Source organism: Eublepharis macularius, chromosome 4 (assembly GCF_028583425.1).
Source record: "Eublepharis macularius isolate TG4126 chromosome 4, MPM_Emac_v1.0, whole genome shotgun sequence".
NCBI lineage: Eukaryota > Metazoa > Chordata > Lepidosauria > Squamata > Eublepharidae > Eublepharis > Eublepharis macularius.
The window spans coordinates 124,345,257-124,417,345 of NC_072793.1; the positions used below are offsets into that span (position 1 = coordinate 124,345,257).

General features: G+C 39.9%; 1 protein-coding gene across 1 annotated transcript; it reads left to right on the top strand.

Moving 5' to 3' along the window:
* Positions 1-1,553: 1,553 nt before the first annotated feature.
* TXNRD3 (thioredoxin reductase 3) lies at positions 1,554-42,626 on the top strand. The gene is made up of 16 exons (XM_054976876.1): positions 1,554-1,777; positions 21,296-21,356; positions 26,155-26,264; positions 27,028-27,147; positions 28,422-28,494; positions 31,315-31,434; positions 31,867-32,009; positions 35,639-35,754; positions 35,839-36,064; positions 36,424-36,516; positions 36,850-36,926; positions 37,751-37,907; positions 38,388-38,495; positions 39,894-39,989; positions 40,902-41,036; positions 41,476-42,626. The coding sequence occupies exons 1-16, from the start codon at positions 1,655-1,657 to the stop codon at positions 41,536-41,538; spliced, it is 1,821 nt and encodes a 606-aa protein (XP_054832851.1). The 5' UTR covers positions 1,554-1,654; the 3' UTR covers positions 41,539-42,626.
* The last annotated feature ends 29,463 nt before the right edge of the window (positions 42,627-72,089 follow it).

Consider the following 72,089-nt stretch of genomic DNA (forward strand, 5'->3'; position numbering starts at 1 on the left):
AAAGATTATTTGGGGTTGCAGGGGGCTTATATTTTCACCACTTCCTTATTCAAAGCCATGTCTAATACAGGGTGCTTGGAGACTGGCCACATTCGAGGCCTTAGGTCCAGAACCAGAAACTGGATCAGCACCAGCACATGTCCTCTTGTAGGGGACAGTCTCTGGAGTTCAGGGGTGTGTGATTTGGGATTATCCAAAGATTATTTGAGGTTTCAGAAACTGGATCAGCACCAGCACATGTCCTCTTGTAAGGGACAGTCTCTGGAGTTCAGGGGTGTGTGATTTGGGGTGATCCAAAGATTGTTTTGGGTTTCAGAGGGCTTATATTTTCACCACTTCCTTATTCAAAGCCATGTCTAGTACTGGGTGCTTGGAAACAGGCCACATTCGAGGCCTTAGGTCCAGAACCAGAGACTGGATCAGCACCAGCACGTCCTCTTGAAGGGGCCAGTCTCTGGAGTTCAGGGGTGTGTGATTTGGAGTGATCCAAAGATTGTTTTGGGTTTCAGAGGCCTTATAGTTCCCCACTTCCTTATTCACAGCAATGCCTAATACAAGTTTTTTCTAGGCAGGCCACATTCGAGGCCTTAGGTCCAGAACCAGAGACTGGATCAGCACCAGCACATATCCTCTTGTAGGGGACAATCTCTGGAGTTCAGATCTGTGTGATTTGGGGTGATCCAAAGTTCTTTTCTACTTCAGCTGCCGCCCCTTTCTTCTTATTGAATTGTTCTGGGGGCATCCTATTTTGAAGCTGTTTACTCAAGATCTGGGTTTTGTAGGATGACCCAATATAGGTCCACTTAGAGTGCTGAATCTTCTGAATATGGAGGTGTATAATATGTTCCCCTGCAAGCTTCATTTTGGAGTTACAGCTTTTCAGTTTTCCCACAATATTTTTCTTTGGCTTTGCGAATAAGGAATAAGGAACTGTGAATAAGGAACTGGGAACTGGGAACTAACTTCAGCTTCGTCTCTATTCAAATCAAATCTTCCAAGTTTTCCCTGGATTAAAAAAAAAGTTGATAAATTGTTAAAAGGTATTAAATTCAAAATGTCTTCACATTTTTTTTACAATTACATACCTTAAGTTACACGTAATGATAAGAGTTGGATATGCATACTAAGTATATATGTACATTTTACCTAGATGTGCATAGCAAGTATATATCAATTTTTTAAAAAACCTGTTTAGAATAAGGCGAAATTGTTCCAGACAACAATATTGGCATCAGCTAGATGGAGCAGGGGGATTTGAGTCCAGGGGCCCGTTAGAGGCCAACAAGATTTCCAGGGAAAGAGCTTTTGTGACTTTCCAGGAATTCGTTGGCGTTTGATGAGGGGCTGTCGCCTCTTCCTTTAAACCCCCAGCCACCTTCATTCGTTCCCTATCATCTGGCCCACCCCTACGAGCCTAACCCTATTGGTCCGCCCGAAGCGCAGAGCACGTGAATGTCCCTTTGGCCGTTAGGCGGGCCCTGTCCCCGCCTCCTGCAACTCCTTTTCCGAGCGGAGTAGGAGGAGGGCGGTGTTAAGCAGAGCTGTCTCTCTTGCGCATGCGCCCGTTTACCGCCTTCTTCGCCTCCCTGCAGTGGCCGTAGCTGCCGTAGTAGCGGCTTTCTTTGCCCCGGCTTCGTTTGGGCAAAGGCCGGACATGCCGCCCCCAGGCCAAGTCCGGATGCCCGATTGGGACTCGCTGAAGCTCCGCGTGCAGGCTCTGATCGGATCCCACCGGGTCATGATCTTCAGCAAAAGCCTGTGCCCCTACTGCAGCAAGGTGAGTGGCAGCGCGCCTGTGCGGGGGGAGGGGGTGGGCAGAGGCAAGACAGCCGTCTCCGCCTCCCCCCGGTTGCCTTGGTAACGACCCGTGGGGAAGGCGAAGGAAGTGGGCGCGAGGGAGGTCCGGCGGTGCGCCTCGCTTCTTTGCTCGAGGTGTGTGTGTGTGTGTGAGAGAGAGAGAGAGAGAAGCGGGGTCCCCTGTCTTTCGGAGCGCCTTCCTTCCTTCGGGCCTTTCCCAGGGGCGAGATGAAGCCTCCCACCCGGGTGGCAGCCTCTCCTGCCATTCCCTCCTGTGCCCCTCCTGGCTTCTATAGCTGGGGAGGGGGCTGGCTTCAGAAATCATTGTGGCTTCAGCGGATTTTTATGGGACATCAGCCTTTGATAAGCTTGGACTCCTAGGATGGTAAGGGGCTTATGTTACTTTTGTACTCTAATAAGGCTTATCTGGTTCTGGTGGAGTAGACATGATTCCGCCTGAGCCTGAGGAGAAAGTCCAAATTTGTATGAATCCGCTTCATACTGAATCCCCCTCTCTCCCACCCTCTTCTGTTATAGTACACATCACAAATTGGGTCCAGAATTTCTTATGTGTCTAATTGGACTGTAAATGTTGATTCACTTTTTCTACAAAGCTCATGTAGGGTTTGCAGGTAGCCTCCATTCAGGCACTACTTAGATCTGGTCGTGGTGGAGAATGCCCACGAGTCATAGCTGACTTATAGCAACCCCTAGAGAGGTTTTCAGGGTGATTTGTTATTGCCTGTCTCTGCAACCCTGGACTCCATTGGAGGTCTCCCATCCCATCCACTAACCAAGGCCAACCCTGCTTATCTTCTGGGCTATCCAGGTCAGGGGTACATCTGCTTTATTTCAGTTTTCTGTTTAATATGGTGTTAAACCATGCACAAGTTTAGATACCATGCAGTGATATCTAAACATGTAGCTGTAGAAGTAAATCCTGTTAGAATCAGTGGGACCTGAGTGTGTGTTTTGCCCAAGTACTTTTCAGACTGATTTGGGAAGTGTGGTTTATGGACTTACATTAAGATTCAGAAAAAGAAATTGAAAGAGTAGGTGGTAACGACCGGAAAAACAAAAGGTACCTAGATCCATAGTCTGAAGAATAGCAATTCTTTTGACCGTATATTTCATGAAAGGTCTGGTGCTTCTATGAACTAAGAACTGAAAGTCTTATATGATGGCTGTTTGGCATGGGTGTAGTTACCAAGTAATCTATTTAACAGACTAATGTATTGTTCATGGGTTGTGCATTTAGTCCTTGAAAAGACTTTAAAAATGTCTAGAATAAAGAGAGAATTGTGAAGTAACTGGGTGGAAGAGAGCAAAATAATTGGAATTAGGTATCTCAAATTTCTAAAACGTATTGTATCACCCACATCAGAGTTTCTGGGATAGACTTCCTTGATAGTAGAGTCATTAAGGCCTGGCAACTCCTTGAGTTCCAAAAACTAGAACTTTATCATATTCTTGTGGTTGCAGTTAATACACATGTGCTTAATTTAGTCAAATAAGCATATGAGTAAAGCACTTTACTAAGCAACTTACATAACTTGAAGTATCTTGTGGTATAAACCACAGTCAGATTTCTTCTTTGATATTTCCTACATGTTTCATGATTTACTGGTAAAAGTTCTTGTGGGTTAAGGAACATTGTTAGTTGGTCTGGCAATAAAAATGTCTTTTGTGTATTGCCACCACTTCTCAAGACTAGTACTAACATTGTGACATGAAGGAGAAGCAGATTTATTCACTGAGGATGGCTGTGAGTCTCTGAGTTTATGCTCCCTCCTTGCTCTTAGTTTTCCCACATGCCCACAGTAAGGGGGAGCAGAGAGAGATGGTACCAAATACATGGAAGTAATGCTGTCAATGAATCACTTGATACTACTGAATATGGGAAGAAGTTAGAACAAATTGTAATGATTTCTGTTAGAAGAGAAACAGATTATGTAGTAGACGGTCAAGAAATAAAATGAAGGGGGACAGTCCACCTACCATAAGTTCTTGTTCTTCAGAAGACTGTGTAATCTCCCCTTTCTTCCAGTCTCATGTTCTTTGACTCCTTTCCTAGGTTGTGTGTGAGACTTTTCATTATTTTACTTTCCTCTTCTTCTTGTTAACATTCCTGTTCCTCCTGTCATTGTCTCTTCTTCCCTCAATTCTTTTGTGACTTACTCTGTCCAGGCTCCTTTTTAGTTTAGACACTGTCCAGGCACTAACTCAAATTATTCTTATTTTTCTGAAGCTAAGCCTGACCATATCTGCAGCTAACCTCTGATTCAACTTCATTCATGTATGTTACTTTGAGCTTCCCAAAGGACCTGGATATTAATATAATGAACATTTGAACAAAACAGATTTGCCTTTTTTTACCTTTATGATTTGCTTTTTCATTTGTGATTTGCTTTTTCATTGTTAACCAGTGATTTTTCTTAACTGCACTGATGGTTCAGGATTACACTTTGAGAAGCTTCTGAATTAAAATTCTTTTGCTCCCAAATACAACAGCATTTTTTTATTCCTACTCAAAATGTTAATGCATGAGGATGCATTCACGGTTGACACTACAATGATGTAAAATATGTGCAAGAGTAATGAAGCCTGTCTCCTGCTAAGGGTGAAGAGACCTAAAAGCTGGGGAAATAGAGGGAACTTTTTTGAATTTTCAGTTTTTCCATCAGCAAAAAACCCAGAAAACTGTTGAAACTTTTTCTTAGAAAAAGTGAAATGCTTTTTTGGAGCAGTTTTTTATAAAATTGTTTTAGCTGCTCCTTATTCCCTTACAAAGATTTCTGGCACGCCAGTAACTATACAAAAAACTGGCATGTTGAGCGACTGCAATTTGTGCATCATGCTGACAGGCACGTCTTTAGGATTTTCATACCTGCTCCAGATGCCACCATCTTATTCAGTGTGTGAAAGAAACTGGTCTCTAGAAATATGCAAATCAAGAAACAAATTAACATAGGAAGTAATAGAAAACGTATTTCAGTAAGTGCAGATTTTCAGCTCTTTGAAATCCATGGAGATAAAAATAAAAAGTTTAAGAGATGGAAGTTGTTTGAAGTAGGGGTTGCTGATTGGAGTATACACACTAACTAAGCAACCACTGATTTACCCCAGATGGCCAAGATTTTATATTTCTGGATAATGCTGGCTATATGGTGAGGAGTTGCCTTAAATCTGGATAATAAAAGAATTTCTTTTATTAAAAAATAATAAAAGAATTCCATTTATGATTGCAGTGTTGATTATTTCAGACTGCAAACTCTTCCTTTTCTTGGTCCAACAGGATCAACCTAAAATATGCTTGGGTTCTTTAAGATGCAACCTGCTGCTTCATCTCCAGTTTGGAGTATGTTAGCCTAATATTTGGATTCTTCTAAGTTTTGTAAATATACCAAATATAGTATTATACATTAGCTAAATCATACATAAATACATTGTGTTCTTAAAATAACCTTAAGTTTGCTTAGAAGATACATATTACTTGTCTCAATTTGCATAAGACTGTTTTTCTGACAAACCCCAAAGGCTTTTTTCTTGGTTTCAGAATGACCAAAAACACTCATCTTTGCTTGTTGCCTAGTATCATTTTCACCTTTTTCTTTACTTGCTAATAATGTACAGTATAGTTGTCAGTATGACCATTATTGCTGGTGCTGGAAAAAAGCCTTAACTTTTCTGTAACTGCTATTCAGTAAGACTGATGATGAAACTATAAACCAGTCTTTAATTCTGTCTCAGCTTTCTTACCACCTGTGTACCTTCTCAGCCTAAAGATCCCTGCTTGCCCCCTGCCCACAAAATATATTTTATCTGATTTGATGTGTTCGTCTTTAGAGGGAGTGCCCCCCCCCAGTTGTACCATGGGGTATATAATTCCCACCCCTGTCCTACTCATCTTGATTACAGGACCACAGATCTGCATTTGTTCTCACAGTCGTATGGTGTCTCATTAAGGGCTGGAGAGTGTGTTAGAAGCAGAAAATAAAGATCTTGTCTAATCATCTTAGTAAGGAAGAGATTATGCGGATATAATTGTAGTCCACGGGTACCTTGGCTACTGTTAAAAGTAGAAAATGGCAAGCTATTTTGGTTAAGTAAAACAGCAGGCACAAAAATGAGTGTTCTAAATTAGGGGTTGTTACACCTAGGGTGGGAAAGCAGAGGAATGTGTTAACTACTAGAATGATAATATTCTTGAATAATCACCTGGAAGTGTGGGAGCAAAGAACCTCATTGGTTTCAAAACCAACTAATTTACGGGTTCTCTTATATTGTGTGTTATCTCAATTGTGTCTCTTGAGTCAGGGAGTGTTCTTTGTGTCCCTTCCTCCTTTTACATTCCTGGTGGTTTCTTCTGAGCATGAAGAATGTAACAACTAGAGACAAAACATGCATTTATTTGGGACTTAATGAAACTTTGGCAAAGATGGGGCATGTTCTGCTGCTAAACAATAATTATCCTTAAGATTGTTGGAAATATTTTTTTCTATTTGCAGGGGCTTGTCTTCATATGTAGTGTTGCTCTTGCTTAGCTGTCTTGAATTATTTAGTGCCCTTAAGTCTTCTGACACAGCTCAAAGTATACCTTGAGCAAAAGTTTGAATTAATTGGTTAGGAGATGATGTATGGTTGGCTGCCTTGTTTTCATTTTTGTGTTATCGATACTCCTGAGTCTTTGAAACTTCAAGTATATTAGTGTAGGAATAGGCAACATCAGGCTTCACAATGCTGCATTGTACTTTTGAACTAGTACACTAATCAAGTAACAAGTCTTCAAGTAACTATGATTAAATAGTCATGATGAGTAAAGCCAAGAGTGCCACTATGTAGATGGCAGCTTATCTTTTCCTATTATTGTGTATTCTTTTAGCAAGGGTAGGTGTCAAGGCTGCTTTCTCCCTAGCCTTGCAACATTGTGTGTGTTGGGGACAGGGAGCAGTGTAGCTAAATTTTTCATATGGGCCATCTATTAATTAACTTTATACAATTTCCACGCTGCTTCTTCATACAGTATGCTCAAGGCAGCTTACAGAGTAAACCATGAGAACATAAATGCTGTACTTTTTTTTTAACCATTTTTTTTTATTTTTTTAAAAAAACCAACCAAACAAACAAAAACAATGTACAGAAGTAAAATAAAACAACAACAAAGTCTTAGTGAACTATATACAGTTATATGCATAGATGTGAAATTTGTGAAATGCTTTAGTTTTTATACAAGAATAAGGAAATTAGATAATAAACGTCATGCCAATATAGTTAAAACAAAGAAAACTAGCATTTTTTTTTCAATTATTTGATAGTCGTTGCTTCAAATCTGAGTAACAAAAAGTAAACGCTTAGGTGGAGAGTGATTTGTATTGGAAATGAATTCAATGAACGGTAACCATTTTGAAATAAAATCAGTTTCTTTCAAATAGTGTTCACTCTGGTATAATTCGTCATGTATTTTTTCTTGTATATAGTGGTCCCATATTTTTTCTAACCATTTTTCTGCTGTGGGAACCGTCTTTGATTTCCAATGTAAAGCTAGCAAGTTCTTAGCTACAACCAAAAGGTTGCTAATTAGATCTTTTCTTATTTGTGGAATTTCAAAAGTATCCCATACATTCAAGAATATGATCTTTGGATCAAGGGGGAAATGCTGTACTTTCTAACGCTAAAGCTACTGGAAACCTATCAAGAGCATAAAAACAACCTAAAACATACAGCAACTCAAAACAAGTCTCTTATAACATCAGGCTAGAAGCAGACTATGAAAACCAGTTTAAAAGACCAGCTCCTTAATGTGTTTTTTCTTAAGTGTTAGCCAAGCACCTAAAATATAGTAGCCACCAACAATCCTCAAGGGGATGGTCACTGCACAGATGAGGAGCCACTACTGAAAAATCCCTGTGTTTTATTGCATGGCTTCTGAGTACTGGACAGTTTGGGAGGAGGTGGAACATCAAGTGCCCTGGCTCCAAGCAGTTTAGGGCCTTAAAGGTAAGAACCAGCACTCTGAATTGTGCCTGGAAACAATTGGGCAGCCAGCACTCAAGGGTGGTGGGATCCCTGAATCCCACCCATCACAGTAGCCTGGTTACCACAATTGAGACAGGCTGATTCCTCCGTCCTTGAGCAGCTTTGTTCCACAATCGTTTCTGGATTGAGCTTCAGTTTATTGGCCCTTGTATGTACCATTATCTTCAGGGCCCTATTTAGGACTTCCCCAGACTCAGTCAGTTATTAAGGAGAAATAGAGCTGGGTATCACTCACATATTGGTGGCACCTCACTCCAAATCCCTGATCCCTCTCAGTGGTTTTATGTAGATGTCAAATAGCAAGGGGAAAAAACCCTTTGGGATGTGATAGCATAAATGGCAGTGGTATAAGCTGCAGTCCCCTAGCACTACGTTCTGGAATTGGCTGGCCAAGTAAAGAGTAGTACAAGTGAACCGAAGTGCCAGCCTTTTCAGAAGCATACCATGATCAATAGCATTGAAAGCTGCTGAGAGGTCCAGGAGAATCAACAAGGACAGACTCCCCTGTAACTTTCATGGCAAAGACCAAGGGTGTTTCTGTCCCAAACCAAGGCCAGGATCCAGACTGAAATAGGTCAGAATAATTTATCCTCTCCAAAGTCACCTGAAGCTGTATAATTACCACCCATTCAAGAACTTTGCCCTTCAAAAAGGAAGTTGGCCACTGGATGATATTTATTTAGATCCTTGAGGTCCAGGGATACCTTCTGCAGGAGGGGTCTCAACCACCTTTTTCAAAGCAGTTGGAACTGCACTGTCCTGCGAAGTCATTTATTACTGCCTGATTTGTTCAACCAAACCAACAGCCATAAAAGAGAAAGGGACAAGCCTGCATATGGTGAGCCACATACTTCTAAGCAGCTTGTCCCCTTCATCAGTCCTCACCAACTAAAAGTTCCCTATGCAGCTAGGACTGGACTGCTCTCCAGTAATGCCTCCTGAGATTGAACTGTACCAACCATGTCATCTAAGTTGTGGTGTATGTGAGCAATTTTATCTGCAAAAGAGTTACAACGGGACTACATTTTCTTAGGTTAACTGTGTTTGTGCTTGCTATTAAGTCACAGCTGACTTATGGCACCCCTATAGGGTTATCAGTGCAAGAGACATTCAGAGGTGGCTTGCCATTGCCTACCTCTGTGTAGCAACCCTGGCCTTTCTTGGTGGGCTCCATCCAAATCAGGGCCAACCCTGCTAAGCTTCCAATTGATATCAGGCTATCTGGACTATCGAAGTCAGGTGTAACAGTTGGACTCTCCTAATAAACTTTTGTATAGTTGTTCTAAGTGCAGTCTGGCCTTGGTGTTCTGGGATAAAAGCCAGAAACTTGCAGAAACATTTCTTAACTGTTACAGTGATACAATTTCATTGTTTCATAATCATTGTAATTAACAGAATTATCAAACCTATTCATGAATAAAGTAACTCTTGAAAACAGCACAGAAGAAGTGGGGAACAGCTTTTAGAATGCAGTGCAGTAACACAAAAAGCATATTCTTGATTTTGACACCACCAAATCTAAAATGTTAGGCTAGAAACATGTTCTTCCCTTTATGTTTTCCTCTTCAGAACCAGCATCTTCTGGGAGCTCAACCTCTTAACCAGTTCTCAGTGCTGTGGCTTTATAGAACTCCCAAGTAATGAAAGAAATCCTCCCTTTCCCTCACTGAATAAATACAACCCCCTCATCTACTGGGTTCAGGCAGGTATCAGTTACAGCAGTTTCTGTATTTTGAAATTCTTTTTTACCCAACAGGCTAGCCCCTGGCATGCTTGAAAAACTCAAAAGTTTTGGACTTTTGACTAAGACTACTCAAATTTGAATCGTTTGTTTACTGTGGCTTGATGGCAACACCAGGTTTCTAGTGTGCCATAAGTGATGACACAGTTGCATAAGGGTTTCTCAGTTCCCCTTTCCAGGGACATTTCCTCATAAGGTATAAGGAGCTGCCACCAGCAGGAAATTTCATCTCCCATGGGTTCATGAAAGCAGTCTGCTCATGTAAAGTAGGATTTGGATCCCAGCCTGTTATGTTTCATTTTCATACTATGAACAAAACATCCTCTCTACTCACTTCTGATGAAAGAGCATACACAAGGCTGTTAGGCTTCCTCCAAATAGATTTCTTGGTGACTGTATTGAAACTTGTGTGTGTGTATAGAGAGCCCTGAAGTCATAGTTGATTTAAGGTGACCCCTGGTGGGGGTTTTATGGCAAGAGACTTACAGAGGTGGTTTGCCATTGCCTGCCTCTGCAAGCCTGGTCTTTGTTGGAGGTCTCCCAACCAATTACTAACCAAGGCCTACTTGGTTACTACTTAGCTTCTGAGATCTGATGAGATCAGGCTCACCTGGGCTATCCAGGTCAGGGCGTATTGAAACTTAATGTTTGGTAATCCAGGTGGGGCAAACTGTACAGATCATTTCAGCACACTCTCACTAGTAGAAATGAGTGAAAAGTTGTATAATCCCAAACATTCTGGTTGCTTGAGAAATTTGGAAGACATAACCACAACTATGCATGGCATTTAGCAACAGTTCTATAACCTCTTTCGATAGAATATAAATATATATGCATGTATGCTCATCATAACCTGTCATGCCAACTTAATTTGTTACAAAATCCTAATTGGTTTATGGAACAGCTGGTATGCGAGCCAGCTAGTTAACTTCATTATTATTCTGAATGTAGACAAACTGGTTTAGAATAGCAAAAGTAGATGATGTCAGCAGTTCGTTTAGAAAGTACATTGTCACACCAAACTGTTAATGTTGCACAGAAGTAGCACAGTAGATGCTTTTAGAGAAATATTGCATAGTAAATCAAGCTTTTTCTTTAAAAGAGAGACATTCATACTTGCTTCATGTTCTTTCACTTACAAGTCTCGCTTAACACTAGGGTGTTCACATATGGGTCAAGTTGTATTGTAGATCCTGGAGAAAAAAATTAGTCTGTCCCCATTGCCTTGGTCTGTGCACTGCAACTATCTGCAGGTAGTTAACAGGAGAAGTAAAGCAGCAAGAGGCTAAGACTGTTTTCAGGTGCCACAAACCTTGACTTAATTTGTAGTGTATATGATCCTGGTTTCATGTCAGGCTTGCACATAACCCCCTTCTCACATGGTCCACGGTCTTCATAATTCATTGATACCTGAATGATGGCATCAACAAATTGAGGATTGTTTCTTTCCCAGTAACCAGATGGCTAATAATCTCAGTTAGAGAGAAAGACTCAATCTTCAGTTTAATGTGCCTACATTCAGACATGGCAAATTGTAGTTACTGTTCAGTGGTTGCATGCTGAAGGTGGGAGGAATGAAGGAGCACACAAGCCGAGAAATAAACTAGGTTTGTGGCTTTCAGGTAAACTCCAGTTGGGTTGGGTCTCAATAGATTTTAAACCTTGGTGGTTGCTCTGACCTCACAGTAGTATGTGCTGTTGTCCCATGGTGTTGGCAGATCCATGTCAGAGGAAAGTCATCTGAATACCTAGTTCTTTGCATGTTGTATGACAGAGTTCTCACATGTTTTTGAATAGTTTTTAATTGTGCTTTAGTATGTGTCCCTCCTAAATAACTTGGTTTTAAGTAAAACTTGAATGGCATAAAAGAAGCTCATTTCTGCATGTTTCAAAACCCTTGTTGAGGATAATGAAGTCAAGGCTGCTTTTCTATGGAAAAGGGAGTGGAAGTCTTTTGATTTGAAGCAAACATAAATAAAAGTCCTTTATTGTGACAAATTAGAAATAATTCTAATGCTATCAATCATTGATGACATCTAATTTTCAAAAGCAGTTTATGCCAGCAACTATCACCTTTTCTTCTAGAATGTTGTGGGCCTCAGTCCAGTGATGAAATAGCTAGGTTTCAAACAGCACTCTGCTGGTTTAAAACCCACTATTCCCATGAGCTCAGTAGGGGGTCTTGAGAAAGCCACTCCTCGAAGCCCCATTTGTGTTGTGGGGATAACAACACAGACTTTGTTCACCACTCTGAGTGGGGTACTAATCTGTCTTGAATGGTATATAAACACAGTTATTGTTAGAAAATGGATGGGGATTCATTTATCTTTCCTTTGAGGACTCTTAGGACAACACAGGGTGGGAGAAGTTGTGTTGGTTTGGTGGAACTGTGGAGGGAGACCTAATTCTCCCTTCCCCCTGATCTGCCATGGATTCTATTAGCATTCTATTAGCGCATCAAAACCAAGAAGTGCCACCATCTTCTCTTTTGATCCATATGTTATTTATAAAGTAGTGTAAAGAATAATGCAATAGTTTCCTGTAGTCTATCGCTGATAGAAGGCAAGACAGGATTGTGTGTGATTTTTTTTATGTACCTCTGCAGGGAACCATTAAGATACAAGCATTCTTTCTGTTGTTGGGGGGGGGGGTTGTGCAGGAGCTGTGAGATGAACAGTAAGTATTTGTTTAAAGGAAGGCATAAAATACAGGTTTGATAATAGAACATATCTGAAATGTATTGATTTTATATTTTTATCCTATCTTTCCATCATAAAATCTCTGAACAAAGAATATGAAGCTGGTTCATAAATTCCTCCTTAAAGACTGGTAGATTCCATGTGAAATGTTTCTCTAGATGATGGCTACAGACCTCGTGAAAGGTTGTATTCATGTGCTCCATCCACCCCCCATGTGCATTGTGCTGAGATTGAAGTCCTTATGGGTGACTGGGTGGAGCTGATTTAATTTCCATCCCAATAAATAGGACCATAAATCTGGCATGATTGCTTCTTAACAACTTGTCTTAGACTTTGAAACAGGACACTACCATGATGATTGTCTTCAAACATCTGATAGTTTCTTTTTTTTTTTAATAAAAATTTTTATTGGTGAGTACATAGAATATTACACAAATTCCCCATCTTACCTAAATTATATCAACCCCCACCCTTTCCCCCCTCCTTATAGACTTCCAACAGCTTTCCAACCCTTAGCCCATCTTATTATTTAAGTTACTCTTAACTATAATTTTTCTAAATCTTATATATATTGTATCACTTATTCTAAGCATATTCAAATTCTTCTATATCTCCAATTTACTGATGTATCTAATCTACATCTCTCTGTTTAACCTGCCTATTTTTAATACATTCTTCTTAATACTAATATTAGCTTAGATTAATTAATAACTAAATTTCCCCATTAATGGTAAAGTTACTTCTCTCTCCCCTTTATAAAATCACACATTAATAATTCTCAAACTGCCACAGTCCTCCTTTCACATCCTATTTTTTTTTCTAGGAATTGTTTCAATTTCCCCCAGTCTGCGATATATTCTCCTGGATCAAGATCTTTCAGTTTTCTTGTCATTTTGTCCATTTCTGCCATGTACAACAATTTGTAAATCCAATCTTCTGTAGTTGGTATTTCTTGCACTTTCCATTTCTGCGCGTACAAAAGTCTTGCTGCTGTAATCATGTAAAATAGCAATGTTCTATACTGCTTTGGAACATCTTCCATTCCCAAGTTCAGTAGCAGCAATTCTGGGTTCTTATTTATTTGGGTTTGCAAAACCTCATTAATTATTTCTATTATATCTCCCCAGTATTGCTTAGCTACCTCACAAGTCCACCACATATGATACAATGATCCTTCATGCTTTTTACATTTCCAGCATTTATCCAACATGTTTGCATTTCCAAGCGCAATCTTCTTAGGCGTTAAATACCACCTATACATTATTTTGTAAACGTTCTCTTTAATATTAGTACAAGTTGAAGTCTTCAAAGTGTTTTTCCACAAATATTCCCATGATTCCATTGTTATTTCTTTGTGAAAGTTTATTGCCCATTTCACCATCTGGACTTTGACTGTCTCGTCTTTCGTATGCCATTTTAAGAGTATTTTGTATATTTTCGAAATGTCTTTTTTACCTTCTTGTAAGACCACTTCTTCTAGCTCCGAGTTTTTCAGTCTTATTCCTCCCCTTAAACAGTCCGAGTTGTAAAGATCCCTGATTTGCCTATATTGAAACCATCCATATTGAGGAGATAACTCGTCTTGTGTCTTTATTTTTAATATTCTATGTTCCGTCGACATTATCTCTTTATAAGTTAAACATTGTTGTTCATTATAAACAGCTCTCGGATCTATTACTTCATATGGTACCACCCATGTAATTCTTGTATTTCTTCCAGATTGTGAAAAGGCTTCTTCTAATATAGTGATGCAAGAACATAGAGTCCGCTTTGACTTTATCATACCACAAATAGGCATGCCATCCAAACAATTTTTTATGTCCCTCCAAGGCCAGCAATTTACGGTCTTTTAGCGTTATCCAATCTTTTAACCAAGCCAGACAAATTGCTTCGTAATATAATCTTATGTTTGGCAGTTGCAGTCCCCCTCTTTCTTTCGAATCTTGTAATACTTTCATTTTCACCCGGGGTTTCCTGCCTGCCCACACGAAGTCTGAAATTTTTCTTTGCCATTTGTAGAATTGTTTGAAGTCTCAGATAATTGGAATAGTTTGCAGCAAAAACATAACGCGTGGTAACACATTCATCTTCACTGCTGCTATTCTTCCCAACCATGTCAAATTTAATTTATTCCATTTTATCAAATCTCTTTCTATTTGTTGCCACAGTTTCTCGTAATTATTTTAAAATAAATCTATGTTTTTTGCAGTCAGCTCAATTCCTAAATATTTCATTTTGTTAGTTACCTCGCAGTCTGTTATCTCCATTAATTCTTGCTGTTTTTGCTTCGTCATATTCTTACACAATATCTTCGACTTCTTTTTGTTCACATAGAATCCGGCCAAGTCTCCAAATTCCTTTATTTTATCCATTATTTTTGGCATGTTATCTATTGGATCTTCCACTATCAACATTACATCGTCCGCAAATGCTCTGACTTTGTAGGAAAATTCCTTTATTTTTATGCCACGAATTGTATCGTCCTCTCGAATTTGGATCAGCAACATTTCCAAAATCAAAATTAACAACAATGGAGACAATGGGCAGCCTTGTCTTGTACCTTTACTTATTTTCAATTTTTTAGTCAAATCATCATTAATTACAATCGCTGCACACTGGTCTTTATAAATTCCTTTAACTGCTTGTATGAACTTTTCTCCCATTTGCAGCTTTTCCATAGTGGCAAACATAAAGTCCCAGTTCAAATTATCAAATGCTTTTTCCGCGTCCACAAAAAAGAAACCAACTTCCCTATCACAGTGCTTGTTGTAGTATTCAATAGCGTTTATTACTGTCCTTAAATTGTCCTTAATTTGTCTATTAGGTAGAAATCCAGCCTGTTCTTCTGCAATAAATTCCGACATCCATCCCTTTAACCTTTCTGCCATAATTTTCGCAAATATTTTGTAGTCATTATTCAGCAACGAAATTGGCCAATAATTCTTAACATTAGTCAAATTCTGTCCATCATTCGGGATCAATGATATATTAGCTTCATTCCATGAATCAGGAATCTTTTGACCTTGCAAAATTCCATTGATCACCTCCCTTAAAAACGGTGTCAGGTCTTTGGCCATCATTCTATAAAACTTTGCTGTTATTCCATCCGGTCCAGGCGCTTTCCCTAATTTTGTTGACTGTGTAGCTTCTTTTATTTCTTCCTCTGTCACTTCCCTATTTAACTTCTCTTTCCATTCCTCTGAAATTGTTGGAAGCTTCATTTTCTCCAAATATTCCGCTATCGAATCTCTGTTCACCTCCTTTTTTTGGTACAGTTTTGCATAAAATTTAAAAAAAGGCTCTACTAATGGCAGATTGTTCCATCAATATATTATCCTCTTCTCGAATCTTAGTTATGGTTTTCTTCTTTTTTTTCTTAAACTGCCACGCTAAATATTTCCCAGGTTTATTTGCACCTTCAAATGACTTCTGATTCATTTTTTTTTTAATTCCACTCCAATTCTTTGTTATTCTTTGCTGTCAATTGTTCCTGCAGGATTTTCATATCCTGATATATTTTCTTTTTCCCTGGTCTTTTCTTAAGTTGTATCTCTTTAGCTTTAATTTTTTCCATAATTTCAAGTCTCTTTTCTTCCTTTCTCTTCCTTGCTCTTGCATTCAAATCCATTAGTATTCCTCTAATCACAGCTTTATATGTGCCCCATACCTTATAAGTTGATACGTCCTTGTTCAAATTATACTGTATAAAGAATTTGGTTTCTCTTCGTAGCAACGCAATGTTTTCTTCCATCTGCAGCAAGTCTTCATTTATCCTCCATCCTCTCCTTTTAGTATTTTTTCCAAATCTCCACATGATTGGATTATGATCTGAGCCTACCTTAGGCATTATCTCCACATCTCTAGTCCATACCACCAAAACATCTGATAGTTTCAGCAGTCTTGTATGATGTATTTGTCCGCAATGCATGATGCACATTCGGCAGAAGTCCTTTGACAGTTTTTGTTGTGGTGTCAACTTCCACACCCCTATCACAATGAAAAATGAAGCCATTGTGATACCATTTAGTGCCTACAGTGCTAAAGGCAAAATCAACCTATTGCAAATAATGGAGTATCGTGTGACTGAAGAATGTGTGTCAGACTTTGATACAAATGAGACTACCCTGAAAGTTTTATAAGTCAAAGTTAATAGTGCGTTTGAACTAGATACCATGATATTACCTGCTACATTATTTTGGTAAACATGGTTTCATCAGGTGGGTTGTGATGCCATATTATTGAAGAATGAGAAGATTGATGGTACCAACTTCACATGGACACATAACAGAAGTCTTTATAGTCATGTTTTTTTTACATCCATGGTATCGAAAGGTTGTTAATTATCTATGTTCATAGATCCAGAGGAGTTAGCTGTGTTAGTCTGTAGTTGCATAATAGTAAGGAGTCCAGTAGCACCTTTAAGACTAACCAACTTTATTGTAGCATAAGCTTTCAAGAGCCACAGTTCTCTTCGTCAGGTGCATGGATGGTATGAAGAAACTGACCAGAGATAAATAGGTAGAAGCAGCGCTTCCTCAGCTCCCATCCACTGAAACCACTCCTGTACTTAAGGTTCTTGGATGACATCATTTGGCATGATTTCTTCCAAGGGAAGGAAGCCCTTGAGAGATTTCATCAGGACTTCTACAACTTTCACCCTACTATCAACTTGAACCTGGACCACTGTATACAACAGGTACACTTCCTGGATACCACTGTACAACTACATAATGGATGGATAAATACCCCCTTATACTGGAAACCCACTGACCAATACTCATATCTACATGCCTCCAGCTACCACCCAAAACATACCACTCGGTTGATTGTCTAAAGCCAAGCCTTATGTTACAATTGTATCTGCTCCAAATACTCTTGATCAGGACTCTCACTTAAGAGATTTACAACAAGCAATTTTGGGGCTACAGTACCCACCAAATGAGGTGAGGAAACAAATTGACAGGGCCAGACTAGTACCCAGAAACAGCTTGCTCCAGGACAAACCAAAAGGAACTAACAACAGGACACCGCTGGTTGTCACCTATAGTTCTCAGCTCAAACCTATCCAACGTATCATCAGTGATCTACAGCCCATCCTGGAAAACGATGCCTATGTCTCACAAACCCTGGGTGGAAGACCTCTCCTTGCCTACAGACAGCCCCCCCAACCTTAAACATCTTCTCACGAACCAACATGAACCTGCTAACAGAGTCACTAACAGCTCTGCCCCTGAGGCCCTATTTAGAGCATTGGGGGCTGTGTCTGGATGGGTGAAGCAGAGCAGACTGAAGTTGAACCTCACAAAGATGGAAGTCCTGTACTTGGGCCATGGGGGGGTAGATATGGGGATCCAGCTCCCGGCCTTTGAGGGGGCACCACTTGTGCCCATTCCATCAGTCAGGAACCTTAGTGTGACACTGGATTCCTCCTTGTCAATGAAGGCCCAGGTCAAGGCAGCTTCCCAAACTGCCTTTTTCCATCTTCAGCAGGCCAGGCAGCTTGCCCCCATCTCTCAACCCATGACCTAACAACAGTAATCCATGCAATGGTCACCTCCAGAATAGATTACTGTAACTCGCTCTACGCAGGGTCTGACCCGGAAACTGCAGCAGGTCGTGTCCTGATAGGAATTCCATTCAGGGCACACATGACTCTAACTCTGCGGCAGCCGCATTGGCTCCCTGTGGAGTTCCAGATCAGGTTCAAGGTTTTGGTTCTGACCTATAAAGCCCTAAACGGACTGGGACCAGCATATCTGAGGGACCGCCTCTTCCCATATGTACCTCAGAGAGCTCTTAGGTCTGCAGGTAAACACCTACTGGTGGTTCCTGGCCCCAGGGAGGCTTGGCTGGCCTCAGCCAGGGCCAGGGTATTCTCTATCCTGGCCCCAACCTGTTGGAACTCTCTGTCGGAAGACACTCGGGCCCGCCAAGATCTTATATCTTTTCGGCAGGCCTGTAAGACAGAGATGCCAGGCATATGGTTGAGGCCAGTACGGGAACCCTCTAATTAGCCTCCCTGCCTGTCTCTTACCAATGGGGGGGACGTATGGTTCATCTACCCCCCCATGCTATGCTAGAGTTTCACAAACACACACCTCTACCCTTTTCTTCCTTGGTGTATGATGGGCAGAGAAACGGGGAAGGGTGCCCCATCTGGAATACTGAAATTCATGTTTGTACTGAGATGTTATTTTATTGTTTTATCCATTGTAATCCATTGCAATTTATTTATGATTGTAACCTGCCCTGACCCTGCTTGTGGGGAGGGAGGGCTAAAAATCTAATCAATCAGCACAGGGATCAGACCCTGCAACGGACCCAGATGCCAACTCTGCCCACATATCTACCCAGAAAATACGATTACAGAACCCAATGGTGTCAACTACACTATCTCTGGCTCTTACAGCTGCTCATCCTCCAACGTGATATATGCCCTAATGTGCCAACAGTGTCCATATGCTCTATACATAGGACAAACCAGCCAACCTCTGCGCAGAATAATAAATGGACACAAATCTGACATTAAAAATGGCAATATCCAGAAACTAGTAGGAGAACACTTCAATCTACCAGGACATTCCATCAAGGACTTAAAGGTCACCATAATTCAACAGAAACGATTCAAAAACAAAATCCAATGGGAAGCTGCTGAATTGGAATTCATATGTAAATTTGACTTAAAACCAAACTACAAGTGACACCTGATACTAGTTGGACGCTTGCCAGCTTCCCTCAAGTTTTGATGGGAAATGTAGGCAGCGTGGTGGAATGTTGGACAAGTGACAGTTGAAAAGTTCATTGGACTGCAATCAGAGAGCCAAGCTGCAAGACCAGGATGCCTACATTTCCCATCAAAACTTGAGGGAAGATGACAAGTGTCCAACTAGTGTCAGGCATCACTTGTAGTTTGGCTCTCAGTCAGACTTGGATTGAATAGAAACTATGAATAGTTATCTCATTACCAGAAGTAACTGCCTTCGGGCATTCCATTCAGATTCTGCTATGGAGGGGAGAAGTCACACCTAGCCTGGATTGTGTACTCCACCTCTTTCATGACTTTTTGTAACTGATTTACATTTACATGACCCTCACTCTCTGCACCCTCTCCTCCCTCTCCTCGCCATCTATATATCTCTGGCCAGTCTCTTCATACCCTCCATGCATCTGACGAAGAGTGCTGTGGCTCTCAAAAGCTTATGCTACAATAAAGTTGGTTAGTCTTAAAGGTGCTACTGGACTCTACTAATGATCTATGTGACATTGATAAGCATCAAGGATAGCAAGTATAGGACAGTATCTATAACAAAGGGGCCATCATACATGAAGAACAAGGAATATTAACTTCAAGTGTAGAGATGGCCCCACCTTGAGCCAAGTTCCAAAACTGGTTTAACAATCAATGCAATAAAACTTAGGTCCAGCAATTTCTTAAAGATGAATTTGGGAAATAGGCTAAACAGCTTCAATGTATCTATTTTTGTATGCTTTGCAAAGAAGCTATGAGACTCTTTCAAATGGTAGTTCAGTGTCCTGCTGAAGCACACACTGTTTTTATACTAACTGATGAGAAAAAATAGACAAAAGGTGCTGTTATCATTGAGGCAGAAGACTGTCATTCTAGCAGCATAAATGGCATGCCAAATAGATAGCATTCTATGGGCAGTAAACAGATTTTTTTTATTTCAAGAAACTTTGAACATTGTTCTTGTACTTCACATAGGAGCAGATATAACATCTGGATTTTTGGAAGCTGGCAGAAACCACTACTTTAAAGTACAGCAGGATAGGAAGATTTCAAAAAGCTGTTGAGAAATGTTAAGACTATTGTTGGCTAAAAATGCCCCAAACCAGATGTGATGATTGGTGAGAGGGATGTGTATTCAGACAAATTGTCTGCTTTTGTGTAAAACTGGAAGGCAGATCTGATTTTTTTTAACATACAGAGTACATTGGTGAGAGGAGCTAATGCCACAGCTTCTTTGCTCATCAAAACAGGACCACCTGTATGTGCCACCTTGCATAGGGGCAAAATCAACAGCTGCCCATGCACATGCATTCTGTATGGTGGTCCTCATCTTATAGAACTGCCTACCTGAGATCAGGAAAGCTACCACTCTACTGGCTTTCTGCAAACAGTGCAAAACTGAATTATTCAAGAGGGCTTTTTACTCAGATAGGAGGGCTGTATTGTAAGGAAGTGGTCTCAAAGAGATGCTTAAGAAAACTTACTGCTATGTACTGTCTGTTGTAAATATGATCTTACTGGATAGTGTATATTGTTTCATATGTCAGGTTTAGAATTGCTTATGCACTTTTAGCATTTCTTCAACTCTGTATTAGATACTTGCTAGTTTTAAAGCTTTGCAAATTTGCATTTATATATGCTATTACATTGTTTATTGAAATGTCTTTGAAATTGACTTTACTGATTCACACTTTATAATCTGCCTTGAGATTCAGAGAGCAAGGTGGACTATAAATAATGTAAATAAATAAATCCTGCCCCTCCCATCCCTCACTTCCCTCCACGGTCAATGGCTCCCAGCCCCACTCTGACATCAGAAGCAAGTCAGGCTGGAAGAAAAATTCTTAAACCGATAGAATATACCTTGTTAAGGAGAGAAGCTAGTTCTCATAGAATGCATGTTTTTAAATGAGAACATGAAAGAAGCCCTTTTCTTTAAGCATAAACAGAAAAAATGTGAATAAATACAGGCATCACACTGTTAAATCTAGTTTGACCCTTAATGGGTAAAGAGAGGGGATGATGGCACTAATATTCCTGAATATAAATGAGCAGAGCATGACAAATGGAGGCTCTGTATATTTCTTTAATTACCTGCCTGGGCAGTAATTCAGCGGAGTTTAACTTAATTAGTTGCACAAACCACAGAAACCAAATAAAAGGATAACTTTTTAAATAGACTAACCCATATAGAAAACTGTCCTTTTTTCTTATTAGTATGGTTCCTGTGGTGATAACATTCAATTTTTATGCCTTCTGCCTTTTTTTGTCTAGGTAAAAGAACTTTTTCATTCTCTGGGAGTAGAATACAGTGCTTTGGAACTTGACAAGATAGGTAAGTTTAAAATGCAGCACCCTATATAGAACTTAATCCTCCTCCTGTTCTTTCTTGTGCATTAGCTACCTTTCTGGTCTGTACAAACCACTAAGTATCTGGCAAATTATTTGCTGAAATCACATTCGTTGCCTAATTTTGGAATCTTGGGCCTAATTGCCTGTGGGAAAATGTGTGTTGTGTGAGGAACTTTTTCTGGCCTACCATGTAAAGCTGCTTCTGTTTTGAGTGTGTGTAGGCTGCTTTTCTCCAAACACTTGTTCTCTTGTATTGTTTGTTAACTTGTTAATGATTGCCATAACTCATAAGAAGTCTTCATGAAGAAAGTGGCTGAGTCATTTACAGAATATAGTTCTGGCACAGAAATTGTAACAAATGCCAAGTATGCTAAGCAAAGCATTCTTTTGAGATTTTACTAACTTAATAGGGAAATACTGCTTGCATGCAGCAAGTAGGGTTGTTTTTTTTTAATCCAATGATGGTGCTGATCTAAACTGGGAATATTCAAGAAATAAATGCTGTAGAGTTACTGCCTGTTATTCATTTTGCCTATTTGAATTAGCTTATGCTAGTGTTGAATATAAGGTTTTTAGTTGTATAGATATTTCACGAAGGTGGAAAGGTCACTCAGGTAAGTAAGTAGAAAGTTTGCTATATTATATCGCTTCGCTACCATAAGCTGACCAAATTAAAGGTTTCCGGTGACTGCTTTTGTAGTGTGGCATCAATTCAGCAGTAGATGCTAATCTCCATTCTTTGAGTTTTAAATGTTATACCCGGAGTTCAAAGAACAAATTGAATGGATTGCTTTAAAGTGTTATAAGTTACATTTGTTATTTGCTGTGAGGATATGGCACCAAAGTCAGTATGCTAAAAGGAAATGATAGTAACAGCACAAGGTTATATGCCTTGCTTTAGATATGCTCAATTTATCCAAAACATCTACACCATTTTCATAGGCTGTAGTCTGTTTAATATTTAAGGTCACTTTTATGTTTGCTGTTTTAAAAACTCTGTTAATCTACCAGTGTATACGATTCTTTAAAATACAAGAAAACAGGACCATATCTGGGGAGTTTATAACCTCTGAAATTTGACATGGGGATACTACAAAAGGATGGAAAGGAGTTGGATGTAGAGACAAACTGGAAGACTGTTCATTCTCATTCTAGGTGCATAAGCTTAACTTCGGAAGAGAAGGAGGGACTGTTGCCAAGGCTTTGTGGCTTATTTTGAAGAGAGGTGGCATCACCTGGCTCTCTAGAAGATGGTTCCAGATATTAGGTGCACTGTGGGAGAAGGAGCAATAACATAGGAGGGATATGACAGACTCTCCTTCACTCTCCCCACTGTGAGGCAGATTTTCCTGCCAAAATTCAGTCACCCTGCTGTGACTGAGCTGCTCCAAGTAGCATGTTAATATTTGTGGTTTGGAAAGTCTTTGACCCACCCTGATACGCAGATAAAATTTTGGCTTTTAGCCAAGCCCAGGAACTTGATGGGGAAAAGCATGACCCTTCTTCCTTTTTGCTTAGAAATGACACTAGAGACTATCTAACATTAAAAAAGAATAACTTTATTTAACAGCCAGGGATTGAGTAGGTGTAGTCAAGGGATGGAAGTGTGGAAGTAAAATTTTGTTGGTATTATACAATACACTTTGTGTAACATGCAAAATATTATCCATGAAATATATTTTCATATATTTTTGGTTCTTAACAGTGAGAGGTGTTGTACATCATAATTCAGTTACACAATGTTCTTCAGGAAGTTTCCTATAACAGTTCCGGTTTTCTAGAGTTAGTCACTTTCTTTGTGCATCTAATTCGCTCCTTTCTTGAAATTAGAGGGTATTTCTATTTCCTGGGTAGTCTCAAACCATTTTACCTTCACAACAGACCTGGAGTCCTCTTCAGGGTCAAACACCCTTAGAAACAGGGCAGGAATTAATCTACTTCTCAGAAGATATAACCCCTCATCCTTTTGTCTTGGAAGGGAATCTCAACCTACTACCCAATCACTCTTGCCCAAAACACGTTCCCAGTTCTCTGGTGCCTGTGTAAAGCATGCTTCAGCTTATGCTGACACTTATTCTTTGAATTCTTAGATAGAAGTCTTCCTCTGGACAGTAATACTACAGTTAAAGCAAAGGAGTCTTCTCTCTTCACTCTAAAGGTGAACCTGTCTGACTTTTCTTGTTACACTCCTGACTCCCAATTTTGCCAGAAACCAACTGACTGCCTTCTCACTGGTTCTGACAGAAATTCCGGTATGGAATAAAATAATAAAAAAATTCCTACTCCTCCTCAGCACTTTGTTGATCATACAGGGGTTTTTTTTTCAGCTGGTGCTGCCCAATCAGAGAAGAGGGAGCAGCCTGTTACTCAAGTTCTTCATTCTAAGGAATAGTTAACCCCCTTCCCCTTTCAGCTCTCTAATTTTGCTGCACTTTGGAAACCTGCTGTTAAGTGCAGTTCATCACAAGGGAGCAGGAGACCTGGACAGCTGAGAAGTGAAGGGCAAAAGTATATTGGGATAGGAATACACAGGTAAGGCCGTGGAAGCCTTTAAAGGGAATAAATGAGTTTGTGGTAGATAGGAAGCCAAGAGAAATGAATTGAGATTAGAAGGAGAAGGTACAGTAGAAAACCAGGTAGAAGACTGTAGTAGATGAAGTAAGCATAAACTCCAGAGTTTTTGCTGGGTAGGGCTATTTTTCCAGAGTTGTCAAGGGGAACAGGGAAGGAGAATTAAAGACAAGGTAGAAACTTAGCTCTGGGTGGTACTGAAATTCCTGAGATTTGATGAGTTCACCCAAGGATATTTTGTAGAGATGAGGACAGATGCCTGGTGGGGACAGTAGAATGGAGAGGCAGTGGAAGATCTTCTGTCTGTGGAAATATTGAATGAACAGTTATGTGGGCAGCGTCATAGAAATTTTGGACATGATGGATTTAAAGCAGGAGAGAATTATCAGTTGCATCAATGAAATGAAAGAATCCAAGAAGGATGAGACCATAGTAGAGATCCTTGAACTTTTACACTGAAGGGAGAGCAATTTCAGTGAGGGCAGTTTCAGTGGTGTGTGGAGTGTAAGAGAAAGTTGAGATAGTATTAAATAATAATACATATTAATAGTTTGGAGGCAAAGGGTAGAAGGAAAATTGGGTGATAGAAAGTGTGAGATAAGTCAATGAATGTGTTTTTGAGAGTGGAGGAAACAGTGGCATATTGGTATGCAGTAGGAAAGGAGCCAGAGATGAGGGGTAAGTTTGTTGAGATGCTAGAGAGTTTGGACAGTGGCAGAAATGGCAGTCAGGAGGGAATAAGCCAAGAGGGAGTTAGGAGAGATCAACAGGGTAGACAGCTCCTCACATGGGATAGGGAAGGGAGAAGAAATTATAAATATGGTGGTAGGGTTCAGAGTGATTGGTTTTGGTTTCCTCATTGAAGGAGGCAGAACTTTGTGGGAAGGAGATGTGACTTACAGCATCAGTGGTGAAGTATAAATTAAGGATGGGGTGAGTTGAAGGCAAGAACTGCAGAGTGCTAGGAATGAACCGCAATGGCTGAAGAGTGTCACTGAATTTGCAGCTTGCAGAAGGAGCAAGAGGCAAAACATGAAGAAGATGCAGTGTGGAGGTTAAGTGTTGTTAGACTGGGTATTCTGTAGAAGAGAGGTTGGAAACAAAGTTTTTGGTAGTTGAAATTTTTAATATTCTGCTTGAAAGCTGCCTTCAGAGGATCAAAAGACACACAAGAATTTTGAAACCTGCTCAGTTATACTTTGCTTCATATTTTTTCTCTAAGAAGATGATGGAAACTGATGTTTCAGGTTATATATCGACTTTACATAATGCTTAGTTAAAGCCATGCTAGAGACAAAGTTATTGATGTTTTTAATATATTAAGTTCCTGATGAAGTGACTAAATCTGAAGCTTAGCCATAACCCTTGGGACTTTAACTGTAATCAAAGGGCTCAGAGCCTACATAGCATTTTGTCAATTCATGATCACATTGTTTTCTGTGGAAGTATTACTTCAGATGCACAAGGCATGTCAGTTCAATAGTATAGCTTGATCACTGTGTTTCCCTCTAAACAAGACACATTAAATTTTAATGCAGTAAATTTTAATGTTTGTAAAACTTGAAGTTATCAGCAACTGATTATGGTTACCTGAGAGATCGGTAGATCTTTGAAAATATTCATGCAAGAATTTATACACTATTTGCACTTTAGCCATATGATAATACTGAAAAATAAAGTCCTGTGGCGCCTTAAAGACTAGCAAACTTAATGGTGTGTTTGTGAGAGCTCACTCCAAGTCAAGTTCTGTGACTTTATGCGTCTGAGGAAGTAAGCTGTAACACATGAAAGTTTTTGCTAGTTTTGGCAACCCTGACTACTGATAGTCTCTTTCCCGCTCCCTTTTTTAAGGTGATCTGAGAGGGGGGATTTACAGCATTCAGTTTTTAATCTTTCTCCAAGCTGCATATGCTGTCTCTATAACTCATAAAGATATCATCCACAGTTTCTGCTGTCTAGGCAGCCTGGGTGGTGTCTTTGGGCAGGTTGTTCCTGCTGTTCCCCATTGTCTGATCGACAAAGATGCACAGGCATGTTCTACTGCCATGCCGCCAGTGCCTTATAGTGCCTTTAGTGGGGTGTACTAGATCGTGATGGGCTCTGCGTATGAATAGGCTACTTCCTGTCAGCAGCAACTTCTCCTGCTACCCAGTGCTGGACAATGTCATCTGAGATTCCTGGTCAATAAGCATAACTGTTTTCTTCTTTAGATGATGGCCCCAGTATTCAGGAAGTATTACTTGGATTAACAGGCCAGAGGACTGTCCCCAATGTGTTTGTGAATGGAACTCATGTAGGTGGATGTGATCAAACTTTCCAGGTAACATTGCACCCTCCTCCTCCTTGACATTTAAATGAATTGTATTAACCAGATTTCTCCAGTTATTTCCACTTTTTGCTACCTTCCATTACATGCATGCCATACAGTAGTGAATTGTTGCAGTTTGAGTGTATTACTCTGTTGTCTTGCATACGTGCAAATAGAACATGAAGTCAAAATATCCATTTTCATTTGCCTGGGATCTTGTGGGATGATTCTTCTGATAGTTTAATTTTTCTAGCATCATTCTTCATAGCTTTATTTTAAAGTTCAGCCAGACTCAAAGCAAGTTCTACTCCTGTGAGATACAGCTTGTGTGCATAGAATTGTGATGCCTTGCTACAGCATTCGTTAACTTTTAAAATTTAACATTCAACCACACAGTAGGATGGACAAGGGCTGACAGTTGGGCTCACTATGCCTTAGATGGGTAAAACAGAGCTCGATAAGTATCAAGGCTTAGTGTCACAGGCTTGGCTCAGGATAATAATAATATTCAATTTATATACCGCACTTCAGGACAACTGAACACCCACTCAGAGCAGTTTACAAAGAATATTATTATTATCCCCACAACAATCTCCCTGTGAGATGGGTGGGGCTGAGAGAGCTCTGGAAGAGCTGTGACTGACCCACGGTTACTCAGCTGGCTTCAAGGAAAGGAGTGGGGAATCAAACCGTTTTCCAGTTTAGTCCCGCTGCTCTTAACCACTACACCAAACTGGCTCCCAGTAAAAAAAAAAGGTGTGCTTCCTTATTACAGGCTTACCATAGCGGCTTATTGCAGAGGCTTCTAGGAGGTACCAAAAATGAAGAGACGGAAGCCTATGATTATGACCTAATTGTTATTGGCGGGGGATCTGGAGGACTTGCATGTTCCAAGGTATGAACTTTGTCAAACCTTTATTTGCATATGGAACTCTTGTATGCTTTTTAAAACTGTTGAAATTTTCTCTCATTTGCTGTATGGGTGGGTGGATTGATTTAAATCAGCTCTTCAAATTCTTTAGAGCAAAAGGCTAATCTATCACTGAATCAAAATATTTCATTTATTAAGTACTACTGAAACTAGAGAGCATACTTCTAAAAGTAAATGTGTTCACTTAGACCTGAATAGAGCCTTATACAAATTCTGAGGGAAACAAGGTACTTAAATACTTAAATTTTTAGTACTACAATAGCAAGTATTGTGCATCAAAATAATATATTTTACTGCCTGCAGCCAGTGCTGATTGGATTTAATTCTAGAAAGTACTGTTTTATTTCAGTATTCCTTTCTGTTTTAGTATGGCCTTTCTTTCATGTAACTGCTCTGCCCTATGATTAAGACCTAATTGACTTACCACACATAACATTAAATTAAAGATCATCCAAATAGATCAGTGGATGACATCTGGGTTGGCTTGCTAGTGCCAGGCCCCTAATATTTTAATCTACTCTGCCATGTGGTAATTGGTAACTCTGTAACAATATTGCATGTTATGGTGGCACAGTGGAAGCAGCTTTTCTCCTTGAACAGAAAGGCTAAGGAAGCTGGGGGGAGGGATGTGTAGTATTTTGGCTGTATGGCAGATTTATAGTAGTAAGTTTTCTGCTAATGTGTGAAGAAAGGGGGTGTTTGTGTGTACCATCCAGGCTAAATGAATGCTGTCAAGGTTTTGAATTGCAGGGAAAGAAAAGCTTGTGAGCATGCTAATGACTGGTGATGCTTGGGTTATGCTCTAAAACATTTGAAAGGTTTTAAGTCTAGAACAAAAAACTTTTCATAGAGTATGTTACACTTTGGGATTTTTTGCAATTAGCTTAGAAAATTTAACAGAGAAGGATCAGACATGTGGGAAAGGGCTTGGTTTTAGAGTAAAATGCGTGAGATACCTCTTCATATTAGAGGAACATTACATTCATGCACAGAGTAACTCCCGTCTAACCACCTTGAAGTCAATGGTAAGTCTGGATTATTGGATTGCATGGTAAATGATTACTGACCTGTGTTCAAGAAATAGATGTGTGATGCTGTGCTTCAACCAGTGCCTGCTCCCTACATTGTTACCCTTCTCTTTTCTTGGCATGACATTTTATGAAAACCTATAGGTTGTGCCTTTTATGGGTGAAATATCTGCATCTACTTAATTCTAATGTTCAGTTGCTTATTTTCAGGAAGCTGCTGTCTTGGGAAGGAAGGTCATGGTGCTAGACTATGTTGTGCCAACACCCACGGGTACTACATGGGGTATGTCTTTTATGCTTGAACGGTTTTTAATACTGGCATTGATTATTAGGTTGCTAATTCCTGGCTTTGATTAGGAAAAGGCAGTATCTTACTGTGTGGATTGACAATATTTTTGTGCAGGTGACATTGATTAACATGGGTAGCTTCCTAACTTACAATTTTAGTTCCCTTCCTTCAAACTTTCCTCAGAGAACCTCTTAAGTCTTTGTTCTAGTTATGTGGCTATTCTACACCATTGCTTTTTGTAGGAGAATATTTATTTGACATACAGAAGAATTAAACATTTAGGTTGTTTACCACATGAAATACTTGGAGGATGCAAAATACATATTCCCATTAAAAGAAAAAGGAACTAATATATAGTAACTTGTAGCAGGACTCCTTTACTCTTAGAATTTAGCTTGTGTCTTTGTAGTGTTTTGAGTATTTCTGTGCATTTTTAAAGGGTTGAGTTGGCTTTTACAATGAATGTGTCACACCTTCTTTAAATTAGTAGCTTTATTCCATTACTTAAGAACTTATTGATGGATGCTGTGACTTCAGAATGAGTATTGTGAACATGAAGCATGGGAACTAATGCAGTGACATTGAAAGAACCAGGTTCGTTGGGCACTGAAGTATGGAATAAAATTCCAGCCATTCAACTATTAAATCCATCTTCTTGTGTTCTTCCTGTAGTGTGTTATAATGGTAAAGTTGCCACTTTGCTGATCAGTAGAAGATATTTGAAACTTTGTAGAAACAGTTTTATCTTGTTACTCTGTTCCAAATACATTGTCTTTGACACTGGAACTCTGCTGATGGCGCCCTCATAACACATTCACAAGGTCTCTCCAACCTATTGGGGATACAACTAACACTACCAAAGTTGCTTGTACATTCTAGATTCTAGAGATACGTGAAACTGCCTTCAACTGGAACAGAGAAACTCTTTTACAGCCACTGGACTTTTAAACTCTGGTGCAAAGTTGATTGTACATATTAAGTCTGAGAGCTAAGCTATGCATTACATTACGGAACACTGATCACCTCTGCTGTAATGCATAGCTTGATCCTCAGATCTCACATGGGGCTTTAAAGACCTTCTCCCCAATTTTCAAGTGAATTGGACCAAGGATTGTATTCTGCAGCCTCTCCATTGTACCCTGTGTGTGTGTGGGGGGGGGGGGGGGGTTGCATGCAATCACTGACCCAAAGCCTCCCCAGAAGAACTAATGAAGCCCAACAGAACCAGAAGAACCCAGAAGAACCCATCTGGCAGAACATCTTACTCTGTAAGTGTAACTTTGGAGGAGGGAGGGAGAGAGAGGTGACTCTCAAAGATAAATGGCATTACATATTAAGGAGAGTGGCTGCACAGTCTGTCCAAACAGAATTTTCATGTAATTGAACAGACTGTCCAATCACATGATGATTCATTTTAAAAAAAAAATTTATTAAAGAAAAGAAATTAAAATACATAATATAAAAGTTATACAGATTCTAAATTAGACACTAAATTAAAAGTTATACAATCGTATACAACCAATAAGCATATAAACAGTAGTTATAATAGCTTTGAGAGTAAAACAAGCAATACATTTAAGTTTCCTTAGCTTGATAGACAAAATATTATATATTTGTTTTCCCTCAGCCTAAATATGTAACATTTCTCCTTCTCTCTCCTTCCCTCCCCCCCCTCTAAGCTTCTGTGTCAATTTAGCCTAAGTAATGGAAGAAATCCTTTCATTTTTCCCAGAGCTCAGTTATCGGTCTATTTTGTAAGTAGGTAGTCGACTTGGCTATTGAAGCACATTCATAAATCTTATCTCTCCAAACTGGGAGACCAGGACAGGCATCATTTTCCCATTTTCCTGCAAATAGTACTCTCGCTGCCATCACCATATAACAGAAGAGGTCTCCTTGTTCTTTTCTCACATTAGTTGGTAAAATATTTAAAAGCATACTTTTCTAATTTAATTCAGATCTGAGTTTGAGGGTCTTTTGCATCTCTTCATATATTTGTATCCAGTATTTTTGTGATTCTTTACACAACTATTCTCTCATGAGAGAACCACGGAAAGATAGGGGAAGAGTGCAGCAGCTCTCTCTAGCATGCAGTTCCATTCATTTTGGAGGTAATCTTCCTTCTCTTTCTTTCCTTGGCCAGGAAAGCAAAGAAAAGTGCGGGGGATGGGGACACAGACTGAACATTCAGGGCAAGGAGTTCTGCCAAGTGGGTTCTACTGGGATTCTCCAGTTCTGTTGGGTTTTGTTAGCTCTTTTGGGGAGGCTTCAGGTCAGTGGTTGTTCTACTGTGTTTGGGTAAGCTTTCTTTATTCTGGAGGAAGCATGTGATTTCTCCCCCCCCCCGTACCCACCCACAGGCTACAGTGAAGAGTGGCTGGAAGGACCTTGTTCAGGGGCCCATAGAATCGGACTCCATGATCCAGTTCTTTTGAAACATAGGGTTTTTAAAGGACAGGCAGCACTCACTATGCTACAATTTTGGTATAGTTTGCATTAGCAACAGATCTTCCAGCCCCTCTGGAATGTTTCATCCATAGGGAAATAAAACAATATATTCAGATTCCCAGGAAAAGAGCTGAAACCGAATACTGTAACAATATTTTTTGACTCAAATATCAGGAATATCTTTAAAAATACCTTTTTTAAATACACACCATAGTTTGTTGTGCTCAAATGCCAATACTTGTACAGTGGTAGTGCTACATAATAACTTTGTGCCTGAAATGCAGAGGTATTGCTGTATGATAGGCCAAATGCACCTTTGTTAAAAACTTAAAGGAAATACTGTTAAAATTCAGTTTCACATTTCAGGACTTGGTGGCACATGTGTAAATGTGGGCTGCATTCCTAAGAAGCTGATGCATCAGGCTGCCCTTTTAGGCCAGGCTCTACAGGATTCAAGGAAGTTTGGTTGGGAGTATGACGAGCAAGGTATGTAAGCAACAAATGATTTATTCATGGGAAAGGAGCAAAACCCTGCAATTGGTACCCAGTTAACTAAGTACTTAAGTGTGTGCTGCTTAATATAGAATTAAAGGAATGTGCGATGCTGTATTTTCTCTTCATTACCCTGTCCCCCAGTATTCATTTCACCCTTGCTTACTTGGTCTAGTGCTTGTTTTTAAAAATCATATGATTTACTTAGTGAAAGCAGGAATTAATCTTTTTTTAAATGATGTCAATGTAGGCAAATTTCTCTCTTGAAAGTTCTGTATAGATCTTTATCTGCCCACATTGCACTAGGAGATTTATCAAGTTATGCTAACTTGTATCAGAATTTTTCTTGTTGTAGTATTGTTTTGTCAGTTGAATAAGGTCAACACCTTTTTAAAATTTTACAAACAAAATGTTATTTCTTACTAGTAAAACACAATTGGGACACCATGGTAGAAGCAATCCAGAACTACGTAGGATCCTTGAACTGGGGCTATCGGGTGGCCTTGCGTGAGAAATCGGTGACATACCTCAACGCATTTGGAGAGTTCATTGGGCCGCATAAGATTAAGGTACCTGCATATAGACTTGGCTTTTTGTCTATCGGAACGTATGGCTTTGCTAGTTGAAAGCTGGTATACTTTAAAAACCTGGATGGTTCCTGTATTGTAATAACCCTTTCCTCCAAAAAAAAAAAACCCATTCATATTCTTCAACCTATTATTACTGAATTTGCAAAATATATCGAGTAGGATCTTATTTTCCTCTGGCAGGAGCAGGAGGAGGGCCTATTTCTCCTTCACTGCAACCCTCTCCTGTGTGGCTCCTATCCACACAAGTTCCATAATCCCCAGCATAGCCTCAAAAGATTATGCACACGTGACACAATGAGCACCTAATAGCCTAGTAGACTCCTCTGCAGTGCAGATCAAAAAACTTTAAAGGCGGCACAGGGCTCAGGTTTATATTTCTGCAAACTCAGGGGAAGATTCCAGACTTGCAGAAAAAATATGACGTGTTGGTGGGGTAACTCCCCTGAAGCACTAAAAATGATATTTATATGTGAATCTGACATCAAAGCAAAAAATGATACTCAACAATAGAAGGTAGAGAGGTGGAAGGAGCAGCAACAAGGGGCTGCAAGGGCAGGGAGAGTTGCAGGGGCGGGGGGATGCTTGAGTGGAAGGGATGAGAAGAGATGATCAGGCACTTCTGTGATTGGGCAGGCGGAGGAGTGAAAAATTCCATTAATTTTATATCTAATCTTGAGGGGCACTGAGCAGAGGTTCTGAAAGAAAAAGGGGAAGTGGAAAAGTCCATTCAGGATCCATTTTGCAGTTCTCTGAATCCAACCAATTGTAATGATTTAGCATGATAAATGCTGACAGCCTGGAAATTAGGTAAATTACGGGTGTTGGTGTTAATATTGATACTACTATAAACATTAAGATGGAAATACTTGGCACAAATTTGGAGGGGGGGGTTGAAAATGTAAAAAAAACTAAATATGTAAATGTAAAAATCTAAATATTTTGCTGATTTGCAAACTTTTTCCTGATTTACCTTTGTAAAAATCCGAGTTTTTAAATTTAAAGAACAACTTAATAGAAGCAAGGAGAGAAGAACTAGTAAGTGACCAAGAGGCCTGAAGAGAAGGGTAGGTCATTGTGCAGGGCAGAATTTATACCTTATAAAAACAGGGTGTTTCGCCTGATGAAGGAAGACTCATTGGGGCCAGACGCAGCAGCCTCACCCAGCCTTTTTGCTTGCTGCTGTTCAACTAGCACAAAAGCTAGTTTGAAGAAGTGGTTAGTTTCAGAACAGGATCTGGGAGATCCAGGCTTAAATCCCCACGCGGCTGTAGAAGCTTACTAGGTGGCTTTGGGCAAGTCACGCACATGCTCTGCCAAACCCTACTGGACAGCGTTGTTGTAAGGATAAAAGGAGAATGAAGTAAGCTGCTTTGGATCTTCAGCATAAATAAAGGAAGGATATAAATGAAGTAAATAAATATATCTGAAGATGGGGAGGCATATAAAGATATGAGAGAAGGACGTGGGTGAAGGTAATAATATGGCAGCTGCTACGAAGAAGGAAAGAAGAAATATCGTATGGAGGGGTATGTGGAAAGTGAAGTACCCGCTTCCCCAATGCCCAAACAGCTTCTCCACAGTGCAACTGGGCCCAGTTCAGCTAGTACCATGCACCTGGTCCAGAGTTCTGAGGAGAGGTTACCAGGGGGAGGGGAGGAGGGAAAACTGAAGGTGAGGGCAGATAAAGTTTGGTTGGATCACATGCTTTGGATCACCATTGTGGTAAAAGGCAGTATATAAATGAAGTAAATTAAGAAATATAGATGATGGGGGGAACAGATAAAATGTCTGTTTAGTGGGTTTGAAAGAGAGAAGGACGTACGAAAAGATGAGCATATGGAGGCTTCCAGGAGGAGGGAAATAGGAAATAGTGGGGGGGGGGGGTAAAAGATAAGGTGCACTCAGTAAGGCCTTGCAGATTCCCCATCATGAAGCTGGATCTAGCTTGGCCTGCACTAAGCAAGTTGGCCATAGGGGAGAGGCTGTTGGGCAGGAGATGAAGATGGGGGCAGACAAAAGTGAGTGGGGAAGAGAGAAAGAAACAGGAAAGGGGGGAGGCTATGGCAGAGGAGGGAGGAGAAAGAGGACATGGTGGGAGAGGGGGAAATGAGATGTCCCCCACAAGTCCATGTGGGTCCCCACTTTTTTAAATATTTGCCACCTTGGGGACACTGAATTGTGTGGAAAGGCAACATTTTTTTAAAAAAAAAAGTAGTAAATATTGGCTTTTTTCTCAATTTTATCCCAGCATGCTATGCACTGAGTGAACACTTTTGTCAAGCTGTCCACTGTAACATCAAGATCTTTCTTTTCAGCCAATTGAGACCTCATCAGCATATTTATTGCATTGTGTATCACCTTACATATAACCAATGTTGAACTGTATTTTCCACATTGTTACCCACTCAAGTCAGTTTAGAGAGATCCTCCTGGAGCTCTTCATAATTCATCATCCTAAATAACTTGGTCTCACGTGTGTATGTGGCCACTTATTCACACTGCTTCTTGTTTAACTAGTTTTTAATCCATAGGAGGACTAGTCCTTATTCCTCATTACTGCTAAGATTAGTCAGGCATCCATGTGCAACATCCATTAAAAACACCAGTGTAAAAAGATGAGTTTTAAAATATCTAGTAATTTCTTTGAGATGCCAAAATGGTCCCGACTCTTCTGGGTAGAGAATGAGACATTCTAAATTTGCTGTGTCCACTTTGGAAGAAGACATGGCTGGGGATAAAGGGGGATATTCTGAGGATGCTTGCTGTATGTGTGATGACTTAAGTTCCTCTGTAGTTTAGTTTCCAAGCACAGTGTACACAGTTTCACTTGTCGATAAAGATTTCTTACATAACAGCTCCCCCAATACAGTATCATTTGAGTTTCTGTTTTGAAAGTCACATGTAAATGACTTCTGAGTGCTGTCTTCAGGGTGAATGTACAATAGCAAAGGTTTCATATTGTGACTTGGTTGGCTTATGGTTATGGAGGCATAAATCAAAATTATGTGTTTTGCAGACATAATGGGAACAGTTGTGGATAAAGTATTCTTGAAGTCTGGAACTTTTACTGAACACCAGATAGGAAATGCTTTCTTTAGTTTGAATTAGAAACAAACTCTTGACTAATGTTTAGTGCTGGACAGGTGCTGGATAGCGTGTTCCCTAAACATCTGAAGCTGCACTGGGAAAAAGTTCTTCCTAGAATTGAGAGTACTGGGGCGGATCCAACTAGTTTCTTCGCTTTAACTTGCCGTTTCCCCTCCTTTCTATAGCTGTTACCGCATATGGGTTTTGCCATACAGGTTCCATGAGCCCCAGCATAACCTTTTGTGTGGTCAAAGGGGATTTTTCCACTCATTTTCATCAACCAAAAAACTGCTTGCATCCACCCCAGGAGTAGAGTATGTCACTTAAATATGATGTTGTGGTAAAAATATGTATTATTCCCCTTTATAATATATAGAAAGAATGGGCTTGCATGATTCTGCTGTATCAGTGCTACATATTACCATGTAAGTCATTAAACACGTAAAATGTATTGCCGGCAATAGCTTGTAGAAAAATTGTTCTGAGGAATGCTAGTACTAGTTCATGTTTCTGTGTGATAGGCAACCAACAGGAAAGGACAAGAAACTTCCTACACAGCTCAAACATTTGTTATAGCCACAGGGGAGAGACCTCGATATCTAGGTATCCCAGGAGACAGAGAATACTGCATTACAAGGTGAGATGAAACTCCAGTTATTAACCTTTTTAAACTATTAAAAGTTAATATTTAACTACTTGCCCTAACTTTTCTGCTTTTCAGTGATGACCTCTTCTCCCTCCCCTACTGCCCTGGGAAGACTTTAGTTGTGGGAGCTTCTTACGTAGCTTTGGAATGTGCAGGATTTCTTGCTGGCCTTGGTATGGATGTCACAGTTATGGTACGCTCAATCCTCTTGCGTGGCTTTGACCAAGAAATGGCAGAAAAAGCAGGCGCATATATGGAAACTCATGGTGTGAAATTCATTAGGAAATTTGTTCCTGTTGAGGTAAGTATCTTCACTTGTTCAATCAAGTTTTTAAAATACAGTGTGAGAGATTTGTTAGACTTTTTTCTGTATAACCAGAGTTGCCAAGAGACCTGGAGAGAACTGTCCTGTCCCTTTAATAGAGACTTAATGTGTGGAAACGGGCAGCTGAGTCTTTTCCAGGAGGTAAATAACATCCCATTAAGCCTCTGTTAAAAAGGTCAGGACCCTTTTCTCCAGGCCTTTTGCCTGTGTATGATGCTGAGTAACATAGTAGATGTGCTGGCGTAATTATTTCCTAAGGTTTGGAGGTCTCATTGCATTGAAACAATGCCAGTCGGTAGGCTGAGAGTTTTTAAGCTTACGTTTGTTCTTTGCAGATTATGAAGTTAGAAGATGGCATGCCTGGAAAACTCAAAGTGGTTGCAAAATCCACTGACGGATCACAAATCTTTGAAGGCGAATACAACACTGTAAGCACTTTCCATTTGTGTGTGTGTAGTTATTAGTTTGACATGAATTCATAGTCAGTCTAATTCTAGTCGCACAGGCCTTATTCATTTTAATATACAGCATGACATAGGAGCTATCAAAATTAGTTGAGTTCATAACTGAACCACAAATTATGTAATGGATTGTTCCACTTGAGGAACTGCACTGCTACCCTATCATAATATTAAAGGGTTGGGTATGGTGGGGGTGAGGTTACCGTGAACACTTTGAATTCTGTTTTGAAAGTCTGATTTCAGTAGTCCAACAAAATAGCTTTCTCTACAGTATAGACATTTGATCCTTTTTTTGTGCAGGTTTTGATAGCTGTTGGTCGTGATGCTTGTACCAAAAACATTGGCTTGGAGAAAATTGGTGTGACAGTTAATGAAAAGTATGTATGTGCTTTTTTATATTTTTTATGTATTTCTCCCACCCCTTTCCCAAGAAACATGGGCCTTTCCTCTTCAGCTTTACCCTCGCAACTTTGAAGTAGATTAGGCTGACAGAATGTGGCTGACCTGAGATCATGCTCTGAACGATGGGACAGAGTGGGGATCTGAACAGGAATCTCTTCACTCCTAGTTTAGCATAGTAACGGCTTTGCCACACTGGCTCTGACTTTTTGAGGAGGAGAACCGTAAAAAAACAGTACCTATTGATTCATGTCTATAAGTCTTTTTAAGGCTCAAATACAAATCTTCCCCAGCTTGTTTTTCCTTCACACTTCTCAGCCTTAAAACAATGAATAGCTTGACCAAATGAATTAATTTAAAAAGTGAAGATGGATATCTTAAGCTCTTCTGTCAAAATTAGTTTTACACTAGTTTTCTATAATGTATGCTTACAATTCATTATGTATACCACCAGTTAAGATGTAATACAATATAGTTTTGGTGTGGTGTTTTCCAGGTTTAAATTAGATCCATTTTATAAATTACAAATTAATTTGTCATGTATACTGACATTAGTAATATTTGCCTAGTGCAGAATTTGGAGTTACTCTGTTTCCATCAGTCTTTAGTAAGCCAGATTCCAGTCTTTCTACTCAGTAATGAATCATGTTTTTATATGTTTTGCTGAATCTCAAAAACCTCATATGATAACAGAAAACTGTTTCCATTTATTGAAGGGATTCTGTACCTAAAAATACTTAAGTTCAGTCAAATAACCATTCAAAAATACCAGAATGCTAACTTGTTTTCTTTCCATAACAAGGAATGGAAAAATACCTGTAAATGATGAAGAACAAACTAATGTGCCTTATGTTTACGCTGTTGGAGATATTTTGGAAGGAAAACTTGAACTTACACCAGTTGCCATACAGGCAGGCAAACTGTTAGCCCGCAGGCTTTTTGGAGGGAATTCTACAAAGGTAAATGGGTAATACCTAGTGGCAGTTTTCATGTTAAGTTAAAGTACCTGAACCTTGATAAAAAACCTTTTACTGATGATGTTACTGACATTTAGTCCAAGCGTCAGCTGAATTATTGCATCAGCCCCCTCTGGTCATAGAACTGGGTTTAAAAGTTGGCTTCTGATCCTCATCCTGCCTGTACTGCACCTTTGTTTTCCATTGTATTGGTGAATTTTCTCCACCCATGAGAAGGGTTGCTAGTGACATACGTGGGACTTAGATGGAGCTAAGAATAAGGGAATCAGCGACTGTGTCACTTCATAGCATCCCTGAGGTGAGAAGGATGCCCTTGGAGCTCAAACCTGGTCACAGCCACTGTAAGTTAAGAATTTTGCTTGTGTTGTTAGCGCATTAAACTGTGGCCAGGTAGCACTGTATAGGCAGGAATTGCATTTCTGTTCTGTTTGATATCTTACATCAAGTGTGTTTTTATTTTAGTGTGATTACATTAATGTGCCAACTACAGTGTTTACACCTCTGGAATATGGTTGCTGTGGATTGTCAGAAGAGAGAGCCATTGAACGACTTGGAAAGGAGAATATAGAGGCAAGATTTAGTGCTTTTGTTTTAAATAGTATTTCACTTCAGGTATGTTTTGAAGGCCGCAGCAGTGAGCTCCGTGGAGGGAGTGCAGGATAAAAGTCTGATGATACATTTCTAGTATTAGTTTGGCAGTGATTCTTTGTATGGACTTATTTGAGTTATTGAGGTGGCACTTTCTTCTTCCAGATAAAATTGTAGCAATGATGCTGCCTTTAAAAATATAATCAAAAAGAGTCCAGTAGCACCTTTAAGACTAACCAATTTTATTGTAGCATAAGCTTTCGAGACTCAAGTTCTCTTCGTCAGATGCATGATCCGGACTGGTCATATTTGACCAGTCCGGATCATGCATCTGATGAAGAGAACTTGAGTCTCGAAAGCTTATGCTACAATAAAATTGGTTAGTCTTAAAGGTGCTACTGGACTCTTTTTGATTTTGCTACTACAGACTAACACGGCTAACTCCTCTGGATTTAAAAATATAGTTTCCCCTGGAAGTTTCTGCAGGCATCAGCCTGTTCCAATGAACATTAGTTTCATGATGCATCATGGCTCTAAAAACTAATATATTGATGTCTTTAGGTAAACTGTTCTACCATATCAACCTTTTTCAGGTTTAATTTTCTCCCCTAACCAATTCTTCCTTTGGGAATAGATGTAACTTGTGTTCTCTTTTATACCTTTTGTGCCATTTTGCACAGGGAGAACCCTCCAAAGATAATTTTATCCTGATTGCATTGCAAGATTACAAGTAAAAAAAATTAAAAATCTAATAATCCAAGCACATAGGTTGAGAATGCTGCTGTTGATTTTAGAGTTAACTGATACTTTTAATGATTAAAGGCTGTTCAGAATAAAATTTCATTTAGGAGACGTGTCAAAATACAGAACTGCCCCTGTAAGTTTCTAGGGGCAATAAATCCCATAGCCTAGTGAGTTCTAGACCTCATGATGGTTTGGGGGTACTTGTAACAGGGGGTACTCAGGATGTGTTGGGAGTAAGAAGGAACAAAAGCAACTAAGTAATTTCCCCCATTCTCTCCCCCCCCCCCTCAGTTTTCTGACTGGTAAAGGGTACTGCTCTTTCACTGCCCTTTCCTTCTCTCAATCCTATCAGGACTGGTGCTTATACTGCTTGAGGTTCCTTAACAGAATGAGGGCAGTATGCATACACAGCCTGAAGTTCCTGCAAGTTTTTTTCAGATTTGGGGGGTGGGGTGGGCTTCCCACATCTGTTAAGTAGCAAGGCTCCAACCCTTCTGTTGCCACAACGTGAGCTCTATACTGTCCACACAATGGCCTCCTGTTTTAGAAATAAGTTATTACTGCGTTTCCATGGCTCAGTGATTAGTGCATAGAGGAAAACTGAAACTTCTAAAATCCTAATTCTTTGTTTGCTAGGTATATCACACTCTGTTCTGGCCTCTTGAGTGGACGATACCTGCTAGAGACAACAATACTTGTTATGCAAAAGTAATCTGCAATAAGCTTGACTGTGTATGTATTATTTCCTTCTCTGTTCTAAGTTTGCAAAGTATAAAGAGAACCTAGGAAATTTAGCAGCTTACTACTGCCAAGGGAAATCCTAGAATTTTCATTGTGTACATGTTCTGAAGAACTTCATGTACTGATTGGCTTTAAAAACTGTGGATTGAAGTCCCCTGGCATTCTCAAAGCAAGCACACTTGTAATGCTTCCAGTTGGAAAGTGCACAGCTGATGGGCACCTTGGGCTACAGCAATTGAGCCATCTTATTATCATTACCTTGTCCTGTGGCCTTGGTTTAAAATAAAGTCATGTTGCACTTGCCTGCAAGAGCTATAATGAACATGAGTACATGAACATGCTGCAGCATGTGTCAGTCTCAAACTAGCAGTCTGGAGTGGATCTTGGTTTTGTGAAAGAGAGAACTGTTCTTGTGTATTAGTTTTTAAAAGTGTATAAGATAGCTCCTGCATTTCCCATGCTTTATTACACCTTTGTTAATATGGCTGAGACACTGCTTCCTGCTGTAATTAGGGCAGGGATGGAGCTGAGCTTCTTTGGCTTGGTTCAGTTCTGTGTTCCTTGGTGTGCTGGGCAATCAGTCTAAATGTTTTCACTTGCTGCTACCACTACCCTACTCCTCCTAAAAGCAGGACTTCATTCTTTGTAACAGTTTTGAATTTTTACCAGGCAAGAAATGATCTAATGATACCTCTGTTTATGAATATAATTTAAGTAACCAAAGATGTTCAGTTTGAGAGATCCAACAACTTTCTTGCTCTGTTTAAAGAGTTAAGTTCTGGTATGATGCAAATAGGGATAATAATAGAATTATGTGACACTAACCCAATAATCTTGTAGTAATGGATGGCCAAAATATTAATTAGACTACTCTCTTCCCCCTCCTCTTTCCTTTGAACAAAGAACCGTGTGATAGGATTTCATGTTCTTGGACCTAATGCTGGGGAAATTACTCAAGGCTTTGGAGCTGCAATAAAATGTGGCATCACCAAGGAATTGCTTGATGAAACCATTGGTATACATCCAACATGTGCAGAGGTAAAACAATAGTTAATTTTTTTTTTCATTTAAGCTGTAGGTAACTTACACTAGCTGGCTGATTTCTGTTCGTCTCTTAAGGATCTCCCATCTTTAAACAACCACTCTTGGTCTCGTTATAGCGCCCTATGGCAGCATTCTTTTTTTCTCTTCTCCATTGTGATTGTTTATGGAGCAGCACTATTTAGCTGTGGAACTCATTTGAGTCTCCCAGGATGCATATTGCCTATGAGGCAAGACTGAGGACTGTCATAGCAATCCACAAGCTTTTGCAATCTTGTTTACTGTTCCTTTAAGTGCCAGAGCCATCCCTTTTCTGACTGTGTTCATATAAAACAGAAGTTAACACCAGCTTTAAGTTCATTGACATGAAAAGAATGGTGTTGAATAGAGTGTAGAGTTTTGAAAAGCATTAAAATATTTTTTATTCTCTTTATAGGTGTTCACAACAATGGAAATTACAAAGGCTTCGGGGCAAGATATCAGTCAGGCTGGCTGCTGAGGTTAAATCCTGCTGTTTAAATTGTTTCTTGTTGGCTCCATTTACCTATATTGAAGATTTTCAGAAGCATTTAAATGGGTAATTAAGAATGTTATCAGATTGCAGAATATTGCTTCTACGATGATGCATTTCTGAAACTTCTTCAAAGGGTAATGGTGGCTAAAGGAAACACTAAACAGCAGGTAAATTAATTCCTGACTTGCTTAGAATGGCACTTAAATGCTTTCTTGATGTCTCGGCTCTGAACCTCATCTGAAGGCGAGCTGCGATTGATGACTTCTCTGCAACGTTGGGAAAACCTATTCGTCCAACCAAGTTGAATTCCAGAAGAACCTCTGATTTGCACAAGTGAAATTCTTTTCAGTGCTTTGTATGAATGCAGTGGCACAGCTGAATGAGTAGTTAATCATTTTTTCTGGCAATTACTCCCCTAGCTCAGTTGGATCAGTGGTGCATTTGTTCTTTTAAGTATCCTGGTTTTGTCATTCATTGAAAAACACATTTGGACATTTAATGCATTACGTTCCCTTTAAAAAGAAACATGAAAGCTCATAGAGCATATAATAGGGGATTTTTAATCCACAGTTGCTTTGTGGGGGGGGGGTGGAGGTTATCACTGATATAAACTGTGGAACAGGTTGTGCTTTGGCAGAACAAAGTCCAACGTGATTATCCCTGAGGAGTTATCTTTCCACACTTCCTCCCTCCATTTGACTACTAGGAAAAAAATCCTGAGAGAGATATGCTTCTGGTAATCTTTATCTTCATTTATGCAGTAACCAAGTGGTTTCAGCCAGAAAATATTTGGTCTGGAGGATTGCTAGTATGCAAATAATTCACTTAAATTCTCAGAACAGTGGGTTTGTAAAGAATCTCTGTAAATAAGTAGTCTGAATTCATGTATTGGTATTCCTTGCTTATTTTCATCCTTGGTATTCCTTGCTTATTTTTAGAAAGTATACTTGGGTTTTGTTCATTTTGTCTAAAAACGTCAGTTTTGAAATGCTTTATGTCAAAAGCTGTATCATATTAACAGTTTTTAAACTATTTATGGTGTATCATGGAATTTAAAGTTCAATAAAATGAGCAAGGCCATATAGTACAATGCAGAATGTGTGAAACTTATGTTTTGGTAGAAGACAACATAACCTTTTAAGATCTGCTTGGGGGAAGATACGAGCACTCTTCTCCCATGATGATGGCTTTCTAGGCGAGCTTTTGTGCCTAGCCATTGGCCTATGCATACTGAGTGTGTTCGGGAATGCATCCAACTAGCTTACATTTATGCATTGCAGTGGGAAATCGGGTAACAGGCTGTCTACAAAAGGTATTTGGAAAAGCACTGGCTTTTATCTTCTTACAAAAGTAGCAATCAGTGATTTCAGTTGTTTTCTTTCTCCTCATCATCATGAATGATGTTCTTAGAGTAAGGATTTATCTATGATTGCCATCCCACCCCACTAGATTAACTTAAAGAGACCTGTTCTCCAAACTGGAAAATGGCCTGACCTAAACTGGTTGCTTTTATTGTAGTTTTTCCTTCACATCTTCCTCTATTCCAAGGTTTTGTACAAAGAGAAACTAGTGGTACGGAATTCACTGCTCTGTTTCAATTCTGACAATAAGCAAATGTCACCAGGGCGGGGGGGGGGGGAGAATACAGAGGGAACTGATAAATCTAGAACTGACTCACAATGGCTTTACTGCATTACTAATGTTCTGAGTATAATTACTGTATACGCTGTCTTAAATTCATAAGAATGGCAAACTATGACAATTTTTAAAAGATTTAAGTGTGAGAGCATGAGAAAGTACAGAATATCTACGCACCCTTCAATCAGGCTCTGGGAGCAGAACCTGGTTGGAAAGATTTTTCATTTGCATCTGCCCTGATCCATTGCCTGCTCCCCCCCCCCCCCAGTTGAGCTAAGAACTGACAGTTGTTGTTCTCAGAAAATTTGCCACCTGCAGGAGGGCAGGAAGAGGGGAAAAGAGGGCCTAGTCTTACAGCCTGGGGTCAAGCCATTTGCTGAAATAATGTAACTCCGATCATGTACATAATGCCTTTTATTCACCAATGAATACTGTTAAAAAGGGAATGGGGATAGAAGCTTGACCACTTGGGCTCTGACTGAAGGTATAATGCTCTAGCAAGAATATTTTAGAGATGCTTACTATAGGAAAAGTACCACTTTGTTGTGGAAAGCCAAAGGGGGGATATATTCTGGATCATCTCTAACCCCACTACCTCTCACTGTTAAAGAAAAATTGGCTTTCCAATGTTACTATTCAGAAGCTTCCAAACAGTTACAGTGTTTTTTCCTATCCACAAACACCTACCCTATTAATGGATAGATTTCTAGGGTTGAGGGCTTGATTTACAAGCAAGTGTAACTGTGAAATTGATTTTATTTATTAGACTTATAGTCTGCTCTCCTCACAATGCAAATCACTCACTGTAGTAATTAAAGCACTGGGCATGTTATCTTTTCCAATCCCGCCTTTCTCAGCATAGTTTTGAGTCTGATTCCACAGTTTTGTACATTGCAAAAATAAGGCTAAATGAGTTACATTGAAAAGGACTTACAGTATGAACCTAAGCGGATAATTTTCTCCTTGATTGCTGATTGTAGGCTGCTCTAAAGATCATAGATTCCAACTCCAAAAACTAATTCTTTACCTGTGAAGTCCTCTCTAGGTCAGTCCTAAGCAGCTGGTGTTTATTTATTTAACAAGAGTTTCAATCCTGCCTTTCCACCCTCATAAGGGCTACCAAGGCCCTACGTACTAAAGGCCGTACATATTAAAGCATCGCATACTAAAATCACATTATTAAACCATTAAAATCAACACATCCATTACAACAGTTGAAGCCATAGTTTTAAAAAATAGACAAAGACATAAACACAAACCATTTAAAACAAAACATTGGGCATGAAGGAAGGATCACTGAGGTACACCAAATGGAACAAGTCTTCACTTCGTGGCAACAGAGGGGGGGACAGATGAATCTCCTTGGAGGGAGAGTTCTGGAGTTTGATGCCACAACTGAGAAAGCCATCTCCTTAGTTGCCATCTGTTTAATCTCAGAAAATGAGGGCACCTGAAGAATACATTAGGCGTGACCCAAGGGGCAGGGGTCTTTCCCCTGCTAGGCCATGTTTACAGCAGCTTGCGTAATCCATGGCTGGTGCCATTACAAAAGTCTTGTGTTGTCAGCTGTCAAATCTCTCCTCCCATTATGCAAAAATCTCCCTATGTCCAAAAAGAAAAAGTGAGCAGGGAAAAAGTTCATGGTCCTTCTAGTCTAAGCCCATTGGTGTTTATGGAACAACTGTGCCTAGAGCCGTATTTGAAGTCTTACTCATTTAAGCTGGCCAATGGTTTCTAGAGACAGGGCAGTCTGTCCATTAACATTTCTATCCTACCGTTCTGCTCTCATAAGTAGACTAGCCTAACTGGGGACACTGGGCCGCCTTCTACAAGGCAGCAACAAGCAAAGCCACTCCTGCTGTCCTCCTCCTCCTCCAGAGAAATACTGGACGGGGAGGAATGGAGAAGCTGCTGAGGATTCTGAGGTTCCAGAACCTCACCAGCTGGGCTGTTGCCCAGCAACAAAGCTGCTGCTGCTCCCTTCCTCTCATGTCAGTGAGGCTGTGGTGAGACCTATTCCTTTGGTCAGAGCTGGGTTGATCTGAAAGGAAATGACCTGCATGGCTGCACCCCACACCCGCCCCACTGAGGAGCCTTCTGTCTCCCTGGAGGTAGCAACCCCCGCCTCCACCCCGAAAGACTCTTCCTCTTTAAGCCTCTTGCCTGCCCTTTCTTCTGTTTCCCCTCTTCCTCGAAAAACTACTGTGCCCCTAAACGGCTCACCTGGACCTTAATCCAATCCCATTGCTAGAATTGCGAGCTTCTTCCTCTAACGAATGAGGTGATTAAAAGGCCCAGGGCCAGCATTCCCCCTCCCCATAACCACCTACTAGTACAGTTGCTGGAAACTCTCTCCCTTTCCTGGACTGACAATTGTGTGGTATCATAGTCCTCAATAGGTCAGAGCAGGGGCTCATCCCTTTTGTCATCACTAAAATAGTTATCCATACATACACCAGGAGAGGCCTGCTGGATCACATCCAAGGTCTGTCTAGTCCAGCATCACATTTTGAACAAGGAGTCAGCTTAGATGCTTTTGGGAAACTTGCTATCAGAAAGGCGATAGACTCTCAGCAACTAGTATTCAGAAACACACTGCCTGTGGCTCGACAAGTTCCATTTATCCATCATGGCCATTGATAGAGCTTTATCTAATGCTTCCCCCCCTCCCCGAGCCAGTGGCCACCAGTTCATCTTGTGACATTAAGTTCCATAAGTTAATTACATGTGGCAATGAGTGTGCTACCAACCAGTTTCAGGGAATGACCTTGCATTCTAATATGCGACAAACATTTCTATGTCAAGTGTCTCCACTCAGTTCATAATTTTAAAGCAACATTCAGATCCTGTAGCACCTTAAAGACCAGCTAGATGTCCAAGGTATGAGCTTTGGAGAGGCAGAGCTAAAGCTTATTCCCTGGAAATTTAGTTTGTCTTTAAGCTACTGGACCCAAATCTTGCTCTTCTTCTTCAGCTATATACCTGAAACTATTGTCATAGTTTTAGACACCTCTATCATGTCTTCCTTTATCTACCAATCTTAAAAGCTCTGAATACTTTGCAAAGCAATCCTAAACAGTTCAAGATGTTCCGTCATAATGGTGTTTTGATATTAGTTGCTATTAGAAAAAGTAATGTGAAATTCAAAGTTAATTTGAAAAGGAACCTTTAGGTGTGAGGGAAAGCTCTTTGAATATGTTTAGCAGAGTTATTTTTATGATTACTTCCAAGGGCTGAGCCCTGACTGGAGGGAGGCTAGTTCTAGGCGAAGCCCTAGTATCCAAAGTTAAAATCAATACTTTGTTAAAAACCTTCATATAGGTTCTCCCTTCCCCTATTCAGAAATCTGTTGAATTTAATACACTGAGACACATATTGTAAGTATCAGGACAGAGTGTGGTGCACAGAGGAAACTCAGGTTCAAATCCCTGCCCAGAACTGAAGCTTGCTGGGTGATCTTAGGTTGTTTGCTGTCAGCCTAACCTACTTCAGAGGGCTGTTGTGAGGACAACATGGAGAATTGGAGAACAGTGTTTTATTGAGCTCCTTGCTCCTTAGCAAAGAGCAGAATAAAAATACAAAGAAATGCAGTAGATAAATGAAAATGTGCTAGATAGGTTGGTGGTGCTGCAAAGAATAGGCAAAAATCCCAATGATCAAAGAAGGGGATTGGCTAAAGGATAGTGGGCTGATGTGAAAGATATGGGTGGGTAAACTGTAAACTGTCAGGATCAGGAGGCTAAAGTGCAAAGGAAAGAGAAGCAGGGGACAAGATGACAACTCAAGGAAAAGATAACTACTCGGTACCTCTGAGGGTTGGAATGGGTAAGGAGGAATGACTTGCAAGCCTCCGAAGGTTAAACATGTGTGCATGTATCATCTCTTTCTGGGTGGGTTCTATGGGGCTAATTCAGGAACAGAATTTGCAAGACAGATTAATTTAAAGTACAATTTTATTTAACCCAACCTTTCTATTTCCAATACAACAAAACCTGATACAGTTAACATGTAAATATAACAGTGAACAAGAAGCTATAACAGATAGCCTCTCTGAGTTCAATTAAACAACTGGTTCTTCCTTGCAAAACTTCCTGGTGAGTTAAGTTCCACTTCTCAAGTCCACCACAGTGCTGGATTCTTCTCATTCGTTTCTCTTCCAAAGGATTTCAGTTCCCCCTGGACAATACAGTAACCAGAGTGCTTGAAAGACATAGCCCTACAATAACAGAATATTCACAGAATCACAGAGATAGAATGGGCCATAACTCCCTGCCCAATGTAGGGTGAGCCTAAAGCATCCCTGGCAAATATTCATCCAGCCTCTTCTTGAAAACTGCCAGTGAAGGGGAGCTCACAACCTCCCTCGGCAGCTGATTCCACCTTTGAACTACTCTGACTGTGAAAAAGTTTTTCCTAATATCCAGCCGGTACTTTTCTGCATGTAATTTAAGCCCGTTGCTTCGAGTCCTATCCTCTGCTGCCAACTGGAACACCTCCTTGCCCTCCTCCAAATGACAGTCTTTCAAATATTTAAAGAGAGCAATCATGTCCCCCCTCAGTCTCCTTTTTTCCAAACAACATTCCCAAGGCCCTCAGCCTTTCCTCGTAGGACTCAGTCTCCAGACCTCTGATCATCCTCATTGCTCTCTTCTGCACCCTCTCAATTTTGTCCACATCCTTTTTGAAGTGAGGCCTCCAGAATTGCACACAGTACTCCAGGTGCAGCCTGACCAAGGAAGTGTAGAAAGGGACTATGACCTCCTGCAATTTCGATGAAATGGTCCTTTTGATGCAACCCAAGACTTGAGTTTGCCTTTTTTGCCATCACATCACACTGACTGCTCATATTTAGTTTACAGTCCACTCTTACTCCAAGATCTCTTTTGCATACACTACTACCCAGAAGTGTATCCCCCATCCTGTATTTGTGTTTCACATTTTTGTGGCCCAGATGTAATACTGTACACTTATCTATGTTGAATTGCATCCTGTTCACAACTGCCCACTTCTCCAGAGTATTCAGGTCATTGAATTTTAACTCTTTATCTTCTTGGGTGTTTGCCATTCCTCCAAATTTGATATCATTAGCAAATTTAATGAGTAGCCCATTTACCCCTTCATCCAGATCACTGATAAAAATATTGAAAAGTACTGGGCCCAAAACTGAGCCCTGGGGCACCCCACTGGACACCTCCCTCCAATCTGATGAAACGCCATTGACCACCACTCTTTGGGTGCGGTCCTCTAACCAGTTCCCTATCTATCAAACTGTCCTATAGTCCAGTCCACAATCTTCCAGTTCACCCATTAGAATGTCATGGGGAACCTTATCAAAAGCTTTACTGAAATCCAGGTAAATCACATCGACAGAGTTCCCACAATCCAGTAAGCTCATCACTCGATCAAAGAAGGAAACCCGGTTGGTCTGACAAGATCAGTTGGGGACAAAACCACGTTGACTAAACAGTCCTTCAGATACTTACAGATCAATCCCTTTAAAATCTGCTCCAATATCTTCCCAGCAACAGAAGTGAGACTGACCGGCCTGTAGTTTCCCAGGTCATCCTTCTTCCCTTTCTTAAAGATTGGGATAACATTTGCTCTTCTCCAATCTTGTGGCACATCCCCAGTCCTCCCGGAGGCCTTGAAGATGATGGACAGAGGCTCTGCAAGTTCTCTAGAAAGTTCTTTGAGCACTCTTGGGTACACCCCATCTGGCCCAGGGGATTTGTATTTGTCCAGTGCAGCCAGGTGCCTCTCCACAACCTCTCTGTCAATGTCAACTAGCCACCCAGGTGTCCTGCCATGTCTTCTACCATCACTAGATGGGCTCGAGTTCTTCAGGGAAAAAACAGAGACAAAAAAGTCATTAAGCCTGTCTGCCTTTTCTCTGTCCTCCATCAGAGTTTCTCCTTCTACTTCCAACAGCGCTCCAATTGCCTCTTTTACCTTGCGTTTGCTTCTCACATATCTGTAGATGTTTTTCTTATTGTAGCGAGCTCCCCTGGCCAGATCCAGCTCTTACTGAGCTTTGGCTTCTCTGATGGCTGATCTGCAGTACCTAGTAACCCTCATATATTCCTCTTTAGAGGTCTGTCCTTCTCTCCATTTCCTGAACATTTCCTTTTTCTTCCTTAGCTTATTCTGGAGCTCTCTGTTCATCCACATCGGTTGCTTGGAGCCCTTACCACATTTCCGTCTTGCTGGAACAGTGAGGGCTTGAGCTTTCAAAAGCTCATGTTTGAGAGGAGCCCACCCTTCACTCACTCCTTTCCCTTCCAGCACACTCCCCCACAGAATGACTCTCATCAAGCCTCTGAGTTAATTGAAGTTGGCCCTATGAAAATCTAACCTAAGAGTCTGGCTACAAACTTCCTTGGCCCCCCACAGCAATTGGAATTCAAGGAGGACATCGTCACTTCCCCCTAAGGTCCCCACCACTTTCACCCCATCTACCAATTCTTCCCTGTTGGTTAATATTAAGTCTAGTATGGCCGAGCCCCTTGTAGCTTCCTCCACCATTTGAAAAAGGAAGTTATCGGCGAGGCAGGTCAGGATGTTGCGTGATTCTTGTCACTTTGCTGAGCTTGTCTCCCAGCACACATCGGGGAAGTTGAAGTCACCCATAATTATAAAGTTCTGATGTCTGGATACTCTACCAATCTGTTCAAGGAGGGCAGCATCCATTTCCTCTCTCTGGTCAAGCGGTCTGTAGCAGACTCCAACAACAATACCTTTTGTCCTTCCTCCCCTTATTTCCACCCATATACTTTCCACCCGGCTGTCAACCACATTCTCCAGAACTTGTTGACAATCAAGCCCTCTCATCACATACAATGCCACTCTGCCTCCTCTTCTACCCTTCTGGTTTTACTTGAACAACTCGTACCTATCCACTACCACATTCCAGTCATGGGAATCATCCCACCAAGTCTCGGTATATTCCTATTATATAACAGTCCTCTGTTTGCAAGAGAAGCTCAAGCTCTTCCTTCTTATTACCCATACTTCAGGCATTGGTATATAGGCACTTGTAGCCTTGCACCTTTGTTTGATCTGTCCTACCCAGGTGGGCCCCTACTGTTATCACTTCTTCTTTGCTCCTACAGTTCTTTAGATTATGATAACTCATATGGATATTTTCCGTTCTTTTCCCCTTCCCAGTTCTTTTCCCCTTGATCTTGATGCATTCTCAAAACCATTATAGTCTCTGCTGTCCCACCTCATTGTTCTTGGATAGTAATTATAATTTGGTTACTTTACAGCCATAAAGTTGAAAAGGATTGGGAAAGTCTTTCTGCAGAAACTTCCAGTTACTCCCTTAATTACCTAATAACACCTCCGCAGGATTCCAAGTCACCATTAGAAGCAGAAAACTGGGCCACATGCCCAGTTCTTTTATAACTAGTTGCAAAGTGCATTTGGCCAGGTTACACTTCCAAGCTTCTGAAAACTTTTGCTTGTCTTTTTCATGCAACCAAATCAAGTCAGTGTAACTAATAAATACTAAACTTTAAAGTCAGACATGTATCATGCCTTTCTTCCTAGGAGCTCAGCAAATACTGAGGTATCATCAACTGATTGGTAAGTCTGAGACACAGGACTTGTCAAAGGTCATCAGTTTATAGAAAAGCAGAGATTTAAACCCAGATCTTACCTAATCAAACTTACGCTATATATATCTTAGTTCTACTCTACTTAAAGCTAAGACCAGCATGCAACCTTTATTTGCCTCAAGACATAGCTCTGCCCACCATAAATAATGTTTTTACTCAGATCTAAGACCATGCAGCCTATATTTGCCCCAAGATTTAAATCTGTACTCCATGATTTAGTTATATGCCCATACTAAACACTGCAATGACTTGTTTTTTTTTCTTTTTGAAATACACAGTATGTTAAACTATATTTAGCCTCTTCGAAAACAAGAATTACAGGAACTGCTATAAGATAAGGCTACTCAAAGCAGGCATTTCTGTAAAACAGGAAATAAAATGTACCTACTTCAAAACTGACTTTTGAGGCTTGATTCCTGGTTGTAAAAAAATCTCATAGGAAACCGACGGATGTATACACAAAAATGCACACAAAAATCCAAACTATTTGCCAGATGGGATTTTCAATTTATTTTGCAAATTTTTTAAAGTTTTAATTTTAGGTCATTGTTTTATTAGTTTATAATTCAGAGGTGTCTCTTTCACTAGAGATAAATCTGATCAGATTCATCCCGTGTTTACTTGCCAACAGCTTTTGGTGATGGAAGAAGGCCAGACAATTGCCAGTGCTATTAAAAATCCTAAAAAAGAAGAGATAAGAAGAAAGAAGAAAAGGTGAATTTGGTGACTTAATTATTTAGAATATGTTTGCTTTTATTTTCTGACTTTTAATCTCTGTGAATTAAGTTTGAGTTAATGTGATATAATAGTATGAATCCATTTCAGATTTCCTGTTCTTCTTTTCACTAATCCTAGATTCATGATAGCTGATTATGGATTCTTAAGTAAAATTATCATATCAACATATTCTTGGAGACACTATTTTCCTTGCTATTTCATCCGTCCAATGGCTGAGCATTAAAAACAGCCCACAAATCACCATTTGTTGACTGTAGTTACGTAGACTTCAGTATAGCTGCTGGAATTATCATGTTTAATTTTATATAGTACACTCAAAAGATAATAGAAGCCTAATAAATTCTGTAAACACAAATTTAGCCCTTCTTATTATGATCTGTTAGTAGCACTGCACTCTTGCAGCACTTCAGGAGTTAGTAATAATAATAACAACAACAACAACATTCTATTTATACTGCCCTCCAGGACAACTTAACACCCACTCAGAGCGGTTTACATAGTCTATCCCCACAACAATCATCGTATGAGGTGGATAGGGCTGAAAGAGTTCTGAGAGATCTGTGACTGACCCAAGATCACTCAGCTGGCTTCAAGAGGAGTGGGGAATCAAACCCGGTTCTCCAGATTAGAATCCCACCACTCTTAACCACTACACCAAACTATTTCTCAAACTGTCTCACTTTAAGAAAGTGGTTTGTAGCAGGAAATGTTCATTCACTTTGGAGGAATGGGCACGTTCCATGTTGCGTTGCTACTATGTGATTTGTTCTGCCAGTAAGGTAAAATTTCTTTCTGCTTTGCATTAAGAGCATCTTGGAGTATCATCATTGATTTAATGAAAGCTGATGAAATTTCTCTTCCTTCCCCTCCTTGTCAGTAGTGTTTTGACTAGTATAGGAAGCTTCCTTAATATAAGAAGCAAGGGGCCTTTTAAGCATATGGGAATGCTCTATGCACGGGTACTGAATCATGGACAGAACATACTCATGCTACTCCAACAGCTGACAAGATGTAATAAAGACTTCTGGATTTGCTGTTCTTACCTTACCTATCTATGATTTGTTAATTTTGCCTCTGAAGCTTCTTTCAAAGCCTTTGTAGCCATGGCTAGTTAGTACTCAAGTTGCCTCAGAACTTCTTTTTTGTTTTTCTCTGGCCAGGCCTTTATTTTATTTTGGATAGGCTACATACATTGTTGTTACTGCAGCAGTCATATTGAATGCTAGTTTATCATCCTTTTAAGATATTTAGTTTGTATATGTAAATCAATATACCATGGGACCATGTGAAAGAACATAGGCCGGCCACTTTCTCAATGAACTTGATACATCATTCTCATTTCATGAGACAAACCTAATACCAATATAAGAATTTGTCTCAGCATTCTGAGGGTGTCCCACTATTGTAAATTCCCTGTTATATCATGGCAGTAGATGTTCTTGTGTCATAATTTTATTTTTTCTCTTGAAGTGACACCAAATGATTGATACTATCTAAATTTGCCTCATTCTAATTTGACTTCTTTATTATAAAGATTAACGTTTGTAGATGAAATATCTGCCACTAGATCTGAAGAGCAGGCCAGAAGAAAAGCATTAACAGAACTGTAAGTACATCTGAATATTACCCATTTTCCTGCTTCCTCACAGTACTGTGGCGCATTCCTGCACCTATCACGGTTTCCCTGGCTTTTCTGCAGTCTTTCCCAACCCTGCTTTGCAGCAAAGTTTTAGGAAATATTGCCGCAAAAAATAGATAACCGCCCTGTAGGTGGAAGGTTTGGATTTTCCCACTCCTGCCCATGTGGCAGCCATTTTTCCTGCTCCTATCCCTGTTAGTGGCTATCCTTCCTGATCCTGACTCCCACAGCACCAGAGAGATTTTTGAAGGATTTTTTTCCTGATAATTAACATAGTAATATATCAGTAGGATGGCATGTCAGTTTCTGAGGGGTGGGGGAGGAATAATTAAAACCTCCTCCCTCTTGCTGTAGAGGGAAGAAAATACCCATAGAAAGATTTTCTTAATTAGAGATTCATTTTCGTATTGACCAACATGCACTTTCTCCCGGTATTTTATCCTGTATGCAGTATGTATGGCTGTAAAATGTGGAATTATTCTTTTTGTTACAGATTTGCAGCAAAAGGCACCAATTGTCTTACATTTGGCTTAAGCTTTGTTAAGAGATCCTACCAGCAAGCTTTAGATATAGCAGGAGGTGAGAGGAGGTACATTGTGTCCTGAGGGGGAAAATCTTGTACTAATGTTATGTTTTTCTTCTTACAGACTAAGCCTAGTTTGTTTTGTACCTCACTATGTTTTCTAGTCATATGTTTGTTGTTTAATTGGGTCTTTTGATTAGTCAATTATTGTCCCATTTAGAGCTTTGTATCTCCAACCGTGGCCTAAAACACCCGTCTTTACAATTCCATTTAGTAACCTACAACAGCCGGAAAGGAAAATTGGTCCTAGCTGACGGAAGAGGATTATCCACTTTGGATCTGTTTTCTTCAAATTCTGCTGGTGAGGAGAAGCTGTGATCTGTCTTAAGGTTTATTTCACACAGTGTGCAGTTCCTTTAGTTGTGTTGCCTGGAAGAATCAAAGAAGAATAGCATACTTGAAGGACCACCTCTCTCTGCTTTAGATTTGCCAGCCTCCAGGTGAGGCATGGTGATTCCTTGGAATTAAAGCTGATCTCCAGATCACAGAGATCAGTTTCCCTGGAGAAAAAGACTATTTTGGAGGGTGGTCTCAATGTTTGGTGTAGTGTTTAAGAGCAGCAGGACTCTAATCTGGAGAACCAGGTTTGATTCCCCACTTTTCCACTTGAAGCCAGCTGGGTGACCTTGGGCCAGTCACAGCTCTCTCAGAGCTCTCTCAGCCCCACCCACCACACAGGGTGATTGTCATGAGGATAACAATAACACACTTTGTAAACCGCTCTGAGAGGGTGTTAAGTTGTCCTGAAGGGCAGTATATAAATCAAATGTTGTTGTTGTTGTGTAATTATACCCCAATAAGATCCCTCCCCTTCCCAAACCACACCGTCCCCAGGCTTCACTCCTAAATCTCTAGGAATTCACCAACCCCAAGCTGGCACCCTACCCTGCGTGTTCTAGTATGCCAGTTTTTTTCTTCCCAACATGGTCTATTGTGGGTTCATGCGTTTTCTAACAGCCTGGGTTTGGGGAGTGGGGCGGTCCGTGGCTTCCCCATGTTTGTGAAACACCTTCACCAATGAGGTCAGGATGAGTAAACTCATGTTGCCTTTTCCATTGAGATTGTAACACAGAACTATTTGGGAGAGATTTTGGATGCAGTCAAAGGGGGTTGTTTTTCCATCTGTGCATGAGGTGTTTTTATACAATTTGATATATTTTAATAATAATAATAACTTTTGATTTATATATCATCCTTCAGGACAACTTAATTCCCACTCCGAGTGGTTTGTCATCGTTATCCCCACAACAATAATCACCCTGTGAGGTGGGTGGGGTTGAGAGAGCTCCTAGAAGCTGTGACTGACCCAAGGTCACCCAGCTGGCTTCAAGTGGAGGAGTAGGGAATCAAACCCCATTCTCCAGATTAATATATTAACATTTGTTTTAACAATTTTATACAGTTTGATTGTATTTTGCATTGTTACCCCAGGTGTTAAGAGTCCTCTTGAGCTCGTCATGAGAATGGCAGGCATATGAACATTTTAAATATATATAGTCTGTTCAGTTTCCACTCATATACCATTGGTTTTCTCTGGTTAACTGTCACTTGTTTAAAGATTTTTTAGTGTTTTTTTTTTAAGTTTTGTTTTGATTGTATTTTTTTTTATTTAAGATGCATTGAGTGTTTTTGGAAAGTGGCCTCAAAATAAAGGTTTTTTCCCCCTGATTCATTGAGATGAAATTAATGTGTAATATTAAACTGAGGTAGAACTGATGTAGGTATTTGATGTAAAATACAGCCTGTCAATTGGCACCTCCTCACTTAAGGAATGCATCTTTCAAAGCTATTTGTGTTTGGCACCTGTTGTATACACTGATTGAAATTTTGTCCCCTTTCTATTTTGCCTGACAGAGGCTTTGATTCAGGGAACTGAGAGCAGATCAAATGGAATAGATTTTTGCCATCTTCCCTTTCTGGCTGCATACTCCTGAAAAACTGCTCTGAGGGTTGTAGAGCGCAAAAGGTGAAGGTGTGCGTGGGAGTCCTTCGCACTTTTTACAGCCAGTGAATTCCCACCAACATACTATATAAATTTATTTCTCTAATGGAGAAATAATACATCTAGCAAATAGAATATGTTTATAAAGATGTGTTGATGCAACAAGTTGTGTGCAGTTTTTTGTTGTGCCATGCAGTTATTGCTATGAAGAAATATATTAATTAAAAGCTGTGAACCTACTATATTATATTTTATTAGATATCGTAGATATTTACCTTTGCCTAGATATTTTAGCAGCAGATTATGAATACTCAATTAATTGTTTTATGAAAGAATTTATATTTTAAACTTGTTAATGTTTGACTTTTTAGTTAAAAGAGAGATGCTTTTTCCAAGGTATCAGTTCAATCTGGTGAGAATCATCACGTACTCTGAAAAATACAATGTTTACTTCATTCTGGCAAGAGATTACGCAATTAAGGTAAAATTATGTACTGTCTGTTATTCTTGACATACCATCTTTTTCTTAAGAGAAAACGAGACAATTTGCCAAAAGAACAGATCAAAGATTTCCCATGCTGTGATGGCTGAAACCGATTTGAGCTGCGAAACCCAATTTGAGGTTAATTATACATTATGCACTGATGTTTGTAACTAAATCCTGCCACCATTTTGTAAGTGAAAAGCTATGCAGGGAGAATGGAATTTAGAGCACTGAAACAGCAGGGCAGGGAGGGGAAACAACCCTCTGCAGGGATGTATGCATTTCTGTGTAGCTAGTCCCTGTAGTTTGTATAACAATTGTCCCTCTTTTCCAGGGCAATCCCATTTAGAGGAGTATTGTACTGTCCCTGGTAATTTAGTGTCTGTTTTGTCCTTATTTTCCCTTTTGGAGATGTGCCTAAATGTCATCTATATGAATTTATGAAGCTGCCTTTCTTGAGATTTGAGCCTTCCATTATATTAGGAATGCCAGCTCTGGGTTGTGAAATTCCTGGATTTTTGAGGATTGGGCTTGTGGAGAGATTGGGGAGGGTAGGCCCTCCAAAAGCTATAATGCCATAGAGGACACCCTCCAAAGCTGCCATTTTTTCCAGAGGAACTGATCTGTGTAGCCCAGAGACAAGCTGTAATTCTCAGGGATCTCCAGCCCCCCTTACCTTTATCCAAGGTCACTAGAACTTACATCTTACGCATGGAGGCAAAGGGAAAAATGCATGCTGTCTCCAGTTCTCATGCATGTAAATGCACATCAGTGAACATTTAGGTTGCAGCCCTAAGTACACTTACTAATGAGTAGTTTCAATTAATTCAGCAGGACTCTTTATGTAAGGATGCATAGGATTGAACTGTATGTTATTAGGGCTGCAGTTGTAAGAGCACTCTCCTGGGAGTAAGTCCCAGTAAATAAAATGGAGTTTACTTCTGAGTAGACCTGCTTACGATCTCTTTCTGTTTAGTGTAGAACCTAACATAAAGCAGCTGGTGAATTTCATTTAGAACTGTAGCTTATTATGTTGGTGACTTATTTGTATTGTGTCTGCAAACAAATCAAATAAACACTGTGTTTGCTTTTGTTTCAGGGCAGGATAAGCTATAGCAGAGAAAACAAATGTGTGTGTTGTGTGTGGCACGGGGAAGTCAGTTTTTGAATGAAAGTGAGAGTATAACAAATACTCAAAAATGTCTCTGGTCTCATTTTATAAGATGCTGATTTGTATTCTAGTAATTCAAAAGGAAGTTAAAAAATAGAAATTGGCTTCTTGGCTGTCTTTGCTACATCCCTGAGCTGCACATATATCAATTCTGTATCCATCAGTGCTATTTCACATTTGGTTTTGAAAGCATGAAACCTATTATACAATGACTGTTCCATTATAAAAGCTTAACCGTTGTCTCTATAAGGCCCCGTATACATTACTTTGGCCAGAACTGGTCATTATTAATATTAGGATCCCCAGTCTTCAGGTGATAGCTGGAGATCTCCTGGAATTACAACTGAGTTCCAGGTGACAGAGATCAGTTCCCCTAGAGAAAATCAAGGTGAACTCTATGGCATTATCCGTGCCTTGCAAGGTGGACTCTATGACATTATTCATGGTTGAGGTCCCTCCGCCAAACCCCACTCTCCCCCAGGATCTACCCCCTAAAACTCCAGTAATTTCCCATCCTGGAGCTGGCAACCCTAATTAATATACTGAGTCATCACACAACTTTATTGTTTATTTCCGTCTTATTTATTTATTTACTTCATTTATATCCCACCTTTCTTCCCAATGGGGACTCAAGGTGGCTTACATCATTCTTCTTGACTCCATTTTGTCCTCACAATAAATCTGTGAGGTAGGTTAAGTTGAACATATATGACTGGCCCAGGGTCACCCAGTGAGCTTCCATAGCAAAGCTGGGATTTGAATCTGGGCATCTCAGGCACGTGGTCAAAGTGCTTGGCCTTGTGGTTCTTTTATCTCCTATAAGATCTTTGATATATTTTGCTGCATACTGCCTCTTTAAGAGGCTAACCTAGAAGGCCCCAGTACAAGAAGGGGGGACATAGCTTCACTTCTCTGCTAGTTACCTGCAGGAGTGCAGGGGCTATGCAAAGTCTTGAGAATCTGGCCAGAACAAACCTAGTCCTGCTAGACAAGAAAGACCTTTTAGTTACATATTGTTGTATCTTCTTTTTCAAGCCAAATGATCTGCCCTGATGTTTCAGTATTAATAAATAAACCATTAAGTTAAGTTTTTGTTTATCCACTCTGCAGTACCTTATATTAATACAATAATTTGTTTTCTTCAGGTTTACAATAAGAACTACGATGAGATTTGCTCAGTAGCAAATCCAGATTCACGGCGGTTAACATTCATATCCTTCAACCCAGTGACAGATGAGGTCATCAGTGGAGGGACCAAAGGAGTACAGGCAAGGGATAGGTTGCTTGTTCTATGAATGCTAGTTGGCAGTCCTCTACATTCTCATGCAATGTTCTGAAGGCATGACATTATTGGGAGTGGGAAAGATGCATGTTTCAAGGAATGATATGGAAAATATGGAACATTTCCAAGCTTCACCATGAAAACCATTTGGGCCATAGAAATACAAAATTTCTCCTTTATATTGAATCGTGTGATCATGTGGAGTTGAAGAAGAAGAAAAATATTAACAGTACTCCTGTTACGCTTTTTTGGCATGAACACTTTTAAAACTATCATCTTAGCCCTTTGATTTGATATTTTTGCCTTCCATGACCATTGGTAGTGCACCCAAAAACCTTCTGCTATATTCTGGTCTCTAGCCAGTTAGGGAACAACAATAAAATCCAGTCTCCAGTTCCATAGCAAAGGTGTGCATGTAGCAGAAAAAGTGGGATTCCTGGTAAATTACTGTTTGTTCTATGCTCAGTCATTGGGATGGGCCTGATAACCATTCAGTGCAATATCGGACATGCAGTTCTTTAGCATAAGTGTAGCTATTCATGTTTACTGATTTGGCTATCACAAAGCACTTTTGGCTATCACAAAGAAAGCACTTTTTAGTTTGGGATGAAGTTGGGATGTAGAGTCTTGCTTACAGCAGGAAAAACAAATCACTAGGGCGGAGTGGCCAACCATCATTTGAAGGTGTACATTTTGCATTCAGATACAGTAACTTCAGAGGGTAGATAGGTTTCTTTGTCTAACTAATATTAAGGTTTATAACGGGAAAAGAGCCTATAGAAAGCAAATGAAATTTGTGGAAGTTTGTCTGCCTTACCAGAAAACTTCCAGTTTTTCAGGCTGAACTATTCAAGTTTGTCAAGTTAATTTATAATGTTTTTCTCTTTCAGCTTTGGAAGTTTAAAGAAAAGAAATTTCCAGATTATTCTAATGTCATGCACATGATCAATTACAGCCTTTTTTTCAGGTACATGAATTAATTGTCTGCATTTTGTGCTGAACATACATGCACTATCTCCTTGGTTAGATGCCTATGGTGAGGATTCTCTGTTTTCCTGTTGTTACTCCTCTGAATATAGAGGCATTTGCACTGACAATGAAGTATCCACACAGGAGTTTTGTTCACTTTCTTCCCTAGAAAAAAATACAGAGGGGAACACGGTGTGGTAACAAAGATAATGAATCAAAGGACCCACAACAGTAAGGACAAGCAACTTAGCACAAAGTACAGCACACATAGTTTAAGTTACTAACCACTTTTATGAACAATATTAATCACAAAGGCCACTAGCCTGTTCCTTTTCAATACAAAATGAACACAAAGATTGCACAAACAGAAAGTCCACACTCCTCTATGGGGAAGACGTCCCAAAATTGTCTCTTAATGAAGCAAGTCACTCCTTTGACTTAATCACAGTGGTCAAATGATGAACACATTCCAATGATCAGCCCCAGTCGGGAAATTCCACAAAGCGGACGCCAACCCTGCAGGGAGGACGGAAAGCCACCGTGCGCTCAACAGGGCACAAGCTGAACTCCTGTTTCGTCTCTTCTTTATCAAGAGCGTTTTGACAATTGATATCCGATTTGGAGCTAGAGGAGAGAGTGCAGCTTTGTGGAACCGTACAACCACCAGTATATAGCGCTCTTGATAAAGAAGAGACGAAACAGGAGTTCAGCTTGCGCCCTGTTGAGTGCACGGTGGCTTTCCGTCCTCCCTGCAGGGTTGGCGTCCGCTTTGTGGAATCTCCCGACTGGGGCTGGCCATTGGAATGTGTTCATCATTTGACCACCGTGATTAAGTCAAAGGAGTGACTTGCTTCATTAAGAGACGATTTTGGGACGTCTTCCCCATAGGGGAGTGTGGACTTTCTGTTTGTGCAATCTTTGTGTTCATTTTGTATTGAAAAGGAACGGGCTAGTGGCCTTTGTGATTAATATTGTTCATAAAAGTGGTTAGTAACTTAAACCATAAGTGTGTGCTGTACTTTGTGTTAAGTTGCTTGTCCTTACTGTTGTAGGTCCTTTGATTCACTTTCTTCCCTAAGCTGTCATTTCTCTGTAGTTTCCCCTAGCTGTGCCACCATAGTGCTTTTTGAGGGCTTCATTTATTTAACTGGTAATTGATACTGTGCATGGTGGAATAACGTTATAGTGATCTAGTGCCATAATTTATTAGTTCCTCTGAATCCCCACCTTTCTCTATCATCTAGCCCTTTTTGTTCTGAGGCAGGCTAAAGACTTTTTTAAGAATGGAAGCTGGGACTTCAGAGGAATTAGATCATAATGATTGTTATAATACTATAGCTCAAAAGTAATTGCTGATTTTAAGAAATCCTTCAAAAAGCCCTCCAGTGGCATAGTAGAGAAAATGGCATTCATAAGGAAATGGTACCAAAGTGGGAGGGACCTTAAAAAATGCTCACCTTTCAATCCAGACAGCTTGCTAATGCATGTGGACTGTATTCTTTCTGGAAAGATTGTATTAAATCCAGTCTGAGAAAGCATGTACTAAAAAAAGGGAAAACCTGGAAAGGAGGTGATTAGAAGATGACATTGGTATGGATGCTCCCCAAAAAACTGTTTTAATTTTGGCGGCTAAGGCAGAGAAAATCCTCCTTTTGGATGGAGCCCTTTGGCACCACAGTGTTCCTCTCATTATCTTTTCCATTCTGATCATCATATTTTTATCCTCCCCTTTCTTCATTCTATCTTGATATAACCTGCCACCATTTTGTATGTGACAAACCTATGTATGGATGTGTGATGGTGTGAAAATATGTCTAACTACTTTTATTCAGAATGTGTGATAATTTAATGTGCTCATCAGGTTGCAGAATGCAGATGCTTTTCTGTTTCTGTCACTCCTATCCTCTGCACTTCTCAGGAGCACATCAAATATTATGATTTTAAGGTGTACCCTTATAATACTTTAGATACATGTTTCAGGCTTAATGTGTCCACACAACTAAAACATGTTTTCAACTGTGTATATTATATATTAAGTAAGAGGGTTAGCTGAGTATGTGCACAGAAGGTGGCCAATCTCCGTAATACGTTAAAATGGCCCTTGAGTGCCCTTATTGATGGCTTCTGCTTGTTTTTGTTTTTTGTTTTGCATGGGTATCTACAGGGAGGGCAATAGGCACATTCCCACCCCTCCAAATCCTGTGTACCTTGACACAAAAATCACTTCCCGATAGTTGCAAGAGGTCTAGAGTAATCTCTATGATTTTGCCCTCCTCCCAAAAATTATTTCTTTGGATGCCCTTGTACATTGTACGTGGTAGAATTTACCTTGCAAATACGTGTCATAAATACATTTATACCTGTAACAAAATCACATGCTATCTGTAACAGTACAACAAAGTTGATATATTTAAGAGAAAGCTGGATTATTTTCAGATTTCCATGGATTTTTTTGTTGTAAAATATGATTGCATTGCCAGAAAAGCAATGGCTGAATAAGACAATGGGGATGTATTTTCAATTATATGGTAGATTTCCCCCCTATTGTGTAGAAAAAAAAAGTTACATGTTTTCTTGTATTCCATGATGTTGAACTTATAGAATTTAAGGCACTATAGAATTTAAGGCACTTCTTTTTTATAAGATTTTTCAGATTATAACACTAACAAACACATATAGCACAACATACATAATGTAACATGTTTTTTATTCAGTCCATGTTTTTTATCCAGCAGTGGCAATTCATATGAAAATATTGTTTTCTTGTCTTTGCCTAAGATTTATAAGTTTTAAAGAGATTTCATCAAATCCATTATAATGCTTTAATAATGTTTTAAAATACAGTGCGGAATATCCATACATGGGGAGAAAATGGTGTACAAATATGGAATTTGATGTCAATATGCAAAGATTCTACTGCTTTTCTGACTCCCACATTTTCTGTTACAACATCAGCGGAAATAAGCTATTTGAAATACCAAATGCACACCAGAGTGCAGTTGTCTCTTGTGTCTACTCATCTCGCGTTAACATTTTACTTACTGCCTCCAGAGGTACTGAAAGTAAGTTAATCCATACAGCAGTAAATATCACTTTTAAAAAGGCAAATGTTTAAAACAACCTTTTTTAAAAAATTGGTGGAGTTCTTATTTTCAATTTTAGTGTTAAATTCACATTAGAGAGACTGCTGAATTGCAACTGATAACAAAGCTTAAGACAATGCATCTACCTGGATTGAATCGAGACCTAGGATTCTTGTCTCATTATCAATGCTGATTTCTCCACACCCACTACTCCCACTGAAGCCAATCGTGCCTGCTATTGTCATTTACCTGTTGTTGTCATTCAGCATCTGAAATCACTCCACTCTCCAAGATATAAGGACAGATGGACTCACATTCTAGCTGTAACTGAAGTGAGCTGTGACTCACGAGAGCTCATACCCTATCACAAATTTTGTTAGATTTATAGGTGCTACTTAAGGTTGCCAACTTAAGGTTGGAAAATTCCTGGAGATTTATAAGTGGAGCCTGGGAAGGGTGAGGTTTGAGGAGGAGAGTGCCTTCATCAGGATATAATGCCATAGAGTCCCTCGCCTTCAGCAGCCATTTTCTCCAGAGGAACACCTTTCTATTGCCTGGAGATCAGTTGTAATTCCAGGAGATCTCCAGATACCACCTAGAGGCTGGCAACCCTAGTGCGACTATTGCTCTTTTCTGCAAGATCCTGAATGTTGAAGAAACCTGGTTAACCAAATGTGAAAATAACATTTTATTGAAAAAAGTTAGCTGACTGTATTAAAAAGGTTGCCCTTTGTGGGAAGCACAAGTTGGTGGGAAGAAAATGCAAAGGAGGTCAAAGGCAATAGGGAACAAATGGGCAACGTGTGGTGCAGGAATTATATCCTCCTGACTGCCAAAGAGCTCAGAGCAGCATCGATGATTTTTCCCCCTTTGTTTTATATTCCCCAATAAAGAAAAAAAGAGTAACTAGATCAGCAGGATTTGAGTCCACTGGCACCCTACTGGGACCAACAAGATTTACTCAGTGTAAGCTTTTGAGAGTTAGAGCTCCCTTCTCAGACGTGTAGGAATGGCGATCCCTGAGCCTTTACATCCCAGTCAAAGGTGGGTGTGGTGTTAAAAGGGAGGGCATCAGGATATAAAGGTGCAATGCAGCTTGATTAAAGCAGAAATTAATACCTGTAGTGAGATAAGTATGCTAAGTCTCTGTTCAGCCCAGGGCCAGGCGGGGGGAGTGTCCATTGTTCTGAATTTGTGAATAAACTCCATTTCAGCAATCCCACATTATAATCTCCCCTTGAAGTCTCTCTGTTTGAGTACAGCCACTTTTAGGTCTGCAGTGGAATGTCCTAGAAGATTAAATTGTTCTCTCACTGGTTTTTGAGTGTTGTGATTTCTAATTTCAGAATTATGTCCATTTATTCTTTTGGCATAATTAATTTCAAAATACTCATTCCTGAAATACTTTGCAAATTCCTCAAGTGCCCAGTTCTGGTCTCAGAAGCTATTACTGTACCATCAGCATATAATAAAGCATCAATTTTAGTTTCAGCTAATTCTTGGAGGATGGAAATTAACTTTTTTAAAACTGTGAGGATCAGATCACTTAAATAAGAGTTAAACAGCCTTGCCATAACTCTTGTGTAGTGAGAACTAAATTATTAAGGTGTTGTTTACTAGAGTAGCAAAATTCAACAGATTTATTTGACAAAGAAGCCTTATCAAATGTAGCATTCTCCTTCCCAACATATATTTTGTTAGGTTTTTTGAAAGAAATTCCCTTGAAATTAAGCTAAAAGCTCTTCTGACTGTTCTGGCACCACAAAGAAAGGAAAATTGCAATTAGAATTGTCTGTTCTCTTCCGTCAAACCTTGATTTTTGATTTAGTTGTTATAATTATTAGGAAGCTGACTAATTGTGGTGTTAAAAGAACAGTGGATATGCTCTTTTACAAAACAAGAATTATGTTGTTCATGGGTCAATTTTTATACACTCTTAAGAAGACATCGTACCAAAGGAGTAATGGATTTGTCACATGGTCATATTTGTTTGTGAGGTTTTTTAAAGATCAGACAGCTTCTTATTTTATATGTGAGCCTCCTGAGCTAGCATATTTGGAGACTTCATCAAGATAGATCTTCGGATTGGAAATTGCTATAGATAAGATTTAATTTTGGAGTATTTGATGGTCTAGGCTAACCTGATCTTGTCCGACCCTGGACTCTATGCAGGGTCAGCCTTGGTTAGTAATTGGATGGGAGACCTCCAAGAAAGACCAGAGTTGATATATGCAGAGGCAGGCAATGGCAAACCACCTTTGTTAGTCTCTTGCCTTGAAAACCCCAGCAGGAGTTGCCATAAGTCAGCTACAACTTGATAGCACTTTCCACCACTCCATTCATTGCTAAGTCTTAAGGGAAGTTTTTGCTTTGAAAATGGCAACTAGACTAATAATAATAATAACTGTGCTTATATACTACTCTTCTAGATGGAATAGTACCCCACCCAGAGAAGTGAACAAGTTAGTGTTATTATTATCCCCACAATACAGCAGGGGAGCTGGGACTCAGAGGAGTGGCTTACCCAAGGCCACCTACTGAGCTCAGGGCAGTAGTGGGATAGACATAGATGACATACTGGAATAGACTAGATGACATGTAGCCTTCTTGCAGCTCTACAACTCTACAATTTGGCATTGTGCTTGGTAAAATAAATGGAGGCAGTTTTTCAAGATATGGCTTGTATTTTATGAGACCCACAATTGGAGCTTGTGAAGCAGGACTTCTGTGTCTTTCCCCTCCACTGCAGCCCACTGAGCCTCCTAAAATTTTGTTCTTGAGGTCAGTGGACCATTGTGAACAGCATAGGATCTGCAGTGGAGCAGTGAGGAATCAGGAAGTGTCATTCTATCATCAGAAACAAACAGTAGGATAGAAACTAGTATTCTTAACTGGACATGAATTTATTAATTGATTGATTTCTTTTTATACCCAGTAAAATCGTGGAATGACCGAGGCTGCTTGGTGCATGTATTTCAAGGTCATACCAAAGCGGTTACAAAGCTGCTTCTTCACCCAAGCAATCCTTCTTTATTTATCTCCGGATCTCTAGATGGATCAATCAAACTCTGGTCATTTGAGTCTATGCAGCTTTTTTACAGGTAGTTTAAAATCATGTAGTTTTGCCTAATTTGTAAACACATACATTTTAACATAGCAAGTATTTCCTATAGCTACAAGAACACTGAAGGGCTGTCCTTGAAGAGAAGGGTTTTTTTAAAAGTTCCTTCATTTAACTCTTGGTAAATTTTAATGTGACACTCCTGAAGCTTTTAAGAGGCCATCATAGAATCAAAGGGTTGGAAGGGACCTCCAGGGCCATCTAGTCCAACCCCCTGCACAGTGCAGGAAATTCATACTCCCCCACTTCCCCAGTGACCCCTGCTCCAGGTCCAAAAGATGGCAAAATGCTGTCAGGATCCCTAGCCAAACTGGCCAGGGGAAGATTGCTACCTGATCCCAAGGTTATGGAAAAGGCCAGCTTTTGCAGAGTAATATCTTGCCAATTACAGGCCTGCTTCATGCATTCCAGTTTTAGACATGTTGGCCAAATGAGTGATGACAGAACAACAGCAGAATTTTCTGGATGGTTCTTCTGCCCTTGGACCTTTTCAGTCTGGCTTCAAGCCTGATTGTGGTTTGGTTGCTTTGGTGGGCAAACTATATTTGCACATGGATAGAGGCAATGCGTCTGTTAATTTTGTTAGACCTATCATTGACTTTTGATATTGTGGATCATCAAATATTGCTGAAGAATTAAGAAAATAGAGATGGAGTTACAGGAACTGTCCTCTGAGGATATATTGTCGAAGGCTTTCACAGCCAGAGAACGGTAGTTGTTGTGGATTTTCCAGGCTGTACAGCCGTGGTCTTGGCATTGTAGTGCCTGATGTTTCGCCAGCAGCTGTGACTGGCATCTTCAGAGGTGTAGTCTCTGTCTTTTGGTGCTACACCTCTGAAGATGCCAGTCACAGCTGCTGGCAAAACATCAGGAACTACAATGCCAAGACCACGGCTATACAGCCTGGAAAATCCACAACAACCATTGTCCTCTGAGGGTTTTCGTGGTTCAGAAATTACTATGTATTTCCTCACTGTTATGTTCCGTAAGACAAATATGCCAAATTGACTAATGTAGTCAGCAGCACCTATTCATGTTTACTGACAATAGGGTTTTTGTCTTCGGTTGTTGTTGTTTTTTACATCAACATTTGAAGATTGTTGATGATGATTGTAATAAACATGGCAAGCTTTGAAGAGTATTGCATCATGCATGTCAGCTTGGTCTCTTCTGTAAGTAATTCACAGCTGACAACTTCTTTTCTTCACTTTACTTTTGGCATGAATGCCACTCTTTTATGTCCAGCTTATCAATATGCCAAGAAGGAATACTTTGGATTGGCACTCTCCATGATAACTTGCTTTACTGTTCTACTACCCGAATTCTTCATGTATATGATCTGAACTCATTCACCTGTTTCTGGGGTCATATCAACAGTCGAATAAGTAATTTTTGCCTCTGTAGAGCTGATGGGAAGTCCAGCAGGGTAGTTGCAATGAGTGTTGACAACAGGTACGTTGTATTAAGTAGAAAACAAAAAAAAAGTCCATGGTTTCAGTGTAATAAAAATTAAAGTTCTTTACATCTGTAATATGAACAAAGTTTTTGTGAGAAACATAATGCTATGAGAAAAGTTATGACTATGATGTTTCTCTAACTAAATATCTCAGTATTATTGTTTGAATGATAACACCTTGAAATAAATGACATTTTTAAAGTTTCACTAACAAAATAGAAAGCTGTTTCCTAAATAAGGATAATGAAGATGACCGACACTTTTAAAAAAAAATACTATTTGTATGTGTTTCTTTTCAAAGTTTAAGAATTTTCTCTCTTCACGGTGGGACAAAGTTATGCACTGTTCTGCCCCCTCCTTATCCTTCTGGGGTGCAGCCAGTTTTAAGCTTCGCCTACAACCGCAATAGTGGAACTGTTTACTTACTTGTGACACCCTGGGATATCTGGGTCTATACAGCAAGGTAATAAATGATGACATTTTTATTTTAATAATAGTAAAGAGAGCATACATTTACTATATTGTTTTAAATAAAAATGTGATGGGGGAAGGGGGCAATGTAGATTCCCCAATGCGTGGTTGGTCCAGTGGAATCCACAGAAGATAGCATGAGTTTTTCTTATTTGACTGGAATGTATGATTGGTAGGATTTTATGGAATGTTCAGTCCAATAGAAAAAAATAGTGCTGGGAAAATAAATTAAGATATGTATTTTAGAACTGAAATGCAGTGGGTTCATTGGCCATTATCGTCAGCTGGCATAATAAAAATATTGTTACAAATGTGCCCAGGAAAGAATGAGATACGAAAAAGACAATCATTGTAATGCCTTGGCTTCTGCCAAGTTTGCTGATTGTGGAGAACACTACCTAAGAGTCTCGCTACCCAGCCCAAAGAATTCACTCTGCTTTTATTAGAATATAGAAATGTGAATGAGTGTTTAATATTGTCATCAACATTTATATCACAGTAGAAAGACTATTCTTAGGGCAAACATAATGAGCAAAAGTAGATGTTGGATATAATGGGGAAAAACATAACAGTCAACACAGGTAAATTTGAACAAGGTAACTGGGGCATAGTTGGGTATAGTAGTCAATCAACACAAACATTATAGCTTTGGTTTATTTTGATGAGTCATTTCTATGTACCCAATTGAACTGATTTCTAAGTACCTGACTGATCACTAGCTTTTATCGCTCTAGCTACCACATCAGTACCACTCATCAGTCTAGAACCTGCAATCTGCCTTGCTCTCAAGTCTTACGAGATGGGAATCAGCATTTAGATTGATGACTGGGGAAGCTCTGTAGGCACATCCTTTCTGCAGAGGACAAAGAGCTTCTCCCTCCATTTTAATTAGTAAGGAAACCCTTCAAGTGGAGAGCATCTCTGTGCTGAATGCCCAACACACACTGAGACCTCACACTCTCAAGAGGTTGTTGGATTTGATTAACTTTTTCTTATTAGAGATTCCACATATTTTCCCAGCTAAAGAAATCAGGCTGCTATTACTTGACAAGTTATGAGTTTTATTATTGCAGTAAAAATTATCTAACCAATTATGTTATCATCTGAGAAGGGAAATTTATTATGACAGTCACTGAAGGCAAATAAAATTGCACCAAAGGTAAAACAAACAACAAAGAAAGTGCATTTAGGCATGCCATATGTTTTAAAACACCGTATTACATATGCACATATCTACAGAGATGAATGCCTATTTCTTGCTATTTTCAGGTAGGTAGCTGTGTTGGTCTGTAGTAGAAGAGCAAGATTCATGTCCAATAGCACCTTAAAGATCGACTAAGTTTCCAGGGTATGAGCTTTCGAGAGTCAGAGCTCCCTTCATAAGATATAAGGAGTGAAACAAAGAAAGAGTGCTTATAATCCAGGCAGAGGAGGGGTATTGTAAATTATAGTGTCAGGAAGCTGGCTGTAATACATGTTGCTGTTAACTTGATAGAACTTGAGTATAAAATGCAGAAAATTAGCATCTATAATGTGAGAAAAATCCTGATTTAACCCTGGGGAATCTATTGTTCCAAATGTGCAAATTTTAATTTTATTTATTTATTTTAATTTTATTTTGCAATTTTGGAACAATGGAACACATGAAAACACTGTTCACCCCAACATTACCTCAAATCTTGGAGCTCCTGTAAGATGGTGTCAAGCAAAAAATTGAAGACAAATACGCTACACAGATAGGGGATAGACTTGGCTGCAGTCTTTCCAACAGGTTGATGTATGTGTGATATCCAGACACCCTCACATAGTCTGATTTCTTAAAATAGTGGCCCATGTCAACCCTTTGGTCATCCATAGATTTCCTTCTTGGTGACTGCATGTTGCCCTACCAGTACTTACTCAACCTCCATTCAAACCTCTGAAATGGTTAAGAATGAAGGTCTTGTTCCTGAGAGCTGTTACTTTGACCAGAAGTGTCTTGGAATTAGGAGCCCTATCTCCTATGTCTCTTTCCCAAGGACAAAGTGGGCCTAAAAATGGATCCAACATTCAATCCAAAGGTCAATACTTCCCCTGTTCTCAGGCAGTATCGTTGCCTACATTCCTCCAAAAACAGTCCCATCCAAAAGAAAAGGAGTGTTAGTTCTTTGTTAGTTCTTTGCAGAACCTTGAGGATTCTCATCAGGTACACAGCAGCAATATATTAAATGGATTCACTCTTCATTTCAGTGAGTCTGCCCAACAAGGGACAGAAAATGTCCAGATCAGCAATAAGTAAGACTCTGAGGTTGTGCATTTCACACACATATCAAGCTAGTAAGACTCGGGTAACACTTGGATTTACAGACTACTTTATATGTAGTGCTGCGACTAACATGGCAGCAGATACTGAAGCTTCTGTTAAAGAGATCTGTAAAGCAGCCATAGGTCACATCTATTGACTTTTGTCAGACACTACTCTTACCTCTACTGATGTAGCCTTTGGAAGTGGTTACATTGCTTACAGCAAATGGTACTGGTGGAGATCAATCAAGATGGTGGACTCATTTTCCCACCTGACATGGGATTCATCAGCTTTTGGACATCCCATGTCAAGATGCTCTCCCCCTCAGATCGAGAAAAGAACATTGGCATTTACTGTGAGGGTTCCTTCTGCTCTGAGGAAGAGAGGGCATCTAGTCCCACCCTGGTTTAAAGGAGGGATGGAAATGGGGTTGATTTTCTGTGTTGTCTTCTTGCTTCCTGTCTTAGTACACTTACTAAAATGATTAACCTAGTTTTTTTAAATATAGACACTGCTTCAAGAGATACCAAACTGAGGAAATGGATGACTCCTCCCAGGAGTCTGGAAGAACTTTAGTCCTGCCTCCTTGATTGACAGATGGGAATCACCCATATCAAAATGCCCTCCCTTTCTCAGAGCCGAAAGAACCCACATGGCAAATTCCAATGTTCCTTTCCCGCACCCTCCCTTTTTATTACACCAACTAAGCCCTGCCCTCCACTTCTCTGTTCCCTGCTCCTTTAACCAGACTCCCAGCTTTCCACAGCAATGCCCTGACTTTAGACCAGCTGAGCTCAGAATGCCATTGCTCTTTCATCCAGGCTTGTCCACTGCTTCTATGCCTTCTGAGCCTCCCTGTGGCAGACTGCCAAAGCTGCCCTTTTGCTGAAACTGCCCTGACCGCACTACACTTCAGAATGTAACTATAGCCTTTCCCCCCCACTCAGTGTCCTGGGCTAGCCCCTTTTTAGACCTGGGGCCTTTTGTTGTGATCTGTCTACTCTTGCCAAAAACACCATTGCCTCAGACAATATGCTCAGTGAATTGAAACATTTCAATTTAGACATCAGCCCTAGTGCTTTATAGATGTTATCCACCCCTAATCCTAAATGATTTGTTTGGATTAATTCTTGAGAGATTTTTTTTCTCCAGTGATTGGGTGAGGCTAGCAACTAACATACTGAACTTTTGAAGTACTTGTGAAATCAGATTGCAATTTGTATTATTTAGCATTGTAAGGCTTTAATGTGATTAGTGCTTCTCAAGTGGAAGCTTTCCCCCCTCATTTATTAAAATATTTATATCTCACTCTAAGGACATAAAGGTTCCACCAGAATGCCTTACAACATCACAAAATCACACTCTTTCCCAGGCTAACCTACCAAACAATGGATCGATCCATCATTCTGTTCACACAAGGATCATAGATCTTTCCCATCCTCTAGTAGCCATTTGCAACTCAGGTTCACAGAACCCATGTGAAGTAATAGCCACACTGTTTGGTGGGCTGTAGTAAGTGGGGAAAGTGAGAGAAAAATGCTCCTTTCTTCATCTTCCATCAGCAGACCACCACAACTGTTAGCTTCGTCTGCTGACAGATTCCTGGATCCATCCCAGGGTTGTTGTGAAGATAAAATGGAAGAAAAGAGAACCATGTACACCACTCTGAAGTTCATGAAGGAAGGGTGGGATTAATGTAACGAATAAAAGACCAGAGATAAAAGTACAATACAATTAATACAAATCGCTGGCAAATTAACTGTAAAAGAAAACAAAGAACAAATATAAGCAGAAAAATAATAACACGGACTAGAAAAATGTATAACATATCCACTCAGCCCTAGGACAAAATGCCCTAAATATTTATAATGTCCACTAAGACCTAGGACATCACAAATGCTTTACAAGGTCTGCAAACCAGGTTTGGGAAATACTTGGATATTTGGGGGGCGGGCTGGAGGACGGTGAGGTTTGAGGAGGGGAGAGACCTCATCAGGGTATAATGCCATTGAATCCATCTTTGAAAGCAGCCATTTTCTCCAGGGCAACTGATTCTGGG

What these genes read in the sequence shown, in the direction of transcription:
- TXNRD3 (XM_054976876.1), top strand. Translation starts at nt 1,655, where the DNA reads ATGCCGCCCCCAGGCCAAGTCCGGATGCCCGATTGGGACTCGCTGAAG. An exon ending in GAGGACTTGCATGTTCCAAG is followed by an intron (nt 27,148 to 28,421) that starts GTATGAACTTTG and finishes GCTTATTTTCAG; the next exon opens with GAAGCTGCTGTCTTGGGAAG. An exon ending in AGAGAATACTGCATTACAAG is followed by an intron (nt 35,755 to 35,838) that starts GTGAGATGAAAC and finishes TCTGCTTTTCAG; the next exon opens with TGATGACCTCTTCTCCCTCC.